The sequence below is a fragment of the Danio rerio genome, chromosome 11, assembly GCF_052040795.2.
Source record: "Danio rerio strain M-AB ecotype USA chromosome 11, GRCz13ab, whole genome shotgun sequence".
NCBI lineage: Eukaryota > Metazoa > Chordata > Actinopteri > Cypriniformes > Danionidae > Danio > Danio rerio.
This window is the reverse complement of record NC_141031.1, coordinates 37,033,597-37,105,685: the sequence shown is the minus strand read 5'-3', so window position 1 is coordinate 37,105,685 and position 72,089 is coordinate 37,033,597. Positions and strand designations below refer to the sequence as shown.

The 72,089-nt window shown below is 35.4% G+C and overlaps 4 protein-coding genes across 7 annotated transcripts in view; 3 read left to right on the top strand and 1 right to left on the bottom strand.

The window, feature by feature from the left end:
* Positions 1–19,687: 19,687 nt before the first annotated feature.
* fam43a (family with sequence similarity 43 member A) lies at positions 19,688–22,119 on the bottom strand. Its single transcript, NM_214705.1, is given in 1 exon segment — positions 19,688–22,119. A coding segment is annotated over 1 exon segment (1,047 nt). The 5' UTR covers positions 21,948–22,119; the 3' UTR covers positions 19,688–20,900.
* A 2,796-nt stretch (positions 22,120–24,915) lies between these two features.
* Positions 24,916–36,870, top strand: lsg1 (large 60S subunit nuclear export GTPase 1). The gene is given in 14 exon segments (NM_212642.1): positions 24,916–25,101; positions 25,973–26,099; positions 26,612–26,732; positions 26,844–26,930; positions 27,015–27,101; positions 27,847–27,907; positions 27,993–28,169; positions 28,614–28,970; positions 31,015–31,116; positions 31,330–31,473; positions 31,664–31,787; positions 33,475–33,554; positions 33,888–34,061; positions 36,419–36,870. Coding segments are annotated over 14 exon segments (1,923 nt in total). The 5' UTR covers positions 24,916–24,999; the 3' UTR covers positions 36,599–36,870.
* A 1,758-nt stretch (positions 36,871–38,628) lies between these two features.
* Positions 38,629–54,300, top strand: tmem44 (transmembrane protein 44). 2 transcript variants are annotated; one of them, NM_001045355.2, is given in 9 exon segments: positions 38,629–38,879; positions 38,955–39,090; positions 41,394–41,484; positions 41,734–41,894; positions 42,027–42,113; positions 42,732–42,902; positions 45,661–45,885; positions 47,575–47,718; positions 54,044–54,300. In NM_001045355.2, coding segments are annotated over 9 exon segments (1,332 nt in total). In that variant the 5' UTR covers positions 38,629–38,733; the 3' UTR covers positions 54,215–54,300.
* Positions 54,301–67,045: 12,745 nt separating this feature from the next.
* Positions 67,046–72,089, top strand: part of atp13a3 (ATPase 13A3) — an 88,656-nt gene continuing 83,612 nt past the window's right edge. For all 3 annotated transcript variants that reach the window (XR_015502792.1, XM_087274007.1, XM_087274005.1), the window contains exon 1: positions 67,046–67,195. The gene's annotated coding sequence lies outside the window, so the exon portion shown is untranslated. The remainder of the gene's footprint in view (positions 67,196–72,089) is intronic.

Below are 72,089 nucleotides of genomic sequence, written 5' to 3'. Positions count from 1 at the left end.
ACAAAAAAAGGAGGCAACAGTGCATTATTAATTATAAAATAACAATATTTTGTTGCACATTAAATGTGGACTATTGTATTTTGCAACAGAAACCAATAAGCAGTACTAAGGTGTAGGCCACTGGTGTTCAAACTCAGTCCTAGAGGGCCGGTGTCCTGCCTATTTTAGTTCCAACTCCAATTAAACACTCCTAAACCAGCTAATCAAGCTCTTTCTAGGTATACTAGACTTCCAGGCAGGTGTGTTGAAGGGAGTTGGAGCTAAACTATGCAGGACACCGGCCCTCCAGGACTGAGTTTGGACACCCCTGGTCTAGGCTAAGTGCTAATTTGGTGTGTGTTCATGTGATGTTCTCTTTCACCATGTGAACTCATTAAGAGTTTATCATTCATTCATTTTCCAGTGCCTTAGTCCCTTATTTTTCAGGGGTTGCCACGACAGAATGAACCGGCAACTATTCCGGCATAGGTTTTTACTCCCAGTACTGAGAAACACCCGGTCTCGCATTCACAGACACTCATACACTACGGCCAATTTAGTTTATTCAATTCACCTATAGCACATGTCTTTGGACTGTTGGAAACCAAAGCACCTGGAGGAAACCCCCGACAACATGGGGGAACATGCAAACTCCACACAGAAATGCCAACTGGCCTAGCCGGGAGCTCAAACCAGCGACCTTCTTGCTGTGAGGCGACAGTGCTAACCACTGAGCCACCGTGCCCACATTAAGAGTTTATAAAATGTGTAAAGATGTCAAAACAGCAGCAGGAAATCCTCCATCAAACAAGGAGACACTTTTATTAATCTGACACAATCTGTATTAATCTGTAACGGACAACATTTCAACTATGAAAAATTAAAACAGAAATGCTCCTTTTGTGGTTGCATCTTGTGACATCATGTCCCGTTTTTAGGTACATTTTGTAACACACACACACATTGTGCAAGATAGTCTTCTTTTAATGGAATTTCACTCTGGAGTAACACATTTTGTTGTGAAATGACATCGGACCTGCCGGATGAAATGCTCATTGTCAGTCCAGATTATGTTCGCCGGCTGCAAGAATGATGTAACCTTCTCAAAATCATAATCAGAGACTCATGCAGGTCACAAAAGCATTATGCAACAGGTGATCACACAACCCACAGAGAAATATTACTGAAAAAGTCACACGGGCAGGATTATTTTCAAAACTCAGGAGTTGAAAATTACAGAAATAGGCTAATGTTTAAATTAGATCTTAAAGGGACAGTTCACAAAACAGACATCTGTCATTGTGTGCCTGTCATGATTTTGTCAAGTGTGATCCTGGATTAACATCCGTGTTCATTTTTGTTGAAAATGTAATCCATAGCCATTCCCTACCCCTAAACCCAACCATAACTATAAATTATTTCTAAAATTAGAGAATAACAGTTGGATAACAATCAAGTAAAAGTGTGTAAGCCTAACCTTAACATAATTGAAGTTTATTCATAAACAAATTTCGAGAGGATCACGTGCTTATGATTGTTCACAGCTGTTCCAACTTTAGCTAATGACTGATTATCCTATCAAACGATCCTTAACTCACTATAAATGACCAGACTTTTCTTATCTCAATATCTTCGTCTTGAAGAAACCCTCCCACCCAACCCTACTTTCCCTCCTTTCAAACGGCCGTCACAGTGACCAGCGATTAGCGCTGTTGCCTCACAGCAAGAATGCTCCTGGTTTAATTCCTTTCCAAACCAGACGGCATTTCTGTGCGGAGTTTGCTCGTTCTCCCCATGGTCGCGTGGGTTTTCCCCGGGTCCTCCAGTTTCCTCCCACAGTTCAAAAACAAGCACTCTAAACAATTAATCAAAATACATTAGCTAAGCTCTGATTACACCTTTCAGCATACATATCCGACACTTAGCTACAACAAGCAAGAAGGGGAGTCATCGAGATCTACCTTAGCTCAAACTCCCCTCTCGTCTTGCAACGGGAAGGAGCCCAGGGCTCGAGGATCTTATAAGCTCAGGGCTTTCTCCCGGGACAGCACGCCAAACTAGCTTTACTATCAATCATCAGCTAAGTGTGAACTCTTGAAACAGCAAACGAATCTCTTAATTCTGATTGGCTGATTTGAATGTTGTTCCAGGATCAACATAGATGTTAATCTAGGAACATGTCTGGCTTGGTGAAATCAGGTTGGTGGTCATTGTATTGAACGTTTACATTTTTCATGTTCTTATATACACTCAAAAAAAAAATTTAAACTACTTATTTAAAATGAGCTGAAACACATTTATAAAAAAAAATAATGTTAATTTAATTCTTTCATGTTGTGCCAACTCAAATCAATTGCGTGGAACACAGCATTTTTTAGAGCGTAGGGATTTCTGTGCAATGAAACTAAATGGTAACCAAAAGAGAACATTATAAAAATCATCATGTATGCTATAGGGGAATTACCAACCTACATCACACATGACATCACACGGGGTTCAACTGTGCATACTGGTTACAAAAAAGGAACGGTTGCAATAGCAAACATGTGTTGTTGTGTGGTAGAATGCAAAAATCGAAAGTCCAAAAATAGAAAACTTAAATTTTACCGTACACCACACTGCTTTTAATGCCAACCGCCGGCGACTTTGGCTAACAGCCATCATAAGAGCTGAATGGAGAGATGATCTATTAAAAATGCTGGACTGCAGTTTTCATTACATATCAGGTAGTTCATGCTATTCTGAATCATACACATTACTTGTTTTTGATTGCAGCAATGATTTCAGCAAAAAAAAACAACAGTTAAATATGGTGAATTAAACTGCGGACATTGAATGCTTAGAATGAAAAGTACAAATCTAAGTTCACATACCCTGCCATACAGGTGCAGTTCTCTGTTAGAATGCAGTTGTTTTGCTTGTTGATGATTACCCAGGCCTTATAGGTTTGTCTTCATTCCTTGTCTTTGGCTAGGCAGAACCTCAGTTTTTAAAGCCTTTAACTTTTCTCTCGTAAAATCACTTGGAGTTTCAATGAGATAGTTGTATAACTGGGGCTGGATGCTTGGCCATTTCATCTATATCCAATATCCATTGGGAGGGTGCTATCGCAAATGGACCTGTCAGATGGACGCCGCTCACTTTAACATTAGTTTTGCCAAATAACTGTGACAAGCTGTTATAATACGCTGAAAGCATTATGTAAATAATATATATATAATATGTAATCAATATAAGTTATCTCTTAAACAATTATTCATGTTTTAATATTTTTTGTTTAATAAAAATAATAAACAAAAATCATTTAATACACTGTATTGAAAACAAAGACCATGTTTTTTTTTTAGATTTACAATTCATTTATAAGTAAACTACTTATTAACATAAAAATGTTGTCATTTAGAGTATTTTGTGTTTGCATAAAATAACAACAAAAAAGGTGCTTTTCAGATACACTCACCAGCCACTTTATTAGGTACACCTTACTGGTACCGGGTTGGACCCCTTTTTGCCTTCAAAACTGCCTTAACCCTTTGTGGCATAGATTCAACAAGGTTCTGGAAATATTCCTCAGAGATTTTGGTCCATAGTGACATAATAGCATCACGCATTACCACCATTACACCATCACCACCAGCCTGAACCGTTTATACAAGGCAGGATGGATCCATGCTTTCTTTTTTTCACCCATGGATCCATGGTTTCCCCCAGGTGCTCCAGTTTCCCCCACAAGTCCAAAGACATGTGCTATAGGTGAACTGGGTAAGCTAAATTGTCTGTAGTGTGTGTGTGAATGAGAGTGTATGGATGTTTCCCAATGTTGGGTTGCAGTTGGATCTGCAGTGTAAAACATATGCTTGATAAGTTGGCACACCAACAGTATGCATTTTGGATGTCTCCGTTATCTGACCCATTCATTTCAGGGTTTGAGTCTCTTCTAATGTTCAAATGTGTTGGTTTAGGTGTGTTTAATTAGGATAAAGTTGAAGGTTGTGTACTGTTGGTGTGCCTATAGAAACAGGGTTGAGAAACACTGAAATAGAGCATAGTAGATACGACTTTCTCAGCATATCATAAACAAATTAAAATGTCATTCTGATTTAATCAGACCTTTTTTCCATTTGCAGTGTGATCAAATTCTCTTGAACTTCACAGGAATGTAAAGCTCCTCCCAAATGTAAAATTCCTCCTTGAGATTTCACAAGTTCATGTGAAGTGAAGAGTCCAGCCCTCAATCTGTAGCATAACACATTTTTTCTCTAGGCCATATAAACAATTATAATTTCCCCCCAAATTAAATATAATACAGTTTGTACCTTCTCATTTACTGTACTGCAAAAAAGCACATACTGTATCTTGTTGTTGTTGTGCACGATTGAACTTTTGGCACATTCTGCAGCAGTCTGCGGCCACATGTCTTACCTGAAATACCGCATAGCACTGATATCACACCGTGCTGCGCTTCGAGGCTGTGTTCCCATGCACGCTGGTATTATTTAAGGCGACAAACCGGTTGCAAACTGACTTGAGGCAGTTCTGCAAAACAGCAAAGGATCAAAACTGTCACGCAGAATGAATTAGAGTTTGTTTATGTCGGGTTTGAGGCATCAGTCAAGTTGCAGCAGGACTGGAGGCTTTTTTTTTTCACATTTAAGCCAAATAACTTGTGCTTTCATTGTGGAAACAACAAAAGGGCTCGTGTGTGTTTTTGTTTGTGCTGTTTTTATGCAAGTGACAAAGAAAATCATGAAAATAAAGGAAGTGATCTTCATTGTAATGTCCATCCTACGAGGAAATAAAGAGGCCAGTAGATTGTGTTTTAAGAAATTAATGTTTTTAATTTGAAAATAATGTTTTAGATTGATACAATGTCACAGTTATATTATATTATATTATATTATATTATATTATATTATATTATATTATATTATATTATATTATATTATATTATATTATATTATATTATTTTATATTATATTCTGTTCTATTAATTATTTTATATTATATTATTTTTTATTATATTATTTTATATTATATTATATTATATTATATTATATTATATTATATTATTTTATATTATATTATATTATATTATTTTATACTATATTATATTATATTATATTATATTATATTATATCAATTATATTATATTATATTATATTTTATTATGTTATATTATATTATACTTAAATTTTCACATTTAATGTTTCTTGTACAATTAAAAGTGATTGTTTCTATCGATTTCTACTAAATTTTTGTTACTTAAATTTGACTTTTTATTAATTTTCTTTTACTTTGTTGTCTATTTTGTTCTCTTTGTCTGCTGTATTCACACCAGACGCGGCACATGCAAATAAATCGTGATATTTGCACTTAAATAGATGCGTGTACATTTTGAGTTTACTCACTTCATTTGCGAGTCAAATTAAATTCTTAATAGAGGTGGATTCACGTCATGTGCAGGGCTTCGGTTTGCCCGAAGACTGTAGCTTTGTTGCTAAATGGTTAACATGGATTTTATTGAGATAGTAGCTGTGCTTTATGTGCTTTAGGAAGGCAGAAAAACAGCATTGATTCATTCGGCGCCATGTCTAAGTCCACTAAATCCTGATTTCAGAGGTGCAACCAGCTCTGTGAGCTCATCAACACCTCCAGAAGCTATATCTGGATGATGGAAGCTTTCAGCGGCGCTTCAGACTGACCCAAGCTCAGTTTGATGAACTGTTGTCTGGTTTCTGCAAAAGGATTTCCCCTCGAGACACCAACCATAGGTGCATCATAATCATGGCCCTACAAGAGCAAGCTCCTAATTAGTTAATGTAGCGTGAATGTACCCTGAAGTTCAGATTTTCCAACTCAAGCAATCCACTCTATGCGCGCGTTAAGCGAATCAAATGCGCAAAACGCTCAACTCACGAATTCGTGCCGCTTTATTCATGTGAATCACGCTGCAAGATGTCTAATCACATCTTTGCGTTGACTTACCATGTAAATGTACATTTTTTTTGCATTTTGTTTTTTCATTTTTATATATTTTACCTAATATTGATGTTGTTTCCTAGTAATGATTTATGTTTGTGAAGTGCTTTGAGTTGCATGCATGTAGGAAAAGTGCTATACAAATAAAATGTATTATTATTATTATTATTATTATTATTATTATTATTATTATTATTATTATTATTATTATTAGGGATGGCACGGTGGCTTAGTGGTTTGCACTGTCACCTGACAGCAAGAAGGTTGCTGGTTCAGACCCCGACTGGGTCAGTTGGCGTTTCTATTGCCGTGGGTTTCCTTTGGGTGCTCTGGTTTCCCCCACAGTCCAAAGACATGCGCTATTGGTGAATTAAATAATCTGAATGAATGAATGAATGAGTTATTATTATTAAATCTCACAATTAGAGTTTAAAAACTTAATTGCAGGGTTAATTTCTCACAATTCTGACCCTTTTTTTTTGTCAAAAATGCAACTTAGTATCTCACAGGTAAACTCACAGGTAAATGCAATTTTATGTCTTGCAGAACTCTGGAAAAAACATCACAACTAAAAGGAATGAAGTCTATAAATGAGCAGTTTTGAGAAGTGAAGTCAGTTTCTTAAAAGAGGAGTCAGAATTGGGAGATATTAACCAGAGTGCACGAATGAGGTCAGAATTATAGGATGAAAATTCACTGTTTTAAGAAAAAGATAATTTCATCTATCATTTAAAGTTTTAGTTTTGTTAGTGGGTATATTTTGCCTTTTTTTCCCTCTGAATCAGTCACAATTACTTTTATGTACACATTAACCTTCCAGTCTTTCTCGAACACCAAATCATAATATTACAATAATTTCTAGGTATTGCGACAATGAGGATTGAAAAAAAGAAAACTCTTTTAATCATAGGAGTAATTATATGTTACGATACTGATTTGCTCATATATAATTATTTTCAATATTAGAATTGTTTCACACTTTTATGGTACACATAAGCATAAGAGACTTATCTTCTGCCCGCTGTGTAAGGAAGCGGTGAACACTGCACAGGGTCCCTGTGAATCAAATCATGACTTATTTGTCGACAAAGTTCACAGGAAATCTGAATGAAAGGAAACAGGAAGGAAGTGATGGCGATTTACTTTAAAACAGTCTCCCTCTGTCTCTCCACATCAGCAGTGTCGGAAACTTTACTGAACAATGCAGCAGCAGGATTTATCTCAAATGTTGCTTTTCTTGTCACTAAATGCATGTAACTGAATGTACATGCAGTGTATATCCCTACTTTTATACTCCCTTAAGCCCCAAATTGTCACAACTCATTAAAGTGACTCTGTCATGCTATTTTAAAAGTTCCTCATCTTATTTTGGAGGTCCCCTACAATATGTTTACATCTACCCAAGCTCTAAGAATACTAGTATTTTAGTACTAGTAATAAGTATTTTTCTTACATTTCTTACAGTGTCTGAAATGGTTCTGTGGTGAGAGGGCAGGGCCGAGACCATGGGAACGGAATGAGGCCGCCGCGTAAGTGAATACACCTGTGGAGCGCACCGGCCTCGAATACCATGGAAGGAGCTCTGGACTATAAGAGGAGGAACAATGCCAGAGGAAGCTGAGAGAGGACCGGGCCCGGACATAATGTTTTACTTTTGCTTTCAGTTTGACTTTCGTTGACAGTTTGCTTTCGTCCGTATGTCTTGGTTTAGACGGCAGTCTCCGTGAGGAGCTCTCTGTTAATAAATATTTTAAAACTGCATTGGTTCTCCGCCTCCTCCTTCCCGGCGGCCAAAGGGCCGTAAATTTCATTACAGTTGTGCCGAAACCCAGGAGAAGGAGGGACACGTTGTCCAGTTGCCCTCGCCGCTGAGAGGGGACGAGTGTTCGGGAGTTAGCCCGAGTAGGGGAGAAACCCGTTCATCTACCCAGAGTGCCGGGCGGCCTGAGGCTGGCGAGGAAAAGATCTGCCTGCAGCCGTCTCCCAGCATGGGGAGGAGCAGCGGAGGAGCAGGAGCAGGTAAAAGCGCTGAAGGGAGCCATCCCACAGAACCCGGGGGAGTCGCCGCGATCTGCTATGATGCCGTAGCCTGCATTCGTCCATCGAAGCAGGAGTGGAGCAGGAGACCAAAGATGTCGCCAGCCAGCCAGGAGAACCGCTGCTGGACAACAGAAGACGTACAGGTGGATAGATTCCTCCTCAGGGCTCCCAACACGTCTCCGCATCTCTCAGCTGGTGAAGGACTGAGTGGCAGCGCGTCTGGAGATCCGACCCCCAATTTTTTTCTCCCCTTTCTAGGTTTACTCTGTCTTTCCTCCTTTTTCTCTACCCACCCACCCTTCTCTTTCCCTAAACCCAGCCAATAGTGTTTTCAAAAGCACAGATTTACCAGCACCCACCCCTTCCCTAAATCAAACTGTCAGTTTTAAAAAGCAAGCGACGCTGTGGCGCAGTAGGTAGTGCTGTTGCCTCACAGCAAAAAGGTCCCTGGTTTGAGCCTCGACTGGGTCAGTTGTCGCTTCTGTGTGGAGTTTGCATGTTCTCCCTGCGTTCGGGTGGGTTTCCTCTGGGTTCTCCGGTTTCCCCCACAGTCCAAAGACATACGGTACAGGTAAGTTGGGTAAGCCAAATTGTCCGTAGTGTGTATGAGTGTGAATGAGTGTGTGTGAGGATATTTCCCAGAGATGGGTTGCTGCTGGAAGGGCATCTGCTGCATAAAAACATACTGGATAAGTTGGTGGTTCATTCCGCTGTGGCGACCCCGAATTAATAAAGGGACTAAGCCAAAAAAAAAATGAATGAATGAATGAATGAATGAATGAGTTTTAAAAAGCAACCCAGAAAAAGAAAACCCCTCATCTGACTTTTACCACATTTTCAGATGTCACCACATTCTCACCTTGTTATTAATTTATTTTCTTTTTTTTTCTTTTTTTTGGATTCTGTATTTGTCTTACCTGCTTTCTGCAACCTTTCTTTGCCAGACACCCAGTCGTCGTGGTCAACTCCTCTCTGCACCTCAAGTCCACCGACATACGCAGCAAACCACTGGACAAACTGGTAACAACAGAAAAGCCATCCATACAAAGGTAAGTGGTCCGGTTGTAAGCACAAAAAGGAACAATCTCAGGCTACGTTTTCAGAATAAGCCTCTGTTGGTTTTAAAATGGTAAGATTTTACATTGCAATGAGACTTCATTAAATAATGGACAAATAAAAAACAAAAGTAAATGTACTGTGTGCTTTAATCTTTACAACTTTGCCAATTTTTGCTTTTACATTCTCAAACATGCATTACACACTATACATTAAAGATAATATAAAAAAAAAAAGCCGTCTCCAGTTCCAGCTCTATTCTCTTTTCACTCTTCTACTAAAAGATACTACTTTTTTACCTAACAACTAGCTGGTCTCTTAATTATCACGTGCTAAAAGTATTTAAAATTCTGCAATTTATTACAAAACCTGAAGGAATGCTGGGAATGTGATTAACTTACTGTATTCACCACATTCCTTTCATAGCCACAGACATTCTTGTGAAACTGAAAAGGGGAGTGTGTAAAAGAGTGCAGATATAAGGGGTGTGCATTGCATCCCACTCAGTTTCGGGAAAGAGTTTCTGTCAATGAGTGACACGGATGACTGACATTGATGAGCTGCGGAAGTAGTAAGCACTCTCTCATTCTCCCATCTGCTTAGTCGGCTTTTCAGGCTGAGAACAGACCATTTTGTCATTATAAAAACAACAGCATGTAAAGTCCATCACTCCTTTTCTTACAGCGAGTCACTGGGATTTTGCAGAGTAAGGTGTTTTTGTAGTCCAGTCAAATAAACACTTCTGACTAGAAGTGTGCATGACTTATCATCCAAGATATTAGTTTTTTTAACAATAAGTGCACTGACGCTGGCACTCACTTTTCCAGATGGTTAGAGTACAAAACCATACCATGTACACTGAAATTAATTGGATTTGCTCATGTTGTAAGGGTAAGTGGTTGCATATAATTTATATGGGCTAAATTTGTGGGTTTTTTGCTGCACGATATTGCAAAAAACTGACATTGCAAAAATTTGTTTTTCTGCAACATATATTGCTGTATTAAGTGAAGTTTCACAAACTAATTTCGAGAGGAGAACATGATATGATTGATCGTGACTGGTCTCTCATCTGTAATTATTAGTAAGCCAATCGGATCAGTCCAAACTCACTGTAAATATCACGAATAACATTACTCCCTGATCTTCGTTTTTTGAATGAAAATTTAACTCTTAAAATGTGATTTCAAAAGATTGATTTAAATAACTGTAAGGAAAGAATTCATAATATTGCATTGTGATATTTTTGTAGTGAGTGTGTTTATTATAAAATATGACAAGCAAATTACAAGCATAAACGAATACAATAGAACAAATATACAAATACAATAGACAATGCTTTTTTGGATGTTCTATTGAGCTCAAATGTAAAATAACCATGCAATTAAATGTAAAATAACACTGTATAGTCTTCATTGCAATAAAAAATACATTTAATCTTTTTTAAAGCAACTAACTTTATAACTTCTTGTTCCCAAATAGTTTAAATTAGCTTGAAATCTAATAGTTACGACAAAAAAAAAAATGTAATCAATATAGTATGGTTAAACATTTTTTTTTAGTATTGCTGTTACACTATTTACAAACAAAACTCAAAGTTACTTTTAGCTAAAGTCTCTTGAAAATGTCTAGTTCAATTCAATTCAGCTTTATTTGTATAGCGCTTTTACAATGTAGATTGTGTCAAAGCAGCTTCACATAAATGGTCATAGTAACTGGAACAGTGTAGTTCAGTTTTTAGTGTTTAAGTTCAGTTCAGTTTAGCTCAGTTCAGTGTGATTTAATCATTACTGAGAGTTCAAACACTGAAGAGCAAATTCATCGATGCGTAGCTCTACCAATCCTGAACCATGAAATATTACGTACCGTCATCATGGCAAAGATAAAAGAAATCAGTAATTAGAAATGATTTATTAAAACTTTTATGTTTAGAAAATGTTTAGAAACAGAAATTGGAGAGAAAATATACAGGGGGGGCTAATAATTCTGACCACAACTGTAAGTTGAAAATTTCTAGAAAATTTCGTTTGATTTAACAAAACAAAATTAAGCTGGAACTTGATTTTTTATTATTATTATTTACAGTGAACCATTAATTGTTGTTTTGTTGCAGAATCCTCGAAACTAAAAACCCCAAACTCCTAAACTGGCCTTTGATGTAAAGTTTTCCACCAGATTTTTCCATCACATCAGCTTTTCACCTATTGACATGGTTTGCACTCCTACAAACCACTACATCAAAGAGCTGGAAGTCCCCCATCTGCAGGTTTGTGACACTTTCAGAGACTTCATTAGACGCTCTCATATATTAGCAGAGGTAAAAACAGCTATTTAATGTTTTTTTCTATTTAATAAGCGCCTTTGTTGGATGCCTGGCAGTAAATCTGCTTTGGCTCAATGAGTATTGTGAAAAGCTCTGTATACTGAGTGTGTTTGGCACGTAATGTTCTTGTTTTGGATTTGAGAAATCTATCTACTGATGTTTGTGGGTCTGTGTGGTCTGAGCATATACACAGTGGTAAATATAAAGTCCTAACATCACGTGGAGTAATATAAACCATTACTGGGTGGTGGCGGGTGTCTGGACAAGGTTTATTTTTATGCTCTTGCACAGCCTCTCTCCTCACACTTCCCTTTTTATTATTATATGTCAGCATAATACCCTGTTTGGAAACATATTATTACTATTAATTTTATTTGTAATGATTTGTAATTATTAATTAAAATTTTATTTAATTTTATTTATTTAATTTGATGTAGTTTTTTATTTAATTTAATTTATATTTTTTATTTTAATTTACATTTTATTTATTTCATTTATTTATTTGTTTGTTTATTTATTTTATTTATTATTTAGTGATTTTATTTTAATCATGATTTTTATTTTAATCTTGGTATGAAGTTATGTACCCTGGAAATTATATTACATATATTTTTAATTATATATTTAATATATTTAGTATTATTAATTTTATTTATAATGATTCGTAATTATTTGTAAGCATTTATTTTATATTATTTTCTTTTATTTTAATACTTATAATCCAGATTACATTTATTTATTTTAGTCATAATTTAGTGATTTTATTTTAGTCTTGATATGTAGTCATGACCATGGAAACTTTATTATATAATTTTATTATGTTTTAATCATTTTATTTCATGATTTTATTTTATCCGAATAATATTTATTTATTTATTTATTTATTTATTTATTTATTTATTTATTTATTTATTTATTTTAGTCATAATTTAGTGATTTTATTTTAGTCTTGATATGTTGTCATGACTATGGAAACTTTATTATATAATTTTATTATGTTTTAATAATTTTATTTCATGATTTTATTTATTTATTTATTTATTTATTTGTTTGTTTGTTTGTTTATTTATTTATTTATTTATTTTAGTGATAATTTAGTGATTTTATTTTTTAGTCATAATTGTTTTTCTTTTACCTTGGAAACTGTTTTATATTTATTTTTATTATTTTTTTTACATTTTAATTTATGATTTTACTTTATAAACAACCTAACATGGAGTGCTTGCAAGCAAGTTTTAATTATGCTGATACAATTAATCTTCACCAAAAAGTCAAGTTTAGCCAACATAAACTATATCACAAAATATTTAGCACAGATAAAGATAATATAATATATTTAGTATTATTAATTTTATTTATAATGATCTGTAATTATTTGTATGCATTTATTTTATATTATTTTCTTTTATTTCAATACTTTTAATCCAGATTACATTTATTTATTTATTTATTTTAGTCATAATTTAGTGATTTTGTTTCAGTCCTGATGTGTAGTCATGACCCTGAAAACTATGTTATATATTTTTTATTATGTGTTATTAATTTTATTTAATTGTTTTATTTTATACACAACCTATGGAGTGTATGCAAGGCAGCTTTGATTATACTGATAGAGTTAATCCACACCAAAAAGTCTAGCCAACGAAAACCATATCACAACTTTAGTATAAAGATATTATAATATATTTAGTACAGTAAGTTCGAGTATGCATCTCAAATGGCAAAAAGTCAACCCTGTGTTTATGTTTTAGGAGAGTTGTACAACCTTGTGATCATTTTTTGCCCATTGTTTTATTTAACATTCTGCTGCTTTATATAGGCTTTTCTTATATTTCCTAAATCAGCACCGTTTCTTGTCTTTAATTCTGCATATGAGCAAGCAGGTGCCTCCGCTGTAAGCACACACTGACCGAGTGGAGATGAAATACGAGCCCATGGAGAGAGACTTTGCATCAAATCTCCCAATCTAAGTGTGCAGACTGGAGCGTGTCTTGCCATTCTTCCTGTTTTCCTCTCATTATTCCATTTCCTGCCTAAGTAGAAGGATTAAAATAGCCACAGTGAAACGTATTGCCCTATTGGTCTGTTTTCCATATTAAACTTGCGAAGTCTGAACTTACTGGGAGAGGATGCGAGACTGAACTGTGTGTGTATAGGCTACTTAATATTGAGGAAAAGCCCCAATTAAATAGGCGAATGTCTGCAGCCCCGCCTCCATTTTCAAATGTCTCTGTTTTTCCCCATCCACACTGAGATGGAGCAGCAGCGTTTTAGAATGCAAACTCACCACACCACTGCAGAAAGTCAGCATGTTTAATTTTTTCCCCATTCTTCACGATGAGTTCCATCACATGGGTAATTTCTCAGTTAGATCAGTGGGTGCTGCTGTTAATGATCTGGTCAGGTAATCAAAAGTTAGGCTATATTTACTTATGGGTGGATAAGATCTTATTATCTGACAGACTGGCACAAATATACAGACATCTCCACATTGATGTCTGTATATTCTCACAACAAGTTTCTGAGTTCTCTCAGTCTATCAACAGAGTTTGTTCTGGGAACATGTTCAGTGCTGTGAATGCATTGCAAAAGCATTTCCTGCATATTCAGATTTGTCATTAATAGTGCAAATTTTAATATAGGCTTCTCTGAAACTGTGAATATTTCACCTTGATTTTATTTTAGGCTATATTATTATTTTATTTAACAAGCCAACACAACCCATGGCAATTCGTGTTTGGGCATATATAGCGGAATTGATTTGAAGTGCAGCTTCTCAAATGTTATTTGTTATTCTTATTTATAGTTAACTGACCAACAAAAGATGCATTAAAATTAAGAAAAAAAATTATGATTTGGAAAACAAGGATTTGTAAAATAAGGATTTAATGATTGCTTCACTGTGATTGTTGTATCACAAACCCCTGTCATATATTAGCTAATATGTCATTATTTTAAAGATTATGTCAGGAGCATCTGATTATTATTATTGTTTTATTTATTTATTGTAAATTTGTTTTTATTTTTGGTATTTGGATTTTATTTAATTAATTTTTGTCTGGTTATTTAAATGTATTTTATTTACAATAATTAAAGTATGGCGATATATATATATATATATATATATATATATATATATATATATATATATATATATATATATATGTATATATATATATATGTGTGTGTGTGTGTGTGTGTGTGTGTGTGTGTGTGTGTGTGTGTGTGTGTGTGTGTGTGTGTGTGTGTGTGTGTGTGTGGTGTTATTTTTGATTAATTTAGTTTTAGTATTTAGTTTTTATTTAAATTTTTTGTTTGGTTATTTATTTATATTATACTTTAGTTATTAGTTATTGTGATTTTTGTTCTGTTTCTATCATGACATTATTTTTTTTTGTTTGCAATTGTGTACTTGCTGTTGTTTCACATGTAATGCTTTTTTATCTTTATTTAATATTTAGTTTGAATAAATAATAAGTGGTTTTTCCCATTTGTATGGTGTTTTTATTTTATTTATAGTGTATTTTTGTGTATTTGTTTCTGTTATGTTGTTTTATTATTTAAAACAACATTTTTGCATTTGTTATTGTTGTGGTGTTTGTTGTTTCTGCAATGTTTTTCTTTATTTATGTTTTGTTTTGTATATTTGTTGTCATTTCTAATGAATGAGTGTGATCAAAATAAATCAACGTGATTCTCTGTAATCCAAACATATGCTGTGGAGGTTTACTGTGCTGACATTGCACATTTCAAACCTGCACCAATGCAAATTTTGACACAAAACAGTGGGAAATCCTGTGTGTGTGTCTGTGTGTGTGTCTGCGAGCTGTTCTTTTCTTAGACAGGTGTAACAGGAGCTGAACCTGTGAGACTGCATGGCTTTACACAACATCATGCATTATTTATATTCATATAGCTATCAATGGCAACACCAAACTCGGTCTCAGCAGTGATGCAACCCCACAAAACCCAATGAAGACTCACAGAAACCCCTTCCAGAGACACATATCTAGATTTTAACACGTGCCTCTTGGCTAATTATGTAGTGATGGCTTCCAATAATGTGCTTTCTGTAATTCAATTTCATGCATGAACCATTAAATCAATTAGGCTCCTTTTTTATTAGCGCTCCAGAGACAAAGTTTAACTCAAGATGGATTTTACATTAATGAAAAACTGCTGAGAGTTAACTGTGACTCTGCCAAAAAACTTTACTTTTTGTCTAGAGAATTAAAGGGTATTTTGAAAACTGAACAAGTAATTAATTTCTCAAAAGACGATAACCATGACTATAACATTTCAAAATCATGCTATTTTTTTCTTTTCTTTTTTTCTGTTATTCTGACATCCTCCTAACTAATGATTATTAAATAAAATAGTAATGAATGATATCTCTGACCCTGATTTTCAATACACAAAAACCGCAATAATTTGTTTCTAATGAATATCAGATTGACTCTTGATAATTATATCAACCCAATTATGCTTATTTTTTAAATAAAAGCTCATTTCATCAATGCATCTATGACCTACATCATTTGTGAAGTATGCTGGCCTATATCTGCTAATGCATCTGCAATTAACCGTACCATATGACAATGAATAAACTCCATGAAGAAGCACCAGGAGAGGCTCAAATGCATTTATTTAATAGGCTGTCCCTTTGCTTTGAGGATATGTAGGGTAATTATATCATTTGCAGAGTCCAAATGTTATTTTATTTGTATCGTGTGTTACCATTACTGTCTTGTTTTATAAAGGTTTCTAAGACGTTTAATAGCAACTACTTGGGACACTGTAAATAGTGATTAGTTTGCTTAAAAAAAAGTGAGTAAACCCATTATTATGTGCATAATTATTAAGATTAAGTTGTCAACTTAACCATTTAACGTTACAATGGATTTGCTTTCTATTTAAAGTGGTCAACTTGTTGCTTTAAGGGCAATGGGTTTACTCGCTTTTTAAAGTCACTGCTTTTAACAGTGTAAGTATGAAATTTCAAATTTTTGTTTGACTATATCTGTGATCATCTGTCTGCCTTTAAAAAATAAATACGTATATCACTTCAATATATATTATCTAATAAGGAAACCAACTAAATATATACTCAGCGGCCACTTTATTAGGTACACGTGCTTGATCTTCTAACGGCTCCTTCCAGCAGGATACAGTGCCATGTCATAAAGCATAAATCATCTCAGACTGGTTTCTTGAACATTACAAAGAGTTCACTGCGCTCAAATGGCCTCCACAATCACCAGGTCTCAATCCAATAAAGCGCTTTTGGGATGTGGTGGAACGGGAGATCCACATCATGGATGTGCAGCTGACAAATCTGCAGTAACTGTGTGATGCTATCATGTCAATATGGAGCAAAATCTCCAAAATTTCTAGTACCTTGTTGAATCTATGCAGGCTTAAGGCAGTTCTGAAGGCAAACGTGGGTCCAACCTTGTACTAGTAAAGTGTACCTAATAAAGTAACCGGTGAGTGTACATCCTAATTAACTTCACTGACTGTTAATTAGTCTGATAATCAGTCTAGCACAATAAAGTCTTGTTGATATAAAGAATCTGCCTCATAACTGTGCTTAAACTTCTCCTGCTCCTGCATCATTTGGTCTTGTTTTGCAGTGGCAGGTCTGAAAGGAGGCCTGTGAATGTGTACAGTAATAAGGAGCTGCTGGTTTGTGGCACGTCTGCTGTAGGAAGTGGCATCTCTGCCAGCATTATTAACACTCAACACTCGCGCTGCAGGGAATGTGTGGCTCCCCTTCAAGTGCCAATGGAAAACGTGCCAACTATTGTAAGATTCCAGAGGGAGCCTAATGTGGAGATGCTGAAAGTACACTTATGAGGAGCACAGGTAAATGGAATAGCAATTTTAACACTGTACTTTTCAAAATAAAGGTTCTATATTGGGATTGATGGTTCAACAAAGGCTGTTTTTGCAGCATGCTTGGTCATTAAAGAAGCATTTTTGGTTACCAGAAGAACCTTTCAGATTATTAAACTTCTCAAAATAACTCTTTTATTTGAAAAACATTCATTTTCATTTGGTTAGTCTCTTTGTTTATCAGGGGTCACCACAGCCAACCACCAACTTATCTAGCATACTTTATGTTTCACGCACCCATACACTCTCACAATCACACACATACACTACAAACAATTTAGTTATTTCAATTCTTTGGATTGTTGGGGAAACCGAAGCACCCGGAGGAAACCCACACCAACACGGGGAGAACATGCAAACTCCACACAGAAATGCTAACTGGCCCTGCTAAGACTCGAACCAGCGACCTTCTTGCTGTGAGGTGAAAGTGCTAACCACTGAACCACTATGTCGCCATTTGAAAAAATGTTTTTACTTTAACTAATATTTTAAGGTTCTTCGTGGAACCATCAATAAAAGAACCATTAATGGAGAAATGGCATGAAATGCTTCATGATGAACTTTTCAAATTCATATAGAATCTTCTTGATGACAAACAAGAACTATTCTGGATTCACAAATTATCTTCAAGTGAACTCAAACCTTAGCATCACATTTTAAACAGTTAGTTCTGAGGGCAATTACTAACAATTCACTCAGTTTGAGGATTATAACACTTCAAATTGCAAATTGTTTACGTCAGAGGTCACAAACTCAATTCCTGGAGTGCCACAGCTCTGCATAGTTTATAGCACTATCCACCTCCAACTCACACCAGCTTAATGGATCCTTTCCACAACCCTGTTATGATGCGTTTAACGGTCGTTAGTATTTTAAATCCTTGAAAGTTTTTAATATTTTGATTTTTTTAAATGTATGAACATTTATATGTATTTTTTCATCTTGCTTTAAATTACAAAGAACAAATTATCACTTGTGCGAGGCATTTATAATGCAGCGTCTATAGGACAGGACAGTTAATTTGTCGTTGTTCTCTCCTCTGTCTGCTGATATCAGTCTCACAAATTTTTTTCCTGTTTCTGAATGTGTTTATAACATCATCATGGAGTTTTTCTTTTATTATTTGAGCAAAGAAAAAAATTTTTTTAATTATTTGTGTACTCTTCCATTCACTGTGCTCTAAGTTTTCCCAACTTTGACGACTTCCACTACTGAGAAACCCGGAAATGTGAAAAGGGTCTACAGCAGGGGTGGCCAACCCTGTTCCTGGAGAGCCACCTTCCTGCAGATTTCAGTTGCTACCCATATCAAACACACCTGAACCAATTAATTAGGACCTGAACACCACGTGATAATTACAGGCAGGTGTGTTTGATATGGGTTGCAACTGAAATCTGCAGGAACGTGGCTCTCCAGGAACAGGGTTGGCCACCCCTGGTCTACAGTCTCTAGTCTTGAACACCTTGATTAGTTGGATCAGCTGTGTTCGATTAAGGTCAGAGCACAACTATGCAAAGCTGTGGCAATCCAGCAACCAAGTTTGAGGCATATGGTTTACGTAATGACACTGTTGTGGTTGTTTAATTTCCATGTAAAATGAAGGTTACTGTTATTTGAGTATTATAATCAGAAACAACATTTAATTTTGATGCATTTGAAGCATTGTGAATTAAACAAAAGCCTAAAAACAATGAAAATAGGATTTTGGTTGTTATGGCACTGTGATTAAATATTGGGAGCTTGGTAACACTTTATTTTGATGATCCTTTTGAGTATTAGTAGACTGTCTGCTTAATATGTTAATACTTCCCCTTCAACAGACTATAAGAAACTTTGCAAATACATGTCAACTTACACCAACCCTGACCTCAACTATAACCTAACAGTCTACTTATAATCTAATGAGAATTAGTTGGCATGTAGATGCATTGTAACTTAAATTTACCAAGCAAACCATCAAAATAAAGCGTGACCTGGAGTTTTAATGGGGACATTTTTGTCATTAAGGTCCTGAGTGTATCTTTTTTTATTGTACCGAGTGTAAATTAAATGAAATTAGGGTGAAATAATAACATGTCAATTAAAATGCAAATGTTTGGAACACATTTGCACAAATACAGCCAAGATTTGAGCAAATAAAAAAAGATTAATAATGTGAATTTTCCAGAAGGACGCATGACTAAAAGAGCAATTGTTTATAAAGAGTGAGCACAGCTAAGTACTTTAAAGGTTTTTCTCAGAACTATCAATGCCAGAAAAACTTATTTTTAAGAACGTATCTATTTTACACAATGTTCTTTAGTGAAATTTGTTCTTAGTATTTTTATATATTCTTTGCATGAAGAAAGAATGATTCTTAATAACCTCACTGAATGGTTGTTTAACTGGCATAACAGAAAATATGTGACGTTAAAATATGTTTTACAGTTTTATTGGTGTTCACAGAAACAAACCACATCGTTTTAAAAAATAATGCATTTTGTTTACACATATTTAACATATACATCTCTGTACATCAGGAAAATTGTTTCTTTTGCACAGCAAAGATAAAACGTTTATGTTTGTAAGAACATGTATAGGAAAACAATGTTGCACATAAATAATAGCATAATACTTGTCTGAATTCCACCACAGTGCAAAATAAAAAAAAGTAAAATGAAACATCCTGAAAGGAAAGTAGTTTTGTAACTTACTGTTCAGTTAGTTTAGACACTTCTTCTTTCCAAAGAATGAAAGAGAAATAGAAAGAACGAACGAGTTACATATCTCAGGACATTAAAGCATAAGGAACAAAAGAAAAGCATTTCCGTGAGGGAAACTTATTAGGTAAACAAGATCTCTCCTAAAAACCTCTTACAGCACAGAGAGGTTAAGCAGAGACTTTAAGCGTCTTATTGCGCAGAGTGCTTCCATCCAGACCCCTAATGAGGGATTATTGTGCGAGTGTCTGTTAAATCCACAAACACATCCATGGCTTCTGTCTCAAAAACCTAGCGAGCTGCCTATCTAGACAGCATTTTATGTATAAAATGTTTGCATGTCATGTAACAACAATCAGTAAAGCCACAAAAAATAGTTACAAAAGTGCATTTGTAACTTTGGCACAACTGATTTTACTTAAGGCTGCAATCTTTTTTGTTGGTGTTGTTGTTGTTTTCTAGATAGGCAGCTCACTAGGTTTTCACATTTGTGAACCCTATAACAGCACGCTTTCAAGTCAAGTGGATGAAATGGCACATTCATGCACCCAAAAACTCTCACACTGCAAAAAAAATGATTGTCTTCTAGAGGTTTTGTCTTCTTTCTAAAGTAAATATCTAAACCTTTTTAAATCAAGAAGCACTTTCTAGACAAGTAAAACATGTTGCTTTTTAAAATTACATTTATGTTGTGATTAATTTACTTGTTTTAGGGGAAAATTTACTTGATTTTGACTTGTTTTGTTTTCTAAAAACACAACTATATTTGTACTGGTCTAAAAAATGCTTCTTGATTTAAATATATTTAGATTTTGTACTTTAAGCAAGACAAAGCCTCAAAGAAAGACAATATTTTCTTTTGCAGTGCATCATCATCATCATCATTACCATGAAGCATTGCTGAGACAGTCTAAAAGATTCACTCAATGTCAGGCAACTTCTTGCATTTTCCCCTCCGCGATGCCATTGGGCACGGAAACAGTCTCCTGGTTGTTGCTCTCTATGGAGGACTCGCTCCCGGTGCTTTCCCCAGACAGCAGGCGAGTCACTCTCAGGTCGGCTTTCAGCGTCTGCACGTCGTTCCCTATACACATGGAGCCTAAATCGTTTATAATCTGGCACAGTTCTTGCTTGCCATTTCCCACACAGTCGCTATCAGTGTCCAGAATATCCTCGCACTCAAAATGCATGGCTTTCTCCTCTTCCTCCTCCCCGAGCAGGTCCTCCGTGATTGAGCCCAGTTTGGGCGCGCTCCTGCTGCGCTCCACCGGGGGTTTATAGTAACACTGTCCGTTTAGCAGCTTCCTTAAGGGCACCAATGGGATAGTTTGCTCCCCAATCAGCTGCTGCTGCTGGTGCCGGGCATCATCCCTTCTTTTGAGTCTCTTAAACTCGGCTAGGGCGGTCGCGGAGGTCTGGTAGAGGAGAAGCGCCATCGCCTTCGCCTTCTCCGGCTTGGAGACCAGCACTGCGTGGCAGCGCAGCATCACCGCCTTGTGCTTCATCTCGTGCCGGTAGATCCAAGCGAATATCTTGGGAAGCCGGGGGTCTGCCACGCAATAGGTGATTCTGTGCAACAAATACAGATGTCCCGGTCTCTTCGCCTTCTCGTCGACATGCACCATTCGGATGCCCTGCGAGCTGATGGTTAACTTCATCTTGGTGCCATTTTTGCCCATTTCGCTTTTGCCCCAAATCTTGCTGACAGCCACATCCGTGCATCCGTCTCCTTTCGACTGGATGGTGGTCGCGTTCCCCAGGTACAAGACAGTATACGTAGGGTCCTCGCTGGTGATTTTCACCTTTTTCCTCTTGGATTTGAACATGCTGCCGACTCGGTTGAGCGCGCTTTCCGGGCAGGATTTGGCGAAGGAGGTGAGCGCGGAGTAGTTGAGGCTCACGGCATAGCCCTTCTGCTTGGACTGCTGCTTGTCTTCCTCGATCAGCTCGAATTTATTCTTCTTCCAAGGCAACATGCTGGTCGTCTTGAGGTGCTATGTCTATTGTAGTGATTCTAATTCCACTAACTGCTACTCCAAAGCAGGCTTTAGTCATCTATCGGCTTGTTTTAGGGCATTTCCGAAGTTGCAGATCGCTTCGTTGACTGGAGGAATATCGCGTGTGCTTCTACGATCGCAGCATCGCTGAATAACACACACACTGTACAGTCCAAGCGTGAAACACGGACTTATATAGCGGAATGAACCAACGAGGAAACGCGGAGGGGTCGAAAGAAGGAGGACGATACCAAGACGGATTTTTGCTGTCATTTCTGTAACAGGGCTGTCAAGAAGTAAACACGTGGCTTACGCGTTTAGTTTGTGCACAATCAGATGTTTTATTCAACTGTGTTAATTGTGTAAATATCTTGTTTTTCTCAGACATTTTATTTGTCTACATAAGCAATCATGACGTTATTATTATTATTTCATATACTATGGCCTAATAAAGTATTAGGCGCAGTGGGTAGCACGTTCGCCTTGCAGCAAGAAGGCCGCAGGTTCGAGCCTCGGCTGGGCCAGTTTGCATTTCTGCGTGGAGTTTGCATGTTCTCCCGTTGATCGCATGGGTTTCCTCCGGGTCAATGGGTGTGTATGGATGTTTCCTAGTGTTGGGTTGCAGCTGGAAGGGTGCAAAGCTGGATAAGTTGGCGATTCATTCAGCTGTGGCGACCCCAGATTAATAAAGGGACTAAGCCGAAAAGAAAATGAATGAATAATACTACTACTAATAATAATATACTGTAATACTTATTCATTCATTCATTCATTCATTCATTCATTCATTCATTCATTCATTCATTCATTCATTCATTCATTCATTCATTCATTTTCTTTTCAGCTTAGTCCCTTTATTAGTCCGTCGTCGCCATAGCAGAATTAACCACCAACTTATCCAGCACGTTATTACACAGCGGATGCCCTTCCAGCCGCAACCCATCTCTGGGAAACGTCCACACACACACTCATTCACACACACATTCATACACTAAGGACAATTTAGCTAACCCAAATCACCTGTACCACATGTCTTTGGACTGTGGGGGAAACCGGAGCACCCAGAGGAAACCCACACGAACGCAGGGAGAACATGCAAACTCCACACAGAAATGCAAACTGACCCAGCAGAGGCTCGAACCAGCGACCCTATTACAACAGCATGTTTTAGAAAATACACATTTAACAATAAAAACAATATATACAGTTTCAATCAGAATTATTACCCCCTTGTTTATTTTTCCCCCAATTTCTGTTTAACGAGGAGAAGATTTTTTAAACACATTTTTAAACATAATAGTTTTAATAACTCATTTTAAATAACTGATTTATTTTATCTTTGCCGTGATGACAGTAAATAATATTTGACTAGATATTTTTCAAGACACTTCTATACAGCTTAAAGTGACATTTAAAGGCTTAACTAGGTTAATTAGGTTAACTAAGCAGGTTAGAGTGGTTAGGCAAGTTATTGTATAATGATGATTTGTTCTGTAGACTATCGGAAAAATATACCTTAAAGGGGCTAATCATTTTGACCTTAAAATTGTGTTTAAAAAATTTAAAACTGGTTTATTTTAAAGCCAAAATAAAACAAATAAGACTTTCTCCAGAAGACGAAAATATTATCAGACATACTGTGAAAATGTCCTTGCTCTGTTAAACATCATCTGTTAATAAATCAAAGATTTAATTCTGTTATTTCTGATTGCAATTGTACAATACTATTTACTATATTGTAATATAATTATTTATACAGCATGTACAGCAATAATAATAATTGTTGTTATTGTTATGATTATGAATGTGTTATTATTAAATTTGGTGTTGGTGGTGGTGTTGCCTCTTTCCTAACATACAGAGATATGTATAAATCTGAAGAAAACTCTTGTCAATTTTGTGAAGTGATATTGAAACCACTGAGCATATTTTCTACAACTGCATATACTCAAAGTTATTTTGGGCTCATAAACATGTCAGAATGTCTTATGTCAATATTCATGTAAACCCTTTTTGCAATAAACAAGTTAGATTCAGTGTAACTAAAGAAAATTGTACACAGCATTACCTGGTTAATAGCCTTATATGCTTTGCAAAATTTTTGCAGTCATTTATTTTCTCTTCGGCTTAGTCCCTTTATTAATCTGGGGTCGCCACAACGGAATGAACCGCCAACTTATCCAGCAAATGTTTTACGCAGAGGATGACCTTCCTGCCACAACCAAACACTGGGAAACACCCATACACTCCTGCATTTACATACACTAAGGACAATCAGACATCACTTAGTACTTTGTCAAATAATAAAGCTAGTAAAGTAGCTACTTTTTTCAGCGAATTTCACACCCTATAGCCCCTTCACAACCCTTTGAAGGTTTATATTGTATGAACTTTTATAATTTATTTATTTTTTTATTTATTTTATTTATTCACTTTTTTTTTTACGTCAAATACAATTGTCGTTATCATATGTTGCTTTTTTCCTATATTTGTGTCTGCTTATTGTTGTAATTTTATTACTTCGTGCTTGTTTATGCATGTAAGGCCTACATTGTATAATTCCTTGAAAAAAACTTGTATGTAACTGGACAGTTTGGGTGGATCTGAAACTTATTATGTAAGGACATCTACTGGTATCATGCTAACATTGCAAGAGAACAGTATTTGGCTGCAAATCCGTAACCACGCAGTTGGTTTTTGACCGGTCCTATTTGAACGCGACACCACCGAACAAAACAAAACAAAAGTCTGGCCAAGATTTCACTTTTCGCCCAATTCTCAGTCTATTCTACTATTATTTAAATAAATATTCACTGTACTAAAACGACATGAACACAAAGAACACAATCAACAATTGTCATCTCTTCTAAACATTCGCGAAGGAGTGGTCCCTCTCGTAGATCATTCCGTGTCACTTCCTTCCTCTGCCATAACAAACACATCACACGCGTGAAGGTTCATCCACTCGAATGTCCACGAACAACTCACTGACGCGTTTATATCGCCGTTTAACCGTGTAAAGAAGTTTAAAATGGGGAAGAAGAAGACTCGTGGAGAGGGTTCAGGGTTGGGGAGAGCTTTAATAAAGGAGAGACTGAACGCAGGCCGCGGATACAGGAGAAACGACACATGGGTGAGAAACACTGACAGTCTGATGTGAAAATCGTTTTAATTAGGCTTTCAGCATTAGCATTAGTTTAGAGTGTTTTTTTAATATACCTAATTTATAACATAATATGAATTGTTCTATATTGTCTTAACAAAAGAGTACAATACGTATAATGTAAAGTGCAGTAACTAGAGTTATGCGTGTTAAGAGTGATAGTTCACCCCGAAAATGAAATGTACTCACTGTTTACCCACCCTCAAGTGAGTAAATAGTGAGAATAAAAGAAGATATTGTGAAGAAAGCTGGAAACCTGTAACCGCTGACTTCTATACTATTTGTTTTTCATACTGTGGATGGATGTCAATGATTACAAGCTTTCAACTTTATTCAAAATATCTCCTTTTGTGTTCAACAGAGGGTAGGAAACTTATAAAGGTTTAAAACAAGTAAATGATGACAAGTGCATATGGGCTACAAGATATTATTTTATAATAAGATTAGTTATATTTTATACAATGTCATATTATTCTTCAGATTGTATAGACAAATAGTTGGAGTTCTTGCACGCCAGAAGATTTTTTTTTTTCAACACATGATGTCTAATATAATAAACAATACGATGTACAGTTGAAATCAGAATTATTAGCCCCCCTAGAATTTTTTTCTTTCTTAAATATTTCCCAAATGATGTTTAACAGAGCAAGGAAATTTTCACAGTATGTCTGATAATATTATTTCTTCTGGAGAAAGTCTAATTTGTTTTATTTTGGCTACAATAAAAACAGTTTTTAATTTTTTAAACACCATTTTTCAGGTTAAAAATTATTAGCCCCTTCAAGGGGGGATAATAATTATGTATAAATAAAACTGTATATTAATTGTGTCGTGTGTTTAGCTTCACACCAGCGAGCTGAATGATGGATATGATTGGGGTCGGCTCAACCTGCAGTCTGTCACTGAGCAGAGCTCTCTGGACGACTTTCTGGCCACAGCCGAACTTGCTGGAACTGAATTTGTTGCAGGTAGGTGTTGATTTGTTTCAAAGCTATTAACTCAATATATTATATTTAAATGCATTTATTAAAATATACATTAATGTGTTTAAATTAGGGCTGCACAATATTGAAAAATTCTAACATTGCAGTATTTTGTACAATATATTACATTTTTAGGGGTCCCCCCCCCAACAGATCTTAGTAATATATATGTGTGTGTGTGTGTGTGTGTGTGTGTGTGTGTGTGTGTGTGTGTGTGTGTGTGTGTGTGTGTGTGTGTCTATTGACACAAAAAAAATCGGGGGAAAAAAAGAAAGTGGTTAATTAAAAATAATAAAGAAATATGGTTCAATTTAAGCTGTGGTGATTTAAGTACTGAGTAATTGAAATTAATTTAAAATTGACCGTATGGGTTAGCATTTATTTATGCATAATTTACTGTATTATTGTAGTAAGTACATGTAATATGTAACAAGGACACAAAACTATAGCACTGTCAGCTATAGAACAATATATATAGATATGTCATTGTTTTGCAGAAAAGCTCAATATAAAGTTTGTCCCAGCTGAAGCAAGAGCTGGCTTGCTGTCCTCTGAGGAGTCCAGGAGGCTAAAGAAACTCCATGAGGAAAACAAACAGCTTCTGCGAATCCCCCGAAGGTATTCTGATGTCTTATAATACGCATTTTTTCCTTACCTATATTAAAGTTTATCATGGATGCAAAATAATGCAAAAGCAGATGTTTTCAACATTGTGCTTGGGCTCCTCAGACCTCCTTGGGATGAGAGCACAAGTCCTGAAGTTCTACAGCAAACTGAGAAAGACAGTTTCCTCACATGGAGAAGAGATCTGGCTCGGTGAATGACTTAAATGTTCAGTCCAAATATTAGCAAATTAAGAAAGATAATAATGTTTGTAACTAAATGCACTTTCTGTTATAGGTTGGAAGAGGAGCAGAAGTTGATTCTCACCCCTTTTGAGAGAAATCTCGATTTTTGGAGGCAACTGTGGAGAGTTATTGAGAGAAGGTGAGCTTTTGTTTGGCTTGTACTGAAGTTATTTTATTTGTATATTTTACTATCTGGTCACACTAATGATTGCATATTAGGGGCTGTTTCTGTCTGAAACATATATTTTCAATGTTTTAATGTATCCACAGTGCATTACTTTTACACCTTTTACTAATGTCTTTGGCTTGTGATGGGCAGGGCCAGATGTAATCTGCGGACATTTTTTGCTATTTCTGCGGAGAATTTTAGTAAAAATCTGCGGAATTATTTTGGGAGTATCCAGCGACGTATCATAACTAAAACCTTAATATATTAAATAAAAAGTAATAAATTACTGAATAAAAACTGAATAAATTCAGATTTACACATTTACTCAAGTAAATAAACAGAATTAATAATGGACTAAAAATCTGCGGGAAATCTCCGGAATGTGAAAAAACTCAAATGCAAAACATGCATTATAATTGACTTTTTAAAAAAGTAAAGCCTAAAAATGGACTCAGCTTATCATTTAATATTGTAAATTATTACGTGTCTGCATAATATGTGCCCTTTTATACATTTCAAAGCTTAAATTGGTGGTTCTGTTGTATTGACTATTATTCCTTTTCATTTTACAAATGTCATTTAAAGTCTACAAATCCGTAAAACTGATCGGAGATCAGGTAAAAACTATTAAACCTGTTCAGCAATTCACCACTGGCAAATATTCATGTAGATTTTAGGGTATATAATATATATATATTTTTTGTTTTACCTTCAGTGATGTTGTGGTTCAGATCGTTGATGCCAGAAACCCTCTTCTGTTCCGATGTCCTGATCTTGTAAGTAATGAGGACATTAGGCGCAAAACAAATCAATTCATAACTGTTCACGTTTGAATTATTTATCCATTTCTATCTCCGTCAGGAAAAATATGTAAAAGAGGTGTCTGTTCACAAAGTAAACATGCTTCTATTGAACAAAGCTGATCTGCTGACTAGAGAACAACGGAGAGCCTGGGCTCGATATTTTCAGAAAGAGGGCATCAGAGCTGTGTTCTGGTCTGCTTTGGCTGAGGCACAACGACTCGAGGCAGAGGAGAGGGTAAAATATGACTCTGTTTTACTTTGATTAAAATCTGAAAATGCATGGTAGGATTTCATTTGTATCAGTGTTTTGGTAATTTTTGTCCTTTTTAAAAACTGAAGTCGTTTTTTTTTTTTTTTTTTTTTTTAAATTGTAAAATCATTACTTGTTTTTGTTGTTGTTTTTGTCTTTCTATTAGTTCTGGACAACACAATACCATTTTTTAAAATTTAAACTATAAGATATCAATATTTGGTGGAATAATGCTTATTCTTCCTAATTGTTATTTTTTATTTGAAATTTTAATTTTAGTGTTAATAATAATATTTATTTATAATATTTGTTCAATATTTATTTATTTGTTTGTGTCTATGATGACTTAATTCATCAAGTAGTAGTATGGTTTTAGTTCCGTTTTTGTGTAAGTATTATTCTGTTTCACGTCCATGTTTAATGGTTCAGGGAGAAGATGCGATGGACCAGGAAGATCAGAGTGATACAGAAGAGGAAACAGCCTCCAAAAATGCCACAGATCATCATGAGGAAAATAGCTCTTCACCAAATGAAGAGAAAGATGAGAATGAGCAAGATGAAGAAGAGGAAGGTGAAGATGAAAGAATTTGTGTTGATGAGAGCGAATGGCAAACATGCTCTGAGGAATCAGGAGATGAAGATCACACTGAGGAGAACCCAGAATCCACAGCGACTTCATCTTTCTATAACTCCAGCCGCTTGTTACGCAAAAATGAGCTGCTGGAAATGTTTAAGTCTGTGCATTCTGGACCGACATGCAAAGATGGACAAATCACAGTTGGACTGGTGAGTTTAAATTACATATCTACAATAAGGTTGTGTGATTTGAACAAAACAATAGCACAATACTTTTATTTTAAGAATGCAGAGTGTGTTTTATGCTGGTAGCTTGTCTTTTTATCTTCAGGAAATCACTGAAGACATATATTATGTTATCATAGCGATATAATGTGGCAATAAGATAGAAACTGTACTGTGCATTTACACAGTGGCCATATTCATCTATGTAAACACACAAAAACAACATTAACATTATAGCAGACATTGTAAAAAGCTCATTCCCAGACACTAAAATGTACTCACAGGGTATTCAAGTGTAATTGAGTGTCTGTATGCTGTGGGACTGTTGTACAGGTGTTTTGATTATGGATTATAGATTGCGCAATTTAGTGTTTTTAATTTTAGCATTTTTTTTAAAACCATGACGGTAAAACACGAATGCAGTTATGAATGTGTTAAAACATGTGCTTGTTTGTTGTAAAAATTCATAATAATGACACAAAATACTAATTTGTGGATCTCCTTACTTCTGGGTGCAGCTTTACTGCTGTTGTGGGTGGTGTATTCTGGGAAATTTTCTTACCCCTTTGTTTCGAATGTGGTCCTGAAAAATCTCTGTTCAAAGGGCTATACACCCCTTCCCCCTTAGCACTACGCCTTCGAGCTAAAGAGAATTGGGACACCCCTACCTCTTCATGTGAACGCGCAAAAGTAGGGGTAAGGGGAAGTGCTAAGGGGTAGAATTGGGATTGAGCCTAAAACCACCAATAGGTGTGAAGTCCCTGTCCCTGATAGTTCACCTGAAAATGACAATTTCCTCACACTTCAGTCAATATAAACTTTTCTTTTTTTCTTTATTCCGAGACACAAAACACAAAAGAAAGATATATTGAAGAATGATGAGAAAAAGCAGCCATTGACTTCTAAAGGAGGAACAGAAAATACTATGGAAGTCAACAGCTGCTTTTTTTCCTGGTGATCTTCATCTTTCTTTTGTGTTCAACAGAAGAAAGAAACTCAATCAGGTTTGGAACAAGTGGATGATGAGTAAATGATGATAGAATTCTTTTTTTTTAATAAACTATCCCTTTTACAAGTGCTTTTTTTAATTATTCATTTAAATGACTTGTTCTAAATGGCTGTGAAGGCAAGCCATGATGAATGAATGAATCATTTAATGATATGCATATTCTATTCATTGAGGAAAACTGTAGTGGCTATTTTCTCTAAGGAGGCTCTCTCAGTGGTCAAGAAACAAAGTCTTACCCGGGATGTCTTTTACAAGTTTTATTCTTTATAAAGAAGATCACAGTCATACAGCAACAACAGTTTCTGCAGAGTGAGATACTAAAGCAAAGTGTGTTCACCCTTTTATCTGGTTTGTACTGCTTCTACGAGGTCAACTCCCAATAAGGCCTCATCTACAATTACGTCAGGCGTCTTCTGCTGTTCGTGCTCATAACAACCACACATCCTTCTTAGGATAATGAAAAAGCTTTCACCTAAAGAAATATAGTTATCTATAAAAATGTACACATAGGTTTTATAATGAACATATGGAGAACACAGATACACACACATGTAATAATGAGTCTTAGTCAAGTTTCTAACATATAAAGCTCATCTAAAAATGAATTTCCATTACAAAAACCAATTCATTTAGGATCACTGCAATGTTGCAAAGGGTTTGTTCTGACCTTGGAACTGGAAAATCAAGCACAAGTTTGTGTTACTTAAAATGAAGAACTTTTGTTTATTGAACTGTTGCTGCTGTATAAAATCAGTATTACATTTGTGATCTGAAGTTTTGTAAAAAATCATTGTGAAATATTATAAACATCATATCTTACAAATGTAAAAAAAACTCATTGAAGCATATTTTATGCTTTTCTTAACTCTTGATTGTTTTATTTACAAAGCTGGTGACATTCTCAATAATACTATCTCTCACATCATTAGGATTTTATCACAGATGATTCTACAATATATCAAACATGTTTGCTGTTTTCCATCAGAACTGTTAATATTCTAACTCTAAATTCTCTGCAAGGTTGGATATCCAAATGTTGGGAAAAGCTCCACCATCAACACCATCTTTAGGAATAAAAAAGTCTCAGTTTCGGCAACACCTGGACACACAAAGCACTTTCAGGTGAGTTTTTTCAAATTATTATTAAGGAAGTAGAGTTTTAAAAATGAATCCTTGAAATTGTTTGTCCCTTCAGATTTAGAGGCTTTTTATTTTAAAGTAGCCAACTCATTGTATACCAATAGCTTCCAAAACAAAGTGATGTAAAGCATGTTGTAATTACAAGTTCAGTTTATTCTTTCTGACTTCTGGTGTTTGTTTGCCTATATGTTTCAGACTCTGTTTGTTGAACCCGGTCTTTGCCTGTGTGATTGTCCTGGACTGGTCATGCCTTCATTTGTGTCCACCAAAGCTGAGATGATCTGCAGCGGGATCCTACCCATCGATCAGATGAGAGATCACGTGCCAGCCATCTCTTTGATAACCTTTTACGCTGCATTGATTGTGACAGTTGCATTTTTAAACTTGATCGCAACACATACACTACTGTAAAGCTGCATGATCCATTTTACTAACCCTAAACATTTTGATTGGTAGTACGTAAGAATTTTTGTTATCAATGAGTTACCAAAAATCTGAAAAGTTTGGATTTTGTCCTTAGCACAAATACGTATGTCAGAATATCCCTCGAAATGTGCTGGAGGGGACTTACGGAATCAACATCATCAGACCGAGGGAGGACGAGGACCCTGATCGGCCGCCTACCTATGAGGAGCTGCTTATGGCATACGGATGTCAGTTCACTTTGCACAATGTACACATCACATAGGTCACAATTGTGACCGTCTTTTTTCTGGAAGCTCTAAAAATGTGTTGTTGGCTGTAGGCAAGACATTTTTTAATGAAAAATTAGATTGCTTTGAACCGTTTACATACTTCCTGCTTGCACATCTATCAGATGTAAGTAGTGAAAATTTGTTGAAGGTTACAGTTGTTAACGGTAGCATAACAATTGGTAGCACTTTAGAATAATGGTCTATTAGTTAATGTATTTACTAACATTAAGTATGTATAATCTTGTTGTGCATTTATTAATTGTAGTTTAACGTTAACTAATTCATTATTAAATTACCCAAATAAATGGATTGCTAATAATTTGTTCATGTTAGTAAGTTCATTAACTAACAATAAGTGATGAACCGTTTATTTAAAGTGTTACCTAACAATTTTTAACCAGTGTGCTGCAATTCTGAACATGCTTTTGTAACTTTGTTGTAACCAAATTGAAGAACCTTATTTAACCAGCATAACTTTATCCAAATGTGGATGACAAGTGTTACATGCTACTCTCTAAGTCATATGTTATTTTTCTGCCCAGTACTACAAAACTACTGGAATAATTATTTTGAAACTATGCTAAAAATGTTCAAAACCAAAGCAGCTTTTTGGTGTCCCCAAGGATTGGACCCGATTTACATGTAAACAGTTAGAGGTACTTGTCTTTACCTCTTATCTTATTTCTTTGGAAATCTACTGAACCATTAAGTTTTTTTTTTACAGTTGCTAGTGGACACTGTGTATTTTTTGAAGGTAGAAAAGATCCAATGTTTTTGGTTTGCCAGTTATGGTTTGCCAGTTTTGGATCTTTTTATGATAAATGGCAACCCCTCATAACTCACTTTCAATTGCTCCTGAGTTTGTCCACCGATTGTTTCTATCTAATTCACTGGCATCACATCCTCCAACCTTTTCCTCCCTTCTTTTAATTTTTCCCCCTTTTTTATTATGTTTTTATTTATTAATTATTATTATTTACTCCTTTTTATTTACTATTGTCGCTGTTATTATTCTTACTATTAAGTCATGCGATTTATTATTATTTCATTATTTATAAATGTTTTATTGTCTTGTTCCAAAAGTTTAAAAGGGAAAAGTGGAAAGTCTTTCACCATGTCTGTCAAATCAAGCATGTATGTTCTTTTCACATAATTAAAAAAAAACAATGTCAGAGTATGTGTGAGGGAGGTCTAAGGTGTATTCTCAATTTGCAAGACAAAAATCGGGAGGTAGATTTACTAAATAGGGAAGTGAATGAACCAACACAATTTAGGTTGCAATGTCAATGGTGGGAAGGTGTAAATAATCTTCTAACAACACTGATTAAATATGGTTTTAGAAATAATTTTTGGGCATTAAGTAAATGATAAGTGTACAAATTATTTGACTACTGCTAACTTGGATAAATCATGCAGCATGATTTCCCATCACTTGTTGAATCCCATGAAAGTAGAACTTTTACAAATTCCTAACCAATAACATCAAGTTCAAAAACACCGTTTCAGTATGCTTTTTGTAAATCTTGGAAATATTTTTTTTCACTGAAACCCCCAAATGAGGCTTTCAAGACCACCCACTCTAATATTTTACATCATGCTTAACTTTTATTTAATATCTTTCAATAATTTTGTTCTCTTCGTACAGATATGAGAGGCTTTATGACAGCACACGGACAGCCAGACCAATCAAGATCTGCTCGATATGTTTTAAAAGACTATGTCAGTGTAAGTGCACCTTTATTGTAGGGACTACTAGCTCTGAGGCATTTTTTAATTTAAGATATAGTTTTGTCAAATCGCTCACAAGTGGATAACATTAAAATAATTGTGTAAATGATCTTAAATGTTTTGAGTTTTTTACAAATGGTTGACAGGAATATGAACTAAAGAGATTGGATTGAGGATTAAACACCAGGTGTAAACAGGAATGTGTCTTCAATGTGAACTATTAATCTAAATGAACAAAATGCATTTTAATTCCAGGTGTAAACAGGGCCTGGATATTATGATAAAAAAATAATTGGAGATGCTAATTCGTTCTTACCTGAATTGTTGCAGGGCAAACTCCTCTACTGCCATCCTCCACCTCACATCGATCCTGAAGACTTCCAGCCTCAGCACGCCAAGTTTGCCATGCGGATAACAGAAGCCGAACAGATCGATGGCAGTGGTGGCAAACCATCAAAAGTGAAACGCATAGAAAACACAGTGGATAAACAGTTTTTTCATCAAGTAAGATTCAACCCATCAGTGCTTTCTGACATTGTCAGGCTACTTAATTGCACAATATAAAATATTTGTTCATTAAAATATCTCAAAACCTCATAAACAGTGTTATATTTTGCTGACCTATAATTGATGAATGTTCAAATACAGAGAAATAAGCAATTTTGCCATCATAAATCCACCATTTCCAGTTCGGTTTTAAAGAAAATTGAAGAACATCAATGATGCTTTATTATGTTGTATGTTTTATTAGACTGCACATTGAAGCATCCTAAAATGTAATTTAGTCTGATAAAACAGCGCTGCTGCTTGTCCACAAGATACAGTAATATCTAGCTGCAGACTCACTCACGTTTCAGACACACAACATCCAGCACACGATCTAGCCAAACCATGTATTGTTATGACCGATGTTATTGTAATTAACGTCCTCTCGGACATCGTCATCAATATATTTTTATATATATTGTTGACAAGTTTTGTACACAATAAACAATAGTGTATACTATTTCACAAATATAGTGATGGAGACAGGCGAATGGGGAACATTGTTTCAGATCGCCATCCAACATAATAGACTGAACAGTTTTCTATCAGTCATCATAGAGTCAATATAGCAGATACTTGTTTGCTGGCCTTGCTGAAACATTTTACAGAGATATATAAACAATCTAAATTGGACAGGATTAATTAATATAATGAATTCATTATAATGTATATAAATATAGGCTATAATACATCTTTATATGTAACAAAAATCTTTTCACATTTAATGAATGTATAACACTATATTAATATTTTACTCCAGCGATCGAATAGTATTTATTTGCTTAATTTTCTAATAACTTTTATTAATGATTTCTTACATCAAATACTATAGTAAGTTATTGTAAGTAATATATTGTTTTCAAACCATAAAGTACTGGTAATTTGTGGAAGTTATTAGTGTTGGGCAAGCTACTTGAATAATGATATGAGCTAAGCTATTAGCTACTCTACTTTTTCCCCCATGGGAAATGTAGCAAGCTTAGCTAAAAGCTACATGGCAAAAGTAGCTAAGCTGCATCTAAGCTATTTTTACAATTTTCATTTTTATATTGAAGCAACTTAAATCCAAGTCAATGATATCTTAGTGATCAATAAAACTGTCAATGAAACATATAAGGCATAATAGTTCAGATCAATTATTTACTGTAAATAATATGCTGTACTAAACAGAAACACATTTTGAGTATATAACAGCTAAAACAAAAAAAGGGTGGCAGTAACGCACCAAAAACTTTGTTGTTGAACATCGTAAAACAGGAAGAAGAAGAAATAGTCATTTTCGCCATCATGTGGATTTACTTTCATCGGCTATACACCAGCCTCACAGCTCCGTGAATGTCGGTCCTATCACTTATTGATGCGCGATCTGTAAATGCAGCTTGTGTGAACGCAACTGCGCTATAAAACAGCTTCGCTACTGAAAAGCTATTTGATTTAGAAAGTAGTGACGCTACTGCCACGCTACTGAGAAATGTAGATAAGCTAGTAGCATCACTACTTGTAGCGACACTACTGCCCAACATTAACATTTGTAATTATAATTGCAACAAACATAATAATACCAACAAATTAACTGTCAATAATTAATAAAAAAATAAAAGTTTATTAAAAGATAAAGTCGTTTATCAGTTTATAACTATATTATTATTATTTTTTAACTATAGTAATTCCTTTTAATTTGACACATTACTGTTTGTTTTTTATATTTTACTACGAAACAATTTTAACTATGAAGACAACATTAAGGTCCTGAATTAGTTTATTACACTTAATCCTACAATTAGACAGTCTATTATGTTTTCTTTGTGTATGTGGGTATGTGAATAAAGTTATAAGTGCTTAACTAATTATTTTTATTTACATAATTTGAGTCCCAAAACTGCACAGATGTTAAAATGATTGTTACGTTATAATACTGAAATAATGACTGGAATGGGAAACCATAAACTGTTCAGTCTAATGAATGGCAATCGTAGCACGGGACGTCTCGGTGTAGGGCTAAGGGGAATGGGCTAGATAGCCCTTGAAACTGAGATTTTCTAGGAGTACAGAATCCAAGGGGTATGAAAATTTCCCGGATTACCCCAGCTACAATAATAACATGGCTCCATACGCGAGTCAGGAGATTCACAAATTTAAGTTGGGTTTTTTTTGGCATTATTGAGATTTTTACAACAAAACTGACTGAATTTGGCTGTCCAAACTTTGCATCATCAAAATACACCTTTATTTGTTGTGAAAACAAGAATGAAATATTGATTATAGTTTTGAACTTTGAATCTCTGTAGTAATATTCTGTCATTTGTTTTGCATAGGCAAATGTGCGGGCGCTGACCAAGGGTGTACAGATGGTGATGGGTTACAAACCTGGAAGTGGTCCTGTTGAGGCTGGAAAAGCAAACACAGAACAACAAGCCGGAAAGCCCTGGAAAAAACATGGGAACCGGAACAAGAAGGAGAAAGTGAGAAGACTCAACAAACATCTGGATGCCTGATTTCTTACATGATTGGTTCACAAGTGCAATTCATGTTAGTAGATGTTTGGATTTGATACATCCTTTAAGGCAAAGACATTTCAAATTTCATACCTGGATGTGACTAATAAGTGCTGCTGGACATTCCTCTTTGTTGAATATCATCACTTGTAATTATAATACACTCACTCTATTTTATCATTGTATGGGATGATGAGATGAATGGATACATTGGTAGACACTGATACATGCAGTTCTCCTCATAATGGCAATAAAAATCATTTTATTCTTTACTAAAATTGTTGATTATTTTTGCTTAAAACTGACAATGATAACATACACTCACCGGCCACTTTATTAGGTACACCTATTAGTACTGGGTTGGACCCTCAATCCTTCAAGGTATAGATTCAACCATGTACTGGAAATATTCCTCAGATATTGTGGTCCATATTGACATGATAGCGTCACGCAGTTACTGCAGATTTGTCGGCTGCACATCCATGATGTGAATCTCCTGTTTCACCACGTCCCAAAGGTGCTCTATTGGATTGAGATCTGGTGACTTTGGAGGCCATTTGAGTACAGTGAACTCATTGTCATGTTCCAGAAATCAGTCTGAGATGATTCATGCTTTATGACATGCTGTGTAATCCTGCTGGAAGTAGCCATCAGAAGATGTGGCTGTGGTGTTGACACGATGCCCAATTGGTACTAATTGACCAAACGTGTATCAAGAAAATATCCTCCACACCATTACACCACCAGCAGCCTGAATCGTTGATACAAGGCAGGATGGATTAAACAACATGATGCTTTCATGTTGTGAATGCCAAATTCAGACCCTACCATCCGAATGCCACGGCAGAAATCGAGACTAATCAGACCAGGCAACGTTTTCCAATTTAGTTTCTTGTTCTTAGTTTCTTGGTCTTCTGCTGCTGTAGCCCATCCGTGTTCAGAGATACTTTTCTGCATACCTCGGTTGTAACGAGTGGTTATTTGAGTTACTTTTACCTTTCTATCAGCTCAAACTAGTCTGGCCATTCTCCTCTGACATCAACAAGGGCAGTTGGCAGGTGTACCTTATAAAGTGGCTGGTGAGTTTAAGTTTAGTGATTCTTTTTTTTGTATTTTTATTTTAATATATTTTCACTGACATTCTGGGCTGGGCGATATTGCAAAAATGCAATCTCAATAATTGTTTTCCATATTGAACGATAACGATGTATATTTTAATGAAAGCTCTTAATGCTTCTAGATTTAAAAAGAAGTACTCCAAAAATGTCTGAAGCCACAAAAATTAGAGGGTCAATTGAATGGCAACATTTTTTTGGCTAATAAATTGTCAGTGGCTTAAAATTCGGTACATCTCCAATATCAACACATTAGATTCACATTGTTGCACTTTTCTGCTGAGTGATTAGCTCTTATAGAGTAAATATTAGATTAGATCAATATAAAGTAAAAGTTCAAAGCTTCTCATTGTTATTGACATCGATTTTATCTCAATTCGATATAATATAATTTATCGGCCCAGTCTTATTTGTAATTTACTCAAAGTTCATAATGTTAAGATAAATGCTAAACTCCCTGGAAGAAAATATCCGGTATCTCATTGAGACTATCCTGGTAAAATAAAGGATGAAATGCAATATTTTAAAACTAGTCTAGTAGTTTTAATATCTAAGGAAAGGTATACATTTTTTATACTTTCATATATGTACGTATCTAATGGATTAAGTATATTTTAGATGTTGTGATTGGTAATTAATATCTCTTGTAAGTTCTTACTGCTTTTAATAATTATTTTTGACATGCATAGTCATTATTTAGTCCAAAGATACACTGCAGGATGTCTGTATCGAGCTTTTGTATGTTGACATTAACATTACAATAATAAATATAATTTAAGAAAGTAAAATGTGACTTCTTACCTGTTAAATACGTGAAGAATGATTTCTTAAAGTTAATTTAAAGCAGCCTAAAAGCCAATCATATGTGTGAACGTGCAAGGACGTGATTAATATTAATGAGCTAAGCTTGTGGGCGTTACTGAAATGATACAGGTGATTGAATGGCGTTCATTCATCCACATCATACAGCTGGCAACTAAAGATTGAAGCTAGATCCACTTTTCAGCAGAAGTGAAATAAATGGATAAAAGTATGTTTTTAGACACGGTCTTTCGATGGAGCCCGGAGTTTGTTAAAGGTTGTCTTTCGACATATGAAGAACATATTTGCACTTCGGCTGGTTTTTACATCTTGTCTGCTTTGATATTACTGGTTTCCTGTTCTCTGTGAGTGTCGTGTGATTACATTGAGCCAAATATTTGTTAGTTTGTGAACTCTCCTCACATGTTTCTCTCTCTCAGGCTTCTTTATCACAGATGTAGCGTTAAAACGCGAAGCAAGAATTGGGGTGATGAAGCGGTCTGCGCGCTGTATTGTTTCGTCGGTAATTTGTGCAGCGCAGTGGGCGCTTTCCTTTCCAACCAGTTTGATTTTCAGGTGAGAAATTAACAAGTGTTTTCTCAGAAGACTTCTAATATTATTATCATCATAACCACTTTGGACCAGTGTGTGATTGTTCGTTTGAAACATAAAACAGTGCCAACTACAGGGAGGAACAAGTACTCTTCAGAAACAAAAACTGAAAACGTGGAGTGGAGTGCATTGTTGGCTTAGATCTTTAAAATTGTATTCAAAATACGTTTTAATACAATGTCTGGCACTTTAAAATTATAATTTTGAGACCAGGCATGATCAAACTGTCTATACTAGATGTCGAATTGGAAATTTTAGGTTGACTCATTTGTATTTACTCAATAATGAAGCATCACCTAAATGTAATTACTGCCAGACTTCTCTTACTGTGAAAAATATTTTGTTGGAATGTGGAAGTTTGAATACCATTAGACAAAATTTTTATAAGGAAAGTACTTTGATGGACATTTTTAAAAAGGTACCACCTAGAACAGTCTTAAATGATTTATCAAAAAGTGAACTAAAATATCATATTTAATTCTGAATTTATGTTTGTGTGAATTTTATTTATTTATATTTTATATATTTGTCTAAGTAACTTTGTATTGTAATACAAATTAGTTTTTTTATCATGTAGTATTTTTTATGTGTATCCATTTTGCCATGAAATAGCCATAAGTTGCTGATGTGACTAAATAAATAACTAAATAATAAATAAATGTAAATACAATGTCTGAAAGTAAATTAATTAGCTTACTCAATGCTTGCTTACTCAAAACTCTAACACATAAACACAGTAGCCTACATATAAATCTCAGCACATACAATGTACAAAAACTTTTTAATCCTTTCAATTTGAGGCAAGCAGGACCTTTTAGCTTGATTTAAAAATGTAATACTTAAGGAATAATCCAAATTAAAAACATATTAAAATGCAAAACATTTTAAAGCACATTGTTACAGAATGTCACATATTCCTGACATTCATTGTTTCTCAAGCATGCTCAGTCTTTCTTGATAAATGAAACATTCTTTAACTGAAAATATAATAGTTAATTACTCTGCATCTCTGAATTTATTTATACAATCTGTTGAATTCATGTACAGTATTTATGAAGTATATTATTATATAAATAACTGTAATTACCTAAAATGTAACGTAATGACCTTATTTTTAATCTAATTATACAGCTAGTTACTTTGAAAGTAATTCCACTCAACACAGTTAGTGAGTATTGTCAAGTGTGGTGCATGCACTATTGTGCCACCTTTAATTCTTGCCGGGAATCAAACCTGCATTGCCCTTCCAGCGGCAACCCAACTTTGGGAAACACCCATAAACTTCTGCATTCACACTTATACATTACGGCCGATTTAGCTTACTCAATTAACCTATACCGCATGTCTTTGGGGAAAACTGGAGCACCAGGAACATGCAAACTTCACACAGAAATGTCAACTGATCCAGCCGGGACTTGAACCAGTGACCTTCTTGCTGTAAGGTGATCATGCTAACCACAGTGCCACCGTGATGCCCCAAGGCAAAATTATATTGTCTGTAAAGATGGATATTTAGCTTCAGTTATGTAACACATTTGTTACACTTGAAATTGCTTTTCTAATCTAATTTATAAGTAATTGTTCTAATCTTAATATTATTTGATTAATCTAAACCAGGGGTTCTCAAACTTTTTTCATCAAGTACCACCTCAGAAAAAAAATGTCTTTCCAAGTACCACCAAAATGAGCAGTATTGAAATACACTAGCGTAGTAGGCCCAGTAAAGCAGCTACAACTCTGCACAGTTAAAAAAACATGGCAGATTACCTCAGAAATATAGACTATATGTCATATATGGCATATTATATACATAATTTTTAATAAATTTTGAAATGTGTTCATTCTTCCGCATACAAATAGAAGGCAGCTTGCATACCACTAGTGGTACACAGTTTGAGAACCACTGATCTAAACTATTTTGTGTGATTTTTATTTGAATCATGTTTTTTTAAAGTAACTTTATAATTATTAGCACTAATATCATTTTACAGAACACTTATTTTTATGTTTCTTATACTATTGTGTTTATTCTGTTCTAGTTGTCACATTGTATTTTCTTTTTACATTTCCTTTATTTCAATAAAAAATTGAAAGTGCTGCATGCAGATTTTCCAAAAAAAAACAATAATGGAATGAATGTAATATTGATGATCATCATAATAATAGTTAAATAGTTACTTTCACTTAATCTAGAAAGCCATGTTAGCATTCTTGATGAGGTTTTACATTCAAGTTTATAAAAGTCACGTTCTTTACATCTTTTGCAGATTTCTATGGCATCATATATGGCAATTATGGATGTTGTGAATTTTCTGTCAATATCTTTCTCCATGTATTTATGGTTTAAGTCAAGAACAGGTAAGGATTTGTTCTATTGGGTTTACCTTGTTGGTTGCTTGTTTTAAACTCCAGCATATCTTGTTCACCATGTCCACACATAAAAAAATGTACAGCGTTGCTGCTATGTGCTTGCCTATTAGATATTTGCATTAATGGGCATCTGAACAGGTTATGTAATAAAGCGGCGACTAACTGTACATTTATCTCACAATGTGACTGTGCTGTCAATCCCATCGAAATAAACGTCTCATCCTTCATGTTCTCAAGGAAGGAAAATGAGAATGATTTCAAGAAGGAGGAGACAGAACTTTCTAGCGGTGTGTTTGCTGTTTATTATGGCTGGCAGTGTTTACTTGGGTTTACCAGTCCGTTCAATTCCAGTAAGAGCATCTCCAACCATGAGGAGATTATTTGGCATGTTCCTCAATGTAAGTAAAGTCACTTTCAAAGTAAAGTGTATAGCATCATATCTGATGATTTATGTAATCTTCGTACGCCTGCTCATAAAGCATTTTGTATATGGGCTATGTGTACTTTTTGCATGTGTATTTTGAAAACAGGACCATACTGAGAACCTCGGTTATGTTCTGGGTCTTCTGGCTTTCGCTATCAGCTGGACCTCCAAGTTTCCCTTCATCTTGAAAGCTGTGAGTGGCAATTCTTAGCAATTTTGAAAAGCTGTCATCTATTTTCTAAAATAGTTGTACAATTTAGCCATATTTGTACAAAACAGCATAATAATAATCATAATAATAATTTGTTGTTGTTATTGCTATTAATAACAACAATGGTGATTATAATTATTATTGTCATTATTTAACTTTTTTATTATTTGTATAATTTTTAATAAATATATATCCATCAATCCAATTATAATTTAGTAATAATAAAATATACACAGACTATAAATCCATTTATTAATGAATATTGATGATGATAATAACAATACTTATTATTATTATTATTAGTAGTAGTACTAGTATTATTAATATTATTATTAATAATATTCATTCATTGATTCATTTTTTTTTTTCAGCTTAGTCTCTTTATTAATCAGGGGTTGCCACAGGGGAATGAACCGCCAACTTTTACAGCATATGTTTTACGCAGCGAATGCCCTTTTAGCCGCAACCCAAAACTGGGAAACATTATTATTATTATTATTATTAATATTATTATAATTGCCATATTTTATAATCTTATATATAATTTGTATTTGGGTAATAATTTTAATAATTTTGAGATAATAGTCTTATCTTTTTCAGAACAGAGGAGAGCAGGGATCTGCAGTGCTGGTGTCCTCCAGACTCCTGTCTTCTGTAGCTGGAGCTCTTTATGGATCTGCTATTCTTCTCTACGACACACAGCTAAAATCAGTTATCAAGACAATGCCATGGATACTCTCTGCTATCTGTGGTTCCATTCTGGATCTTTCTGTATCCTTTGACTGACTGAATCTAGTTCTGTGTTATCAGAAAGACTATTTAAATCTTTTTTATTTATTATGCCTTGACTATTATATACCCAGTTTCAAATGCAAGTCTTAAGGATAGTTCTTGACTAAATTGAGTGTATGAGCCATCTTAACTTTTGTGCGCTGTTTAAATTGACTACCCTTGCATTATGTTGGTGGCTGTTTTTGACCCATTGACTTCCATTTGACAATTTTCCATTAGACATTTTTTGATTGCAAAGCCACGACAGCATATAATCTTGCATTCTCGATTGTTGCTGGTTTTCCCTGTTGGGAAGTGGTAAAGTTGGCGACATTAAACTTTTAGATAGGCCTGTGGAAAAACGTTTCTGGCTTTTATATGGAGTTCTATAGAGTAAAACAGCAAATTATAGTGTGCGATCATAATTACACTTACTATGATTTCTGTGTTGTGAGAGATGAGCAGCTTATTTTTTTATTTTCTCAAACATATCAAGTTAAGTGCACAAAGGTTTCTCTCACACTTACACACCCTATAATTTTTATCCAGAAACTAAGTTTTTTTTGCACTGCAACTTATGATCCACAGTAAAGATTAGTAAATGTACCTCTTCACAACAGTGGAAACTAGCAATAACCATGTTTTTTTGTGTCATGGCTTTGCAATCCAAAAATGTCATTATAATGGAAGTCAATGGGGCAAAAACTGCCATGAACATAATGAAAGGGTAGTAAATTTGCCCTGAGTGTATTGTAGAAGAAAATCATAGCATTTTCCTAAAATCTGTGTCAAAATAAGGGTTTTCACCAAAAATTGTTCCATTTGCTGAAAGTTGCAGCCAAATTAAGACTCAATCACCCCAGAATGGGTTGTTGTATGGAGATAAATTCTACTTAAGATACTACACCAGCTGAATCGTGATACCAAATAGTGTTGCAATACTATAATTCATAACTCAAATTATAATGAAACTTGTCAGGAATACTATATTTTACATGTTGTTATTATACTTGAATTTAATTTATTCATAATTCTTTTATTATTGAAAAAGTATTATTTGCACGTCACTTTACCTAAAAAGGTTTCACTCCATTTGGTTTATTTTATAGATAACTGACCTACAAAAATACATTAAAATAAAGATATAAACTATACCAAATGAAATTTGTTACAAACAGAGCATTTTTCCAACAGAATTAGGCTATATGAAGTTAAATTGTTACATAGTTTTAATGTTTTCTGTTGCTATTTTGTTTTTTTCATCTATTTTTTTTTTCTTCTTAGGTAACAATGCAAAGTAATGAAATTTTTCTCTTTGAGTTGTTCTTTTTAAGAGATTGCTGTGGTTTTTGTAGTTACCAAATCATACTGACCGGAACAAAAATGAACCGATTCAGGTGTATGTTTAAAACGTCAGAAAACATCTGAAAATGTAACTAGTGACCACATGCAACACTATCTATTGTAGGTGCCGATACTACCATTTACAAACTACTGTGGCACCGCCAGCATTTTGAAGACATAGTATCGTGATACTACCGTAGTACTGGTAAACTGTGCAACCCTACCCCAGACTGGATGAAAACGTCCCGAGCAGCACATAAGAGTTAGGTAAAATAGCATACCAGTAGTGTTTTTACATTTACAAAAAAATTGTAATTTAAATGACAAATTTTTTTTAAATAAATTAATCAATTGCCTTATTTAGTGAAGATGTAGTCCTAACTTAAGCTAAGCCCTGGTTGTGAAACCAGCCCATAGTGTTTGCATGGGTGAGCATGAAATTGGTCATATGATGCCTCGTAATCTATCTCTTACACAATTAAACAGAAAACAGCTCCAGAATGTGTGTGTTTTAATGTGGGCACGCACCATGTCATTGAGTGTGTTTTTAAGTGTTTTAAACTAAAACTTTTTATTGTTAAACTAAATTCAATTCATGTTCGTTTCTTTAGCACTTTTACAATGTAGATTGTGTCAAAGCAGGCAAAACATAGAAGTTCTAGTAAATTAAAACTGTGTCAGTCCAGTTTTCAAAGTTGAAGTTCAGTTCAGTTTAGTTCAGTTCAGTGTGGTTTTTTTCATTGCTGAAAGTCCAAACACTAAAGAGAAATCCATCGATGTGCAGCTCAACAAGTCCCAAACCAAGCAAGCCAGTGGTGACAATGGCGAGGAACAAACTTCACCAATTGACGAAAATGAAGGACAAAAACTTTGAAAGAAATCAGGCTCAGTTGGGCACAACTATTTCTCCTCTGGCCAAACTTCCTGTGCAGAGCTGCAGTCTAGGTGCTTGAGAAAGCTAGACGTTCATCGTGGAGAAGCTGCAGGTGTGTGTAGGTCACCAGCGAGTGTTCCGGCTGGTCCACGAGATCAATGCGAAGTCTCGTCTGTCACTGAGGTCTTTCAGGAATCAGTCTCAGCATTACTCCAGGGTTATTTTCTCAAAATACTGTAACAAGATACTGCAATACCAACACCATAATTAAATGTTTGTGTTTGCATTTGCTTTAGAAACCTTGGTAGCTGAAACTCATAATTACGGTAAATTCCCAACACTCTCTTGATGTTTTGTCCAGTCACAAAGCACTGTACCAGCTGGCCAATCAGAGGGCTTTTTAGATTTTAAAAAAACTGATAGTATTGCTGTAAGGTGTCAAAAATCAGGTTTTTAACAAATGTAAAAAATAGATGACGTGCCTCCTTAATTAGTGAACAACACTGAATAATGGGTCAGTCTTTAACGTTGATGTGTCAGATTGTGGTCCTCGTCTGTTACAGATCCAGTCACAAGCGTCCCTCTGTGCGCTCTTTAGACTCGGACACTGAGTCTTTACTGGGTGAACCTTCAGTCACAGGTCAGCTATGCAACAACAATGAATGTTGCAGGAAGAAACACCATCTTTCCACAGCAAGAGGTATCTCTCCCAAAGGAACAGACATGGGACTCTACATGGATGTCAACATACAGCCAATGAGAAAGGTTTGGACTTGTTCTGTTTTGTCAATCCAATCACAAGTGATATCATTTGTCCACATACAGTAGGTATTTGAAAAAGCATATGATCAGATTACTATTGTAGTGCAAACTCTCATGTGGTCAAATGTGTTCAAATCGCCATAAAGACCTACTGAAGTCATTCTTAAACATTACAGAAGGTTATGTTAAAGCACGCTAGCCAAACAGAATTCACACTTTCTTTAAAGGTAAAAAAAAAAGGTTTGGTGGCTTTATAAATACTAGCATAATAAATGATATGCTACCTTCATGAAATCTTTGAATATCATCTAAATGATGTGTGGGAAGGCAGCGTCTCACAGCAAGAAGGTTTCCTCTGCGTGCTCCAGTTTCCAGTTCAAAGACTTGTGGTATAAGTGAATTGAATAAACAAAATTATCCATGAGTGTGTGTGTGTGAATGAGTGTGTATGAGTGTTTTCCAATGCCAGGTAGTGCAATACTGCTGGAAGGGCAATTGCTGTGTAAAACAAATGCTGGAATAGTTGGCGGTTCATTCTGCTCTGGTGACCTCTGAAATAGAGACTACTGTAAGCTGAAGGAAAATGAATAATGGGGGAATTGATTTGATTTTGTCTAAAATTTCCAGCTTTAGTTAAGTTTGCAGAACTTTATTTGCCAACAAAGTGAAGTTTTAGTCAGTGGTGTAATTCTTTAATGAATTGTCAATGTTTTAAAACATGCATTATAACATCGACATGCTGTTGATAACTTCGTTTTGTGCAAAGCAACACACAAGGATGCAATTTCAGTCACCAAAATGTGGCACAAAAATGATGATGCTTAATTCAGTGTAGACAAATTGTGTTATATAAAATTAAACGTGAACAGTGTATATAGTTTAACGATATAAATGTAATATAAACTCATTAAAAATAAAAGGAAAAAAATATTTTTGTAAAATTTTATTTTCTTTTTCACCACTTTACCTTTTACTCAGTGTATTTAATTGTACTTTTAAAGAAACGGTACAGTATGTAAATGTTAGAAAAGGCCTATATACAGTTGCAATCAGAATTATTAGCTCCCCTTTGAAATATCTTTTTTATTTTTATTTATTTTTAATTTTTTTTCCTAAATGATGTTTAACAGAGCAAGGAAATGTTCACATTATGTCTAATAATATTTTTTTCTTCTGGAGAAAGTCTGGAGAAAGTTTTATTTTGGCTAGAATAAAAGCAGTTTACATTTAAAAAAAAACAAAAAAAAAACACCATTTTAATGTCAATATTATTAGCCCCTTTAATATTTATTTTTTTCTCGATAGTCTACAGAACAAACCATCATTATACAATAACTTGACTAATTACCCTTACTTGCCTAGTTAACCTAATTAACCTAGTTAAGCCGTTAAATGTCACTAAGCTGTATAGTAAATATTATTTACTGTCATCATGGCAAAGATTAAATAAATCAGTTATTAGAAATGAGTTATTAAACCTTGTTTAAAAATGTGTTGAAAAAATCTGCTCACTGTTAAAAATAAACAGGGAGGCTAATAATTCAGATTGCAACTGTATATACTTGTCCACTCATCAGAAAAGTGCCCTAAAATTCTTTTCTTTTCTTCTGCTCGCAATCTAATATCATAAAACATATTAATACCATGTGTAAATGTGCTCTGAGTTTTGCTTATGTCTGGTTTCTCCTCCAGGTTTGTCTGAAGGAGGTGACCATCTCGCGGGACGGCTCCTCAGAGAGTCTTCCTCTGAAGAGGACTGTCAGGGTGGTGCGGGTTGATGAACACTGTTCCTGCGGCAGCTCCACTGACTCGTCCTCTCTCGACTCTGAACTAGAGGTTAGACCATTTGGGTTTTTCAGCTGCACATATACACATGACCCGGTGTATGTCAGCTGAATGTATGCACTTAAGCACTTATGATAATAGTAGAAAAAACATATTAAAAATTAAAAATAAGTAAAATTTAGGTAAAAATTTACTTTTTAAATATTTACATGTACATTATTATAAACATTATATTATTGCATTACAGTATATAATATAGATATAATATATATTGTGTATGTGTCTGTCTGCATCTATCTTGGTAGGCATCATAATTATTTAATTATTAAATTAAATTAAATAAAATATATACACACACACACATAAATGATGTATAGTCATGGCCCGGATTATTAGCAAATTATACATTTATATTAATATACTTAAAACATGCATGAATGTTATGATTTTATTGAAATTAGGGCTATTATAAATATTATTATAAGAAATATCTATAACAACAATAATATTTATATAAATTGCAGATTCCAAATTATTGACACCCTTTAAAAAAAACTTGTTTATAGTATAAAAAATGTTAATGATTCAAATAAAAACTAATATTTAGAAAAACTAATGAACCCAATGCAGTTATTGTATTTTGCAGTACTGTTTTCTGAGGGCAGGTGGTAGCAGAGTTTTAAGACTGGAAATAAATTGCATTTAAAATGAGTTTCTTTAGTATCTTTAGTTTTCAGTATCATTTATACACTTACTAAATGGAAAGAAAACAGTTTCTGTATAATCGAATTACTCAGAAAGCATATCAACATAATCTGAATGTTAAACATTATCCCCTGAAAATTGTTGTTGTTGTAGTCTGGTCCTTTTTTGGCTTTTCAAACAGGCTTATGAGAATGCCAAGTGATTGAGGATGTCATTTAATCTAACACAAAGGCGAATCGCCCTGCGTGAAAACAATTGAACTTTGTTTTATTCACTAAACAGGAAAATGCTAAGCATGTGAACCTCCGCAGACGCCGTGTGCGATAAAGCCTAGAGTTTAGACCATCACATCTTTCTGGATGTCCAGCACAGCCTTGACAAATGTATGGTTTCCGACAGCTCGTATTCACAGTGTAATTTCTTAGAATACAGAATTAGTCATTGTTTTAATATGTAATATTACATAAAGACTCATTACTAGCTGTCAAAGTTAAAGGAATAGTTCATTTAAAACTGAAAATTGCCAACATTTACTTATGCTTGTTTTAAACACTTTCGTTTTTTTTTTTGTTGAAAGAAAGCTATTTGATATTTCAAGAAACCTGGAAAACAGTAACCATTAACTTATTGAAGTCAATGGTTACTGTGTAACGGTGGTTGTGTTGGCTTAAATAAGTCTTGTAAATTCACAAGTGTCCGCTGAAGGAAGGATCATCGTACCATTCTAGTACTGTCAGTATAAGAGTAGATGGAATGACTTATTTGTAGTGAACCATTTCGTCTGCTAGGTGGGTGATGTGATACAGCTTGTCTTCCAACACGGTGTACTGGTCTTGTTCCTGTTGCTCATTTTTAGCAAGAGCTTGAAAGATCTTCATGATGTCTGAGTCTTGATGTTGTTTTTCCCAGATGGTTTGTGGGGTGACAGGGATTTCGGGCAGATTCTTTTTAGGTTTGGTGGAATTCATTTCCAATTGCAGAGCAGAATAGTTTGTAACTACTGTAAACATCGTAGGTTCCAAATAGTGCTGATACTTGTATAAAGCCCACACCACCGCCAGACACTCTTTCTCCGTGGTGGAGTAATTTAAGTTCTGCCTTAGTCAACGTTCTACTGGCATAAGCAATTACTACTTCGCTACCCTGCTGTTTATGTTGGGTCAAAACAGCCCCTAGTCCTGGGGTCCGTTCTTCGTACCTCGCTTAAATGATCTAAGATTATTTGGCAGATCCTGGATCTTTTAATCTTGATAACTGATCTCCCGCTAATTAGGCTCTTCAAACCAGTTCGCGAATCAGATTAGAATGTCTGGATGAACTGATCTGAGATCGCTGCATGTGTTGTGAAGGACAGATCTATCGATCCTCGAAATCATGATCAGCAATGCAACGATTGACTGACGGCACAGCAGCGTAATGATACCGTCTGATTAATATTCAATTATCCATGTGAGCAAAATTAGATCAAATTAGCAGTAAGCGGCTTGTTAAATATGACGCGCAATAACCTCCCACATTTGTTGTGAGCTGCAGGCTTTACACTTTCATGTGTCAAGAGTATTCATCATGTATTTCAATGCAAATCAGTGTATTTAGTTCTACATTTAGAAAAGATTTTCTTTATTATAGAAGGCGTTTTTTAATCGGTGTAAAGAATAACTGGTTGTTTACAAAAGCATTTTCATATTGGTAAAGGCGTCTGCAACTTTTGTGAAGCATCAAATCACTGGCATATTAACTATCAAAACATGTTTATGACTGCATAAATGTATTATTGCTTTTAAAAAAAGTCACATATTGTGCATTTCTATTATACACAATTTGTACTAAGCGATCTAAAAAGTTAAAATCAATAAGTTTTCTCTTTGCACCACCAGGTGGCAGTCTTTGTACTTTCATTTCGAGGGTGCAGATTGCATACGTTTTATTAACATGTATAACTTAATTTATTTTATTAATGACTATATATAGTTAAAAAATATGTATCATTTTCCCAAGTGTATATAACTACTACTGTAAGAAAATATCAGAATTCGGAACATACTTTCTGTATTATCTTTGCTTGAACTAAGCCGATCTAATCCTGTTTATATGAATTGAACCTGCTCCCGATCAGGTTTGACCTAACAGAACTGTTGCTATGACAACAACTCTCGGATCAGCTTTGAAGAACGAAACGATCCTGGATCGTGTCAAATCGTCAATATCCAAATCCAGCTAACTGAGTAATCCACGTATGAAGAACGGACCCCTGATTCACTGGGATCAGTACACGCAGTGAAGGTTAAGGTCTGGATGGCCCAGGATGGCAGGTGTGATAAGACAGAACTTCAGATTGTTAAATGCTTGCTGGCATTGTGAATCCCACCTGAATTCTCATCCTTCTATTTGCTACCTAAACTTCCATCTTGCCCCCGGAACTTTTGTTCGGACATTCTAGGAAGGACAGGTCGGAATAGCTCCCCCTAGTGGCGCTTAGAAAAATTTTGGAGTGGCATCTCATTATTTAGAAGACTTGCTTCGTTTACCAAATAAATTTGATCTAAATGGATTTGCATTGTAAACATAAATACAAGTTAAAAGGTATTTGTTTTTAGTTCATATACTAAGGTTTCATATATTAAAAATGGCAGCAGATTCTGTCTGGCCCTACTTATGGGTAAAACAAAGACCATGCAGGTCGGGTAGTTGAAACCATAGGCTACAAATAATTAATTTATTATGAATGAATTAATCAATAATTAATTCACCGCCGCTATGCCATCTTCCATCAAAATGTTTCACATTAGACATCGTACGATGCCAAATTGGTCAACATCACCCAACCCTAGCACGTGGTTAACTATTTATGTGCCTGGGTAAAAGATGTGTCTTAATCTGGCTACAAACCCAAGTGTATTTCAAACCTGTGGTAAGCACTGGGGCTGAATGAGCTTTCCAGAAGTGTGTGGAGCATTCACACGCTATTCTAACAGAAATAACAAAACAAGCCAATCTCATCCAGCCTAAATGACCAGTAATGGATTCAAGCCCTAAATGTTTAAACTGTAGTCAAACAAGATGGAGAGGAAAACGTTACTACTTTAAGGGTGCTTTCACACCTGTGAATGATTCAGTTGTTCCGAAACAGAGATTAAAATTGTTACATTGTTGCTCTTTGCTCTTGGAGCGGTTCGCTTTCACACTGCAAAGTTTCTAATCGGACCAAAAGAGCTAAAACAAGTCACGTGCGAGTAAACTCTCCTTACACTGGTCAGAGTGTCAGGGTTTATTTTGCAGCGTCCCGCTCAGCTGTCAGGAGAGGTGGTGGTTTGGTGGTGATTGACGGTGCGCGCGCGTGACGTGTCTGAGGAGAGACGCGGTGGGGAGGGGTGAGAAGGGTGCGGGACGATGCCTATTTGAGGACTGGGAGAGAGACGCGAGATTACCGGGAGATCATCACTTGTTTGCGGGCATCCGGAGACTCGCGAAACTTCCCGCCCTACTCATAATTCTCTCTTCATATAGCCGTAAGCCTATTACAAATCCATAAAACACTGTGATATAACCGCGCTCGGATCGGATCGCTTTCTCACTGCAATCGAACCGCTCCAGGGTTCGTTTCAATCGAGCCGAGACCACCTCATTCAAGCGATCTCGGAGCGATTACTTTGGCGCGGAACAGAGCGCGATTGCCCTGTTCACATATGCCAATTGAACCGCGCTAACTGGGCAAACGAGATACGTTCCGAAACAAAAGTGTAGGTGTGAAAGCACCCTAAGGGTGCTTTCACACCTGTGAATCGATTCAGTTGTTCCGAAACAGAGATTACAATTGTTACATTGTTGCTCTTTGCTCTTGGAGCGGTTCGCTTTCACACTGCAAAGTTTCTAAACGGACCAAAAGAGTTAAAACAAGTCACGTGCGAGTAAACTCTCCTCACATTGGTCAGAGTGTCAGGGTTTATTTTGCAGCGTCGTGCTCAGCTGTCAGGAGAGGTGGTGGTTTGGTGGTGATTGACAGGGTGCGCGCGACATGTCTGAGGAGAGACGCGTTGGGGAGGGGTGAGAAGTGTGTGCGACTATGCCTATTTGAGGGAGGGAGACGCAAGATTACCGGGAGATCATCACTCGTTTGCGGGCATCCGGAGACTCGCGAAACTTCCCGCCCTACTCATAATTCTCTCTTCATATAGCCATAAGCCTATTACATATGCATAAAACACTGTGATATAACCGCGCTCGGATCGGATCGCTTTCTCACTGCAATCAAACCACTCCAGGGTTCGTTTCAATCGAGCCGAGACCACCTAATTCAAGCGATCTCGGAGCGATTACTTTGGCGCGGAACAGAGCGCGATTTCCCTGTTCACATATGCCAATCGAACCGCGCTAACTGGCCAAACGAGACACGTTCCGAAACAAAAGTGTAGGTGTGAAAGCACCCTAAGACTGAACCAGGACATTTCTGAATGTTGGGTGCATAGCTACTTTTTCTCATTGTTTTGGTTGGTAAAAGCATCAATAACCCAATTATAGCACTTCAGCAACAAAACAATTATTTAAATAAATCCAAAATGATAAAAAAAATGTAAATTTGAAATGATTAAAATGATGAATATGGGAAAAAAATAGTTAATTGTCCTTTATCAGAATGTAAGATTCTTGCAATTCCTTTCGATTGTGTGGCTTACAGTAAAGCAGCAGTGAAAGGGAAAGCTGGGCTTGGTGTTCCAGAAATTCATGATTGTTCTGCTGTTAAAGATCTGTAATAAAGGAACAGGGCAGGACCTTTCTGCATCGGAAGTGGTACAAAATGCTTGTTCAGTCTACAGGAGATTTGGCCCTCTGCTCTGCTATTTTAGGAGTGGGTCTGTCGCCCGCCCCGATGCATGGAGAGCAGAGGACAGGCCGAGGGGTTTTCTTAACCCTACACACTGAGGAGGGGCTGTTTGTGTCTGTGCGAATGAACTATGCAACTCTCTTATGCCAAAAGTGGTTTAATAGCTAATTTAGTTGCTGTCATTTCATTCTAAACCCATAATAGTTAGTTGAAAAAAAGCATAGCAATTGCATGTACCTTTTTGCATGTTGGTTTTAAATAATAGTAAATGATTTGTAAATGTGTTCAAGCTTTATTGAGTGATCATTTATAAATCATAATTTATTCATTTATTTTATAAACATTTACCAATGAATTTCTAATCAAGTGTAATTACTTTGCAAATACTATTTATTAAGTATGTTTGTATATTTTACTTACTAAATTATTAAATATTAGTTACTTAATTACACTGTAAAAAATGCTGGGTTCCACACAATTCCTTCATGTTGTCCCAACACAAATAGATTAAGTTAACTTAATGGTTCTTACAGATTTAAGTGGATTGAACTTGAAACAAATAAGTTGTCCCCCAAAAAAAACCTAAGAATTGTGTTGTTTCAACTGCTTTTACATAAGTAGTTTAATCAAGCAGCAAAAGTCAGTTTATGGGTTATTATTTAAATTAATTGGGTTATTAAATATTAATTAAATGTGTATTTCATATGGAAAATATAATTTACTATAAATGTATATATATAATATAATATAATAAAAAAATTATTAATTATTTGGTCTTGGTCCTTTTGTGTTTTATTTTTGCTCTTACACAACATTCTTTTAAAAGCATTTTTTCATTTGTTTATGAAGTGGGACTTTGGAGAAACAAAATCGCAGTGGACGCCGGTAGAAGAAGCTCCAGAAGATCTGCAGAAAGTTATGCCTCTCCAGGAATGGTCAGTGGGTTCGAGTGGCAGACTAGGATCTCATGTCTGCTTCTGCAACCGTGCACAGCTGGCAGAGAAATTGGCCTCCAAATAGACAGGTGCCACTAAATCCAGTGCTGTTTCGTCATTAATGCATTTGAGTGTTTTTGAAGTCAAATAAAGCAGTGTATTTCACATTCAGATACCGAGTCTAAAGCTACTGTGTCATCCTTCTGATCAGGCTCATTTCTGAGTTTAGGCAGGACCTCAGAGAAAAACTTTTTTTTTTCCATGCGCATCAATTTAAAATTTTTCATATTCTTGAGACTTCATGTACAATTTGGCTGATTATAAATAACAACTTATTGTACTAAAACTGTGGAATTTTTTTTTTCTTTTGGCCGCTTGCAGCATTTTTTTGAATTATGCAGTGATTAAAAGATTCTTCTCAGGAAAAAGCAAGGCAAGTTTATTTATATAGCACATTTCATACACAATGGTAAGAAACGAGTATAAGAAAATAAAAACAAGAAGGAATAACAATTTCTAAAAATGGATAATAAACCTAATTAAAATGTTAAAACGGGCTTAAAAGGAATGAAAAATAAAATAAAGACTGAATAATGTGATCTGTCGGACCTAGCACAGTGCTCATTCAGTAGAGGCACAGCTAAACAGATGTGTTTTCAGTCTTGATTTGAATGTACCTAATGTTGGAGCACATCTGATCATTTATGAAAGCTGATTCCAGCAGTGAGGGGCGTATTAGCTATAGGCATATTCACCCTGCTTTAAATGTTCTCTTGAAATTTCTAATTTACCCGATTCTAATGATCTGAGTGATCTGTTAGGTTTGTGATCAGTGAGGATATCTGTAGATTATTGTGGTCCTATAAGCCATTTAGTGATTTATAGACAAGTCATAATACTTTCATATCCATTGAATGTAACTGGGAGCCAGTGTAAAGACCTGCGGACAGGTATGATGTGCTCTGATTTTCTGGTTAGAATCCTAGCGGCATCCTTTTGGACGAGCTGTAACTGTCTGCTTGTATTTTTGGGAAGGACTATAAAGAGGTCGTTACAGTAATCCATCCTGCTGCTGATAAAAGCATGAACGAGCTTCTCTAAGTAAGAAACTTTCACTCTAATATGTTTACAAAAAATAAAACATCAATTTCCAGTCTGACTTCATCCAATGTTCAGATATTTGAAATGTATCCAAGCAATGTTGGGTTAGATACTTCAAAAAGTATAGATCTTTTTCCCATTTGCGAGTTTCTTAGTAGCGGAAGGCGTCATAGTTGGGTTAACTTAGAGTGCAGTGAATGGGGGAGTACAACAAATAATTTTTTACAAAAGGAAAACTCCATGAGGGTAATTTCAAGACTTCCAGAAAAAGGAAAAAATAATATGTTGATGACTGCAAAGAGGAGAGAATAACATCAAACGTAATCTCAGTCCCATAGATTCTGCATTAGAAACACCTCGCATACGCGGTAATTCGTTGTTGTTGTTTTTTTTTTTTGTAATTTGACGTGAAGATTATTTAATGCCTTATAAATGCATAGAAATGTTCATTTTTTTAAAAAAATGCAAAATATTAGAAACTTTCAAGGATTTAAGATTATGATGACAGTTAAACCTGTCATTACAGTCTTGTGGAAAGGGTCCATTTAATTACATTTCAATTTTATTTAAATGACTTTTGTAATTACTTTGCCTGAAACATAATTTATATTTTGTATATTTAATTATAACATAATTATATAAATAAATAGTAAAAATTCACACAAAGCTCCATGCATAGACATTAGAAGTACAAGGCAAACAAGACTTTTTGGTTTTGTTTTTTAAAACATTTAACACTTAAAATTTCAACAATAATTGTATTAAAACACAATGTTTCAAATAATGACTCCATATTTCATCATATATTATTTGGCATAAATTGAAACGTCATGGTTTCTTAAGCATGTGCAATTGTTGGACAAAAATAAAACCTGTAGCTGAAAAATTTAGTTAATATGCAAAATGTCTGAATGACAAAAATATTGGCTGTGTGTCAAGCTGGTTTAAGCTGGATTTAGCTGGTCATTCCAGCCTGACCAGCTAAGACCAAGCTGGAAACCAGCCTGGAAATGGCCAAAACCCCTCTAAAACCAGCCTGGTCGACCAGTTAAAACCAGCCAACCAGCCTAGGCTGGTTTAAGCTGGATTTTTTAGCAGGGCGCTGTTTTCAAGTTAGTGCATATAGCATGTAAACTTGTAAACAAAAGCATGTAAACAAATGCAGTTCTCAACGTAATCAATCAACTGTTGATAAATCTGAATGTTTTTGCTGTATCCCCTGCAGTCTCTGCCCTTAAACAGTGAAGTGGACGATATGACTATTGTTAGCAGCTTTAGAAAGCTGATCTACTCTTGTATCCTTCCCTGTTGGCGACTAAGTCGCTGGGCACTTCCCTGTCATTCACACCGGCGGCTCTTTCCATTGTCGTCCCTTTTCCTCTCCAGAGCCGCGTCTCTGATTAATGGGATGGCTCTGAAAACCTTATCGGACCTGTCGTTTGCATAGACGATACAGAACACTGACAAATGTTGGGAGGTGTCACATTAACTGCCCTAATAAAAACAATATCACCCTTTCACAGGCTCGCCAGGTCATGAGGTCACTTCCTTTATTTTGATAGTTTGTGCCGGTTTATTTGAGCCTGACTGGACGCGGCCCAGCGGCGCGAGATAAGATGCAGACGAGACCGCGAGCGATTTCAGCATTTTTGCTGTGGCTCCAGACTCGGCCTGCCTTGGCTTGTGACTTTGCCTCCCATGCTCTTTGTATCTCAGTCATTTGAGTTTAACAAAGAGGTTTTTAGGAGGCTTCCGCAATGCCTGATAGCAAAGGCAGTGTGTTGATTAGTGTATGTCAAGCACATGAGGACATTTCTTGTCCTAGCGGCTTTGTGTTGGAAATGGAAATTATGCGAAGGCCCACACAGAATCAGCAGAGATTATCACAGAAATCAGACGCCTGCGATTCAAAGTTCTGCACATTCTGTCTTGGGTTATTTGTGTGCGTGTTTGTTGTGCTTTAAGTTATCGGAGTATATAATATCTGAGTAGAAACTGCTGCTGTGTTACTTTTGCATTTTCGATGCTTAAGACTGTCTCTCAAGACATTTTTGTTATACAGTAAAGGCAGAAATTGGAGAATAACCTGCAATTCCTGCAGTCACTGCATAGTGAAGTAACTGTAATATGCTTAGAACACCCTCTTTTACTCCAATTTCATTTTATAGAGCAATACACCACCTTTGAAAATTAATCTTTTATTTTATAGATTATATATCAGTCAGGTGACATGGTGGCTCAGTGGTTAGCACTGTTGCCTCGCAGCAAAAAGGTTGCTCGTTCTTGTTCAGGCTGGGCCAGTTGGCATTTCTGTGTGGAGTTCGCATGTTCTCCCCGTGTTGGTGTGGGTTTCCTCTTGGTGCAAAGATCCAAAGACATGCGCTATAGGGGAATTGAATAAACTAAATTGGCTAAAGTGTTAGTGTGTCTCATACATAATAATCTCTGCTGCTCCTTCCTTTAATAGCAAACGGCTGACGAATCCTGCTTTGCAGCGAAGGTTTTTGTATAACTCATTAGAAAAATGACAATCAGAAACAATCTGAACTTTAACTCTTTATTCCACATAGCCGATTCTCTGTCTGTCAGTGATCGTCATCTTCGCGTCATGATCAGTCTCATGATCCCCCTGGCTTCGCTAGTGTCTAAAGGAAAAGGCGCGTTGACATTTTACCGGATCTGTAACTACATATTTGGTGATGTACTGTACTGTATTGAAGTAGATGCGCTCAGGCAAAAGATCCGGACCCAACACGATTCATTTATTTGACTTTGAATCGATTATTGCTTTAAAGAATCAATAGTTTTAAACACGGTGCACTTTCAGATTTAAACCTCAGCTGGATGTTTTCATTCACTTAGAGCTGTGTTACACATTGCATGGAAGCTCATAAAAACCATAATAGGAGCTCTTTAACTATAGGGGAGTTGTAAAAAAAGCCTATTTGATAAAAACGGAAAGTATTCCTTTTAAAGTGCACTGTAAAATTCTTGCTGCCTATTTTTTTTTTTAATAAAAAAAAACCTTTCTATTCATTTCAATTTCTAAAGCTAAAAATTTGAATTGAAACCTGATTAACTCATTAATATTAAAGTACCGTGTAATGTACCAAAACAACAGAAATATATATATATATATATATATATATATATATATATATATATACACACACACACACACTTTTTTTTTTGCTATTTAGGAGCAATGTGCCACTCACTGACACTTTACTGGGCTGTGTGTGCATGAATAACTGCTCAGACTGGCTCTAGTTTGCTCTTTGACAGATGCGCACTCAGACTGAGGCATCATTTCTCTTAGTCTCTGACGTGAGTCTCTTGAGTTTAAATATGTTTTTATACTGTAAAGGTAAAATTTGGAGAATTACCTATTAGAATTACTTTAAAAAGGACTAAACAGTCATCTCAGATTGGAATTGCAGTGAAAGAGCAGTGTTATAAGCATATTTGGTATAGTCTGAAGCACAGTATAAAGAACTCAAATGAAATGCAATATTCTAAAAGGACACTGATCAACTTTTAGGCACCATGTAAAATCATTGCATGCATGCATGCATGTAAAATCATTGCTGCAGCCATGGTTGAGCAGCAAAGTTCCTTGATAATCACACGGGAATGGTAGTTCCTACAGTATAGCAATATCAATCTAGAAAATAGCAACTTTTAATTTTTGATGGATTTTAGGGCACAGTTACTACAAAAAGAAGCTCTTAAATAGGAAAATTTCAAGTTGTTGGTCATTTTTGAGTGAGATGCTAATGGTCTAATACGATTTAATAATCTATGCTAAGCTAAACTAAAAGTGCTCCCGCCAGACCCGGAGTTCATCTGATTGCATTCAAAAATGGTAACTCAACTGTTTAACTATAGGGCAGTTGTAAAATGAGCCTATTTGCTAAAAGGAAAGTATTGTAAAAAAATTATTGCTGCCTATTTCTTTTTCAGTTGGAACTTTTCTATTAATTTCAATTTACATCAGTCCAACTGACTAAAATATTAAATTCAACTTTCTTATAGCTAAAAATGTGAAACCTGATTAACTTTATTAACATTAAAGTAACGTGTAATGTACAAAAAACTGCTGAAAAAATGTACTTTTTATTATTTTTGCTATTAAGACCCATGCACCACGCACGCCTACCTCACTGGACTCAGTGTGCATGATTAACTCCTCAGACTGGCTCTGGTTTGCTCTTTGACACAGATGCGCGCTCAGACTGTGCTGAGGCATCATTTTTCTGAGTCTCTGACGTAAGCTGCCGCTCATGATCTCCTCTCTGATGTCACTGAACTCCGTCTGGCCATCAGCATGCTCTTAGTCTGTACGAGGCCTGAGTTTGTACTTAATCCTCTGCCTCCCCCTGAACTTGGAGAAATAAAAGCAAACTGGACGCTTTGTTTAAATAGGTGGAATTCTGTTTGCACATCTGACTCGAAGCGTGGATTAAAGCATCTGAGGCGGCAGTTTTTCTTGTTTTTCTTGCGGACTGGCTTGAGCGTCATCTTGAGCTTGCAAGGAGGGGGCAGAATGAGATGGCGTGAGTTCATTATTTAAATTCAGGCCTTTTCTGATACTCTATTGTAGCTTGGGAAGAGGGAATATGAACATGTCACAATGTTACATGATGCTAAGTTTTTTTTTATGGAAGTTGTTTACATCACAGAAACAAACAAAGTCACGGTGACGTTATCATCTCAAGTCATATTTAACACAATCCTGACTTCATCTCAGAATTTGAGTTTGTATCTCCTAGTTGTCAGGGATTAAGATATTTATGAGAATTGAGGCTAAAAAAAGTGGAGAGAAAAAAAGTGCACGTGTAAATCACACATTTATAGATTTTTTAACAACTGAAAAAGAGAAAATGATAGTTCACCCATGCAGAAATGAAGATTTACCCACCTTCGAATGTTTTAAAACCTCTGAGTATCTTTCTGCTGTTGAACACATGGAAGTTTTTTGAAGAATATCTGTAACCATTGACGTCCGTAGGAAAAACAAATAATATGGAAGTCAATGGGTACAGGTTTTCAGCTTTCCTCAAGAACAAACATTGCTTTGTGTTTTAAACGAAGACACTCAAACATGTAAAGAGAGAGTAAATTATGTCAAAATGTTCAGTTTTGGGTAAACTATCCTTTTAAGAGATCAGATATGGTCTCTTCATTATTTTTCAATACTCAAATAGCAGTATGTATCTATGTATAGTATGTCCACTGTTATATTGGAGTGATATAAACCTTATCAAGTCTCTTATTTAAAATTTCCTGACGTTAAAATCACAGTCATTTTGAGACCGTAATGACGTATGAGTGCCCGCCCACCAAATTGATTGACAGGCAACATGTTTCAATAATATGTAAACAGATGTCCACAGAACTTTTTTTGGCACATAAACCAGGATTAAAATATCTGTTCCAACTCTTTGTGATTTTTATAAGTTTTCTAAATGTTAAACGTTTTTAAAACAGAGCATGTTTGTAATAAACACCAGTAAAATCACTGTAATTCTTAACTGCTATAATCAATGCGTTTGCATTGTCGGTAAACGCGCATATGTGTGTGTTTTCTGCAAGCAGCATTTGTGTGTGACTCATCATTTCAGAAAGGCTTGAATAAACTCCACCACAAATACATCAAATAAACTTTCTTGGTATTTTAGACTAATGAGCTGTATTTCACCGTCATCCGTGTCTGTCTCTGTCACTGACTGCTGTTTATCTGATGTAATGCAAGAGAAGCATTGATTGGATGGACGGGGAGATGCAGCTCATTTGCATTAAAGCCACAGGCTACAAAAACAGCTACACTGTACTCAAACACCAAAACAGGCAGATTCTGGAGGCTATAATAAATAATCTGATGGGTATTTTCAGCTGACACTTTACAGACAAATTCTGGAGACACCAACGGCTTATCTTACATCTTGTAAAAGGGGTAAAATAGGTGCTCTTTAAGATAAAGGTTTGCGTTTGTAAAACTGAATTGAAGTACAATAAGTATACAAATATACAAACAAACTCAAGATAACTATAATCTGATCTATGTCAAATAATAAAACGGCAATAAACTTTTAATGTCCATCAATTCAACAAAGTGTGGTTTCTAAATTAATTTTGAGAGGATCATGTACTTTATGATTGAGCTGTGTCACAGCTGGTCCCGCATCAGCTTCGTATATTGCGCCAATCAGATGAATACTGACTCAATATAAGTTGAATTTTTTTTACTCCAGTCATCTTCATCTTGAAGAATCCCCCCTTCGACCCCTACTCCTCCCCTTCTCCTGATAGGGTGGCACGGTGGCCAAGTGGTTAGCACTGTTGCCTCACAGCAAAAACGGCACTGGTTCGAACCCTCACCGGGCCAGTTGGCGTTTCTGTGCGGAGTTTGCATGTTCTCCCCATGCTTTTACCCGATTTCCTCCCACCATCCAAAGACTATATATACTATATGGGCAATATAAGTAAATTAACTACTCCAAAGTAGCATCTTAAGACAAACTCTTAGCCAGCTTTATCTCAGCTATTCCTAACACATTCACAAGCAGGGGAGTTCTTGATACCAACCTTAGCTCAAACTGTCCTCTCGCCCTTCAAACGGGAGGGAGCCCCAGGCTCGAGGATATTCTGAGCTCAGGTCTCTCTGGGGACAGCATGCCAAACACGCTTTACTATTGATCATCAGCTACCTGTGAACTCTTGAAAGAGTCACCATTTAGGCTCTTTAATAACCATGAAACACTTTCCAGATTGACCACAGTCCACTCTCAGAAATAAAGATATGCGAGCTGTCACTGGGGTGGTACCTTTTCACCATATTGGTACTTCAGAAGTATATTATTAACTAAAAACTTTAAGAGGAACACTTTTGTATTTTTTTAGGTACTAACACGTACCCTTGAGGTATTATTATGGACCTTTTAGGCACAAATGTGTACCTTTTGAAAAGGTACCACCCCAGTGACAGCTCGAGTACCTTTATTTATGAGAGCGTATGTAACAAAAGAGTTTTTTCATTAAACACTTTTATGAATTTGGACTTTTTAGTCTATCATGAGAAAGTCAGTTTTGAGGAAAGAACTCGGCAGTTAATTGTTCATTTATATCCCATAATTCTGACTTTTCTTCAGAACTACAGGGGGGAAATGTTGTAATTACCTTGTAAGGTGGAAATGGGCTTTTAATCAGATGTACAATACCTTCTATGCTTGATTTATTAATTTACTTACAGTATAAAAGGCTGTCACATCACTTCCTATTATAGAAAATGACTACAAACTGATCAAACATTTTATCTTTCAAAACAGGGCTGAAATGTTAGATTGACCTTTGAACAGACAAATAAATGAAACATGGACAAATAGCTGGACAGTTCATTATGAAATTCAGCCACTCAGTACAACAATTCAGCTGCTTAATCCATTCCTTGATTTATTTATTTATAAATTTTTTTGCTCAACTTTCACTTATTATATTAAAGTCAGTAACGTAGGGAGTAGATATGAAGACATGCAGCGTGGACGTTTGTCAATCGATATCTAAATATAATAAAGGTCTATTAATGTTTATCAGAATGTAATGTGTGTTAATGCAAATGCAGCATGTGTGATTAGATAAATCTCTCAGCTCCAATGGGAGTTAGCTCAGGCAGTCACATGACACTGGTGATGTCATATCCTAAACGTCACTGATGAACCCGCTAAAGAGTTCTTGCAACATTTCTCAGGATGAGGTCTGAAATCATGCTTTCTAAATAGCTCTTAATATGGACAGTTCAGTGCATTGAGACGAAATAAATAAATAAATAAAGCATTACAAATGGGAAGACTAGGGGAAGTCCTTACAATTTAATCCCAAATATTTTGATCTCAATATGATAAAAAAAAATATATAATAATAAATCTATGTATGCTTAAACATTATACATTTATACAAAAAATATTTGATACCTGAACATTTTAAATCTTGGTATAAATATGAAAACAAACTAAGAAGAAACAATGTGTGAAATAGAAATTAATTCTATAAAGGTTAGATATATTTATGCACATAAAAAAAAATAATTTAGTGCATTTTGGAAAACATAGTTATGACTAACGCTCCTAAATCTTTTTTTAATTCACAAGTGATGTTTAACTAAGGAAATGATTTCACAATTTTTCTTATTATTTTCTTTCTGGAGCAGGGTGTCCACGGGGTCTTAAAATGTCTTAATTTTCAAATGCAAAAAAGGCCTTAGTCTTAAAATCACTGACATATTGTGTTGTAGGTCTTAAATTATTTTAGACCATTAAAAAATTATTTAAAATGTTCCTCTGTCCAAGAAAAGCCAACATTTACACAAATCCTCATGATAATAACAGCGCAGCAATACCTTTACATGATCGTCCATACAAAAACTATTTACTCTTTGGTAAAGGGGAGTGGACCTAATATTTATAAATAGGCATGAAACAAGGTTTTATAACAGAACAGTTTGGTAAAAAAAGAAACATTGTTGAAAAAAATTTAAATATGTGGCTAAGAAATAACAATGTATTATTATTATTATTATTATTACTATTATTATTATTATTTGTGGCCTTGTGTTGGTGTGGGTTTCCTCCGGGTGCTCCAGTTTCCCCCACAGTCTAAAGATATGTGCAATAGGTGAATTGAATAGGCTAAAATTGTCCGTAGTGTATATGTGTGTATGAATGTTTTCCAGTGGTGGATTGCAGCTGGAAGGGCTTCCACTGCATAAAAAAAACTTATGCTGGATAAGTTGGCGGTTCATTCCGCTGTGGTAATCCCTGATTAGTAAAGGAAGCCGAAAAGAAAATGAGTAAATGAGTACTAGTACTCTAAGACTTTAGCACAGTACCTCATCTTGTTTTAATGGTGTTATGGCCAGCTTGTCTGTCAGATCGTTCCCTCTACTCCTACATGAGCGGGTATCCATAAAACTGTAACTTGTTTCTCTTGTATCCATTTTGTACAATACTCGTAATATTTCATACAGAATGTCCTGTCTTTTTAAAACTATAGAGGATGATTCAGAGCACGCTACTACATCTGATTGGGGTAAAGTTGGTTTTATATTTGCGCATTCGGAATTCCTCCTTAGTAATATCATTTCAGTAAAGTATTCTTTAAAATCCTAAACAGGGAAATCGTATTAGCAGCCGATCACTATTAAAATACAACATTGTCCACAGTCAGTTGAATAGGGCTAATGCTGTTTTGAAGTGATGCTTGCAATTTCAGACAGAATAATCAAAGTAGTGTGGTAAACAATATACAGACAAGTTGTTACTGTTAAATGTGCGACAAATGTGTGAATATAAAACCGACTTTACCTCATTCTACATCTGCTGCTGGTGTTTCCATTGCATGGCCAGTAAAATCACTACCATCTCTGTTGTGAAAACTGAAATATTAGTCAACAGTTTATATATTTCTTGAATTGCATTAAAAGGTTTTGTTTCATAAATTGTTTCATCTACAGTGAAGCTTGAAACTGGTATTTGGAACGGCCAAATGAAGCGTTTACTATAAGACTTAAATCCTACAGTATTACTATATGTATAGACCATTTTGAGGGATGTAAACCATAACAATGGTCCTAACACATTTCCTGTTTTACATTTTTAATTTCTATAGCTTCAGAGAATCCAAAAAGGTCCATATACTGATAAATAATCCTATGGCAGGTGTTTCAATGTAAGGTTATCATTGAATTGCCTCTTGTTACAATTATGACATAGTTCGACAATAAGCGGATAGTGACATCACCACATTGAAACGGTCTATACTCCCAAGATTTTTTTTTAGCACTTCTTTAATTGGATGAGTAAACACCAGTACATCATCTGTAATTGTCATCTTATGCAATTTCCACATGCAGTGCTTAAATCTTAAGCCTCCACGTCCCTCTTAGGGCGTACTCACACTATGTACAGTTGCCTTAAACCGGGCCGAAGCATGCTTGTCCCCCCTCCCGTCTCCCCTGACGGCCGACACTCATATTACATTTGGGCTTGAGCAGGCTTATGTCATCGATGATGCGCTGTTCAGTAAGCGCTCTCGGTCAGCACAGTGGAGCTTTCTTTAGTTATATCGTTTTAGTGATTTCATATGCAGTGACATGCAGTCAAATATTGAGCATCAAGCCACTTTTGATGCTCAAAAACAATCATAAAGTCCTCATGCTGCAGGAATTATGAGGTTTGTTAAAGGTACAGCTGTAACTGCAGTGAGGTGTCTGCGTCTTTAATAATCTACGACAGTTTGCGTTCATTAACAATAAGAATGATTAATAAATACACAACAAACAGTCCCTTAAAAGTCACGTCTCGTCTTCAGTTTCGGGCTCAAGCGTACTTTGCACTCACACTACAAGTGTACTGCACCTAAACCGCACTCAGGCACAGCTCTTCCAACTGGGCCAGGGCCGGCCAAGTAAACTGCGCCTGAGCCCGAATCAGAGCACTCACACTTCTCAAACGATCCCGGAAACAGGCCTGGGCACGGTTCAGATAGCATAGTGTGGGTACAACCTTAATGGTCACCCTGAAATAAACATTTACCACTTGAATGTGAATAACACTTCTATTTGGAACGACTCCTCCCTATATCCTAAATCCTTCTGAAGGGATTAGTGCAAAGATTCCCATAGTAGGGCCTGCGGGCCAAAGTTGGCCCATTGTAACCCTTGATTTGGCCCACCATCCTATCCGAGTTGAAAGAGAGAATGATGGAGGGTTGAAGCGAATGCCTTTTTACACAGAGATGGTCATTTCTAATTTGTTGTAACCTTTTTTGATTGTTTTATTGCCGAGCTACAAAAAAGCAAACTGAAATTAAATGTTTCAATTCAATTTTTTAAAATGTAAATACTGTCACTCGACAGATGGAGGACTATGCAGAAGACAAGGGCGAGCAAATCAAGACAAAAACTAGTGTAATTCCGTTATAAATGAGATTGTTTTGTTTCTTATAAAGTCTTATAGTCTTGTTTTCTATAAGTTCCTTATAAATCATATAAAAATACATTGTATTTGCTATTTTTCTAGTCATTTTTAAATATTATTTAATAAATTAGGAAATTACTCATGGCAACTATATTTACCTTCGGCCCATTATAGCCTCAATCAAGTTGGGTTTTTGGCCCTTCGTATGAGAAAGTTTGGGCACCCCAGGATTAGATCATAGGGGTGAGCCCTTCAAATTGAATGCAGAGTGTGACAATAAACAACTTCCCTGCTCCTAGGATCATGGGGGCCTGAAGTGTCCATTAGTTGTATTCTTCAAAATCTTTCATTCCAAAGGGTCTTCGAAGTGGCCATTTTTGAACACTTTAGTTTGGAAAACTTCAATATGACTGCCATGATTGTGTTCACTTTGCCCTTCAGAGTGTGATGTGTCCTGTGTGAAACGCACTGTAAATAGTGAGTGCATATTTTGTGTGAACTATTCCTTTAAGGCAAGCTATGAGTAGCCAACAATGAGAGACCCATTTTTATGATGTCATAAGGTTGACTTCTTACAAATTAGCTATTTTACTGTAAACTACCAAAATACAAGACAAGGATGCAAAATATGCAGCCACTGCTATAAAATACAAATGTCAGAATACTATTTTATATCTGAAACATGTCTTTGAAACAGGCCACGTGAATCATAGATTTGACTAAAAAGGAAATACTGGCTCGTGGTTTTATAGACCACTTCAACGGGCTTCTCGCGCGCTCACACGCACCTGACGCAGTTCCACGGTGACCTCATATCCTCTGCATCACTTCCTGTACATGCTGAGAGGCAGATCTGGGCTGTATTCTGGCACATTTACACACACGATCATCTGCTGTCAGTAGCGCGCACGACTGAAGTCTAGAGTCTCTTTGTCCGCGACCAGAGCGCCTTCATCATGACCCAGAGGTGATCCTCGCCGCGGTGGTTCTGGGTGAGTGCGATTTAAAACACATACACACACACATACATATATTCACACACAGGACCGCGCGCGCGCTCCCGCGCACAAACACACGCTCGCTTCATTGATGTGTCAGTATGAAGTCATGGCTGCCTGTATTCTTTCTTCCTCGTGTGTGTTCGAGCAGTTTCTGCGTTTAATTTCAGGATTAAATGAGTTAAAGCGCTGTAGTGATGAATATGTCGATTTATTTTGTTTTTATATGGATGATATTGGTCAGTCTAGCTGTTGTGTGAGTGTAGTGGAGTAACGTTATGTGTACTTTGAATGTTACTCCGCTTTGGGGTTTCCATCAAGCGGAGTGATTTAAAGCTATAGTGCATCCGAAAATTAATTTCGTGTCATCAACGATTATTTATTGAGTCTCCTTTTTGTTAGCCTGTGTGACACAAATTTAAAAAATGAACACAAACTGAGATGTTGGACAGACTCATAGTGTCACTCGCCATTCACTTTAAATATGTTGTTTTTTTTATACAGTGAAAGTGAATGGGGACTGAGAATGTCATTTTGACACCTTTTTATGTAAACAAAAGTCATGCATGAGTACATCATCAAACAACACACACGAGATATAGATACAGATATATATGGTGCATTCTTCGTGATTTTTGTAACGAGGTTACTCTCTTGAAGCTGGAGGAACCAGAATGACTAAATAACAAACTGCTGACACAACATTTAATTAAACGTGTCATTAATGACAGACGTCAAGTTGCAACTTCTAAATTTTACACATTAAAATCTTTGTGTAAAATTGTTTGTTGTCAGAAAGATTAAATTGAGCTTTTTTATTTGGCAAGAAAGCAATAAATTGACAGACTTTGTTACAAAATATTCATTACTAATTAATCCTTTTTAAAAATAAATAAATAAATAAATAAATGTTATTTTACTAATACATTATAAATTATTTTTTTTATAAGCAACCAGTTAGCGCATTAGAATTATATCTGAAACATTTGGATAGAAGTAATCAAAGTCATTTTAAATTGCGCTAGTATTTCTCAGTAGGCATGGGCCGGTAAAAAATTCTAATGGTATGATAACCTTGGATGAAAGTATCATGCTGTTGTGAATTCAGACTAATATATATTCTTTTTAAATGTCTGGGTAAAAAACTAAAACTTTTTTCCCCTTTGAAAACAATATATTTATTCTTTGAAAGATTTATAATATTTTGGAGCAGTAAACATGTCAGCCTAAATAATTTAAATGAATCATTGACTTCTGCAGTCTTCATTAGTTTCAAAAACACATATTTATTTGCAATTTAAAATGGCATCCTTGGATTTTTTTTGGCTTTAGATATTGTTGTCCTAAAAAAAATGTAAATAAAATTTTTTACACATACCTTAGGTACGGTATTAAAGAAAATGTCGACTTTTTAAACAAAACATTGACTTCCAAACCGTTGTATACCTTAAACACTGTTATCGTCCCATGCCTATTTCGCAGAGTCACTGCTTTGCTCTGTCCATCAAATACATGCATACTTGAACATAAACTTTCAATATATATTTAAATTTGTGTGTGTGGCATATAAAATGTTATTTTATTTATTTTTATTTTTGTTATTTGTTGTTTTTTTTGCATTGGGTATGTAGGGTGTTTTGTATTGGATTTAAGTTTGCTTGTATGTTATTTATGGAGATTCTGCATTGTTTATATTCATTGGTTATTGTTTTCCGAAATATGCAGTGATTGTCAGGAGACCGAAATTTAGCATTTAATAAAACTCAGTGCAAGTATTGCTAGAGGGCTGGGTTGCTTGTTTAATATGACATGCTTTAAAAAGTAAATTATACTGACCGACTGACCCCAAACTTCAAAAAGATAGTCTGCGTGCGTGGATAAAAATGTAACTTAACTTGATCAGGTTCAGGTTCTTTCTCCGCTGCGCTTTTGATGTTTCTGCTAGTTGAGGTTTTGCATCTGAATTTTAATCATTCAAAGTTTTAACCTCTCTGTTTTTTTTTTACTTTTGGCTCAAAGGGCAGTTGTGTCATCACTTGTCTCATTTTACATTATTTCCTAAAGCTTCTCACGATGTCTTATTAATGATTAGCTAATGACTAGTTTGTTTGTCTTCTAGTTCATGTCTTCTAATGTTAATATTTGTATGACCCAATCGCAAGTGGTCAGTGTTTGCACTATCACAATTGATTTAGAACCTAAATATGTTCTCAGACCAACCAAGGTTTAGGGGACTTCTTTTTTCTTCAAGAGCTCTTTTAAATAATATGTTTAGCTGAAAATGTGTTCTAAGGAAAATGTTTGTGTCTCATTATGTACTGTCTTACAATCTGTGGCTGTTGTAGTTAGGATATTGTTACCAGTGTTGGATGAGTTACGTAAAATGTAATTACTGATTACTCGTAATTTAAATTACTTTCCTAATTACTTTGTCTGAAAAGTTAATTTGTCTGAAAAGTTTAAATTACTTGAATGCACAAATCTCAACAAGCAATATAAATTAAACTTTTAATTATTGAAATGAGTCAAATAAGGCTCTTAAGCTTTGTTAAAAATGTAATATGAACTTTTAAACACCATATGCGTCAAAAAAGCACAAAAATCTTTCAAAGTAAAGACACCGTATTTCAACCATACCATATCTAATCATTGATGTTTCAATTTATTGCTTAAGCATGTTCATAGTCTTGATCAATTTAACTAGGGCTGCACAATATATCGTTCAAGCAGACTGAACTTCAGCTCTGAAAACTGGACTGAAGCAGTTTTAATTTACTAGAACTTCCATTTTAAGCTGCTTTGACACAGTCTACATTGTAAACATGCTATAGAAATCAATATGAATTAAACTGAATTCATCTACTCCTGTAATTTATTACATTTCATGCATCATTTACTGTCCTATAGAATTATCCCAATTAATCTAAAATTAAAAAAAAAATTCCCAAATAGAGCTATTCACATTATCTGGTGAAACTGTATAGATACTGCCATAGAAATCGCAGAAATACAAAATAATGCAATGTATTTTTTTTCCAATATCGTAAATTGAACCTTCTTTGGTTAAAAATGATAATAATTCTTTAAAATATATCCATATAACTAAATATAATTACTCTGCCTCTCTCAATTGATTTATTCAGAACTGTTGAATTTATTTACAGTATATATTACAAGTCCAGTATAACTAAGAGTGCTTAAATGACCTAAAAAAGATGTAAAGTAATTCCTTAAAGTTATTTCATCAGTGGGTAATTTAATAACAGTAACTAGTTACTTTGTAGCTAATTATTACACCAAACACTGAGTGTTGCGTTAATGTGCATGATGATTTTAGAAAACGGCTGGCATTAAAAATGTCAAACATCCCTGTTTTTAACATCCATTGTATTCTTTATGTTGATGATTGGATAAATTAATATCAGATATTGTGAATATTGTTTTCCTACTTGCTAAATATCTTATACACTTCTGATCGTGCTACATTTATTATTATTTTTTTATTTATAAAATTTAAATTTATTTTATTTCTATATTTATTTTTTTTATTTATATATTTATTTTTTTATTTTATTTTAAATTTTAACTGTTTATTGCGTTACCTGTAATATGAACTCGCCTAGGTTTAATGCTGAATGTTTTGTACATGTTCTTAATGTTCTTAAAGGGTTAAGTAAAGTCTTGTTAAAATTGGTGCGCTTTTATGCTTAGTCTGGTCTGAAGATATCAGTGTTTTGGGTACAAAGTGAATTTGTAATACAGTGCACTTGTATTTAAAACACGTGGTGTCTGCTTTGAGAACAGAATTGAGTGGATGAATTTAGCAGGAATAGGTTAAACTCATTAAAAGAGTCTGTGAAGACTTTTATAATGTTAAAAGAAGTCTTTATTTTTCTTATTAGTCAAAGAAAGTAAAAAAAAATCTATCAGTGTTTCCACAAAAATATAACCCCCCCACAATTCAATTGTTTCCAACATTGATAATGATCTGAAATATTTCTGTAGGAGATAGAAATGTGGTTTTACAACCTTTGTTTACTTCAATCAATACGAAAAGAAAGAAATCATCATATTCATTTCGCCCGGGACTTTGCAAAATAGGTCAGGAAGGTCTGTTTCTTTGTGCCGGCACAGGTCAAGTGTAGGGCGCCGCTGGTCAGACATTGATGAATGCAGTTAAGATGAGCTTTATAAGGGGCAGGAGGGTCACAGCGCCTCTCAAACATTGCAACACTTTTGTGGAGTGTCAATATTATGATTTGGACGACTGGAAGTGAATCTAAAGTGAATCTTTAGCAGAGAGACGCTGTCTGAAGGAAGTGAGTAACTGTGCTGTACTGTTGTCGTTTTACATGTATTTGCATCATTTTAGTTTAAAGGATCGCTTCACTCTAAAATTCAAATTTACCACGTTTACTCGCCCTCAATTGGATTCAGATGTTTCTGAGATTCTTTTTGCTGTTGAACACACACACACACACACACACACACACACAAATACTAGAGCTGCACAATTAATCGTTAAAAGATCGCGATCTCGATTCGACCCCCTAGATGATCTTAATCCAGCATTTCTACGATTCTGTCAATCATATTTTCAAGTTCAGGAGAGAAGAAAAGGCGGCTGCACGAGTCTTTTCATTGTTTCACGTTGCTCAGTGACATTGACACCTCCAAATGATGTTGAATGAGTCACATACTGTATTTATAAGGTATAATTCACCTAAAAATCTCCTTTTTGTCTTCATATAATGATGTTTTCGCGGCCGGGAAATCACATGTGACGTGAGCTGCTGACCGTAAGCTGTTATCACAGAGAGGGCGCGCGCTCTACTTAATGATAGACGTTTGCGCGTCTACTTTAGTGAACAGAACCTGCATATGTTGC

What these genes read in the sequence shown, in the direction of transcription:
- tmem44 (XM_087272814.1), top strand. Translation starts at nt 38,734, where the DNA reads ATGGATAAAAGTATGTTTTTAGACACGGTCTTTCGATGGAGCCCGGAG. An exon ending in ATGGTTTAAGTCAAGAACAG is followed by an intron (nt 41,485 to 41,733) that starts GTAAGGATTTGT and finishes CATGTTCTCAAG; the next exon opens with GAAGGAAAATGAGAATGATT. An exon ending in GTTCCATTCTGGATCTTTCT is followed by an intron (nt 42,903 to 45,660) that starts GTATCCTTTGAC and finishes TTGATGTGTCAG; the next exon opens with ATTGTGGTCCTCGTCTGTTA.